Source organism: Trifolium pratense, linkage group LG5 (genome assembly GCF_020283565.1).
Source record: "Trifolium pratense cultivar HEN17-A07 linkage group LG5, ARS_RC_1.1, whole genome shotgun sequence".
Lineage (NCBI taxonomy): Eukaryota > Viridiplantae > Streptophyta > Magnoliopsida > Fabales > Fabaceae > Trifolium > Trifolium pratense.
In genome coordinates, this window is record NC_060063.1 from 15,564,451 (window position 1) to 15,636,539 (window position 72,089).

At 36.7% G+C, this 72,089-nt stretch overlaps 3 protein-coding genes across 4 annotated transcripts; 2 read left to right on the forward strand and 1 right to left on the reverse strand.

The window, feature by feature from the left end:
* The first annotated feature begins 9,133 nt into the window (after positions 1-9,133).
* On the forward strand, positions 9,134-11,186 carry LOC123886105. The gene is made up of 2 exons (XM_045935445.1): positions 9,134-10,808; positions 10,894-11,186. The coding sequence occupies exons 1-2, from the start codon at positions 9,134-9,136 to the stop codon at positions 11,184-11,186; spliced, it is 1,968 nt and encodes a 655-aa protein (XP_045791401.1).
* Positions 11,187-20,842: 9,656 nt separating this feature from the next.
* On the reverse strand, positions 20,843-25,823 carry LOC123883880. 2 transcript variants are annotated; one of them, XM_045932823.1, is made up of 5 exons: positions 23,357-25,823; positions 23,191-23,276; positions 23,020-23,112; positions 22,534-22,929; positions 20,843-22,459 (listed from the first exon to the last, which is right to left on the reverse strand). In XM_045932823.1, the coding sequence occupies exons 1-5, from the start codon at positions 25,005-25,007 to the stop codon at positions 21,377-21,379; spliced, it is 3,309 nt and encodes a 1,102-aa protein (XP_045788779.1). In that variant the 5' UTR covers positions 25,008-25,823; the 3' UTR covers positions 20,843-21,376. The 2 variants fall into 2 exon arrangements, with proteins under 2 accessions (XP_045788779.1, XP_045788780.1); XM_045932824.1 differs by having other exon boundaries at positions 20,844-22,459; positions 22,540-22,929.
* A 10,277-nt stretch (positions 25,824-36,100) lies between these two features.
* LOC123886106 lies at positions 36,101-43,017 on the forward strand. Its single transcript, XM_045935446.1, has 3 exons — positions 36,101-36,194; positions 40,484-42,058; positions 42,170-43,017. Exons 1-3 carry the CDS (start codon positions 36,101-36,103, stop codon positions 43,015-43,017), a joined length of 2,517 nt encoding a protein of 838 aa, XP_045791402.1.
* Positions 43,018-72,089: the final 29,072 nt, after the last annotated feature.

Here is a 72,089-nt window from a genome sequence, read left to right on the forward strand (position 1 = left end):
TCCCGAATGCTCTTCATCTTACTTAACCAATCTCACTAACGCCTTACGGCGAAACACTTGGTCCGACAACTCCTCTTCTAATAGTTTCTCACAACTTGTTGCTCCCATCCATTCCACTTCGAACAACGTCACCACTTCCTGAATACTCTGCCTCAAGAACATCTCTACTCATCTCATCTTCTCACGTTCGAAACATCTCGGAGGGATATAACCTTCTCCCCCACTTATCTCAAACTCACTCGTACTCTTCCACTAGAACTTCCGGTGCTCACACCTAACGGTTCTATCGTCTCTAAACATATTCTTCCTAAGAAGAAACTAGTATCGACATCGTTTACACGCATGTCACATACAAGGGACAAAACCTAACCCACGATACCTAACCACTAACACAAATTCATGCAAGCATTCAAGCAACCTATACTTTCCTCACTTTTCAAAGTTAGGAAATCAAAACAACACAAGAAAAATGAACATTGCAACGCAATAATTCATATTCACATTTATTCTAGTCTTAACAAACACAAGAAAAATGAACATTGCATAGCAATAATTCATACTCACATTCAATCAACTCAGAACAAGACGTCAACAAAATAAATTTCTTGTCTGACTCCCTCGCTTAGCAAAAGCTAGCGAGCTCCCGGCGAGACAAGTCAAAAACATTCACAGGATTTAGCAAGACTTAGCGAGACTCAGCGAGGTTCATTCTTCGCCTAGCGAGCACATCAAAAAAATCAGGGTGCTCTGCTACGGTTTTGAACTTACGCCCACTATAATCTCGTTTTCTCGACTCACCGATCCACAAAATTCAAGACTTCAAGCATATAACATCATTATAGACTTGAAAGTACAATTAAAATCATGCATCAACAAACACAACATAGAATTATGAGATCTTTATATTTTTACTCATAAAACGCATGACAATTCGAGTTCCTAGTAATCATCTAGCACATGTTATAAACAAACATATAACAACACACACTAGGATTCACTAACATCCTACTCTTCTCACTTTCATGAAAAAAAAATTTAGTTTTCACTTAAAAGAAAATAATTTTATATTTTCACCAAAATCTTCATCATCAAGAAATAATATTAGTTTTTAAAATTATTTCAAATCATTACCACATGCAGTTTTATATCATGCCGGATCATCACATGCAGTTTTACATCATGCCGGATCATCAACAATTAGCAAATAAGCATCAATCCATCAAGTTTAAACTACAAAAAGGTTAAACTCTACGCATATACAACTATTATAAACATAGGAGTATAGCACTCACACCATTACTCACAAAAAGAACGAATAATTTAATCCAATTCACATCACCCATAGTTCCTAAATGAACAGCATAAGTGATTTCACAAAACAAACACAACAAAATTGTTAGACAAACACGACTGACACACAATACTCACTTGGTCTGACTGCACAGACCTGCTCTGATCGACACATAACCCACACAGTCCGAAGACAACGGGGCTCTGATACCAATTGTAACACCCAAACCCATTATTTATATATTTCTTCCTTAGTAAAATCTTTTTCAAAATACGCAACGGAAAATCACATTTAATTTATTGAATGTCGGTTCGAGTATTACACTCCTCTACCAAAATAATACTAATTTAGTTCATTAGTAAAAATACTTGTTTATACAAATGTTAAATCAACTAATGTATTTATTAGCTATACAAAACAACCTAGATAAGGAGATTCTATATACATATAAAACCCCTTTTTCCCGTGTCACAATCAGAGCAGAGCTTCACCGACGACTCGACATCGAATACCACAAAACCTGTAAAATCTGGACCCCCAACCGTCCAGCACATAACACATAAAAGAGAGTTAGATAACATACTCAAATTATACAAGTGTAAGTAAATGGTACTTAAACACTTCTTCACAAAAACATGCATAATCATACATTATACATATACATCACCATCATTAATGCATATTCATATATCATGCATATACTTCATTTATCACCTAATCAAACATCCACAAAATACACCAAACATATAGTTTCACGTCGTCTCGGACAATACCAAAACATCAACAAATACATTGTTCAGATTATGGTCATGACGGACCCTGCGTTGTTCATTTTATAGTCATGACGGACTCTGCTCCTCACATACGGATTAACAATCAACATTTACCAAGTATGTGTCAAACATCATTTATTATAAAATGCACACATAATCCCTAATGCAATCTAATGCTTCACATTCATGTTATGTCCTCTAGACACCTCTAATGCATGTGGTACCATCGTCTTTATCAGAGTATTTCACCTCCGATATCCATCTTTATCAAACAATATAGTTCGATATCCTTCTTTATTGGACAAGCCAATATCCCTAAATATTCATGATGCATGCACTCAAAACTCATGAATATATTCATCAACAATTTTGGCATATAGCCCGTCAACAATAACGTGGAACACTATCCAACGTCCGTCTTTATTAAGATAATCAATACCTTAATATCCGTCTTTATCGAATAACATAATTCGATATACTTCTTTATTAGAATAACATACTCTAATATCCTTCTTTATTAAGTTGATTAACACCTTAATATACTTCTTTGATATTTAAACAAACATCATCAACAATCAACAACAATTATAATTCACAAATATAATCAACAATTCATCAACACATCATTCTTCATCAACAAGCATCAACAAGCATCAACAATCATGTAAGAATAAGACACTGATTGAAAATACATGCAAAGGAAGATATCAGATGAAAAATTGGTGAAAATTGCAACATTTTCGCCTGAGGCGAAACAAATTTCGCCTGGGGCGAAATTCTACTGGTTGCTCACTGACTAATTTTCGCCTGGGGCGAAATATATTTCTCCTGGGGCGAATTCTCTGCAGAATGGACTGGTTCTAATTTCTGCAGGACAGCCTCTCATTGCAACGATCATAACTTGGGCTACGAAAGTCCAATGGAGACGCACATATACTCGTTGGAAAGCTAACAAACAGGGCTACAACTTTTATGTTGGCCACTAAAACCAGTTCACAACGAAAAGAGGTCAAAATTGCACGTAAAGGTTCAGACCTCATAGATAACAATTTTCTACATTTCTCATTTCAAACTCTAAACTCTCAAGACTCTCACATAAGCCATTTTTCATATTATAAACCCCAAATAAGTTCATATTCAAGTGCAACAAGCATATCTAAACACAAAAGGACAGTTCATTTCTCAGATCTACGTCATAATCATCGAAAAAGTAAAGATTGACACTTTTTCATCAAAACTCTCAAGAACACAAAGTTCTTGAGTTTAATCTGTTATAAAGCTCGTTTTTAACCATTATTTTCGTTCATTAACCATGTTAAAAGCATGTTAAACATATTAAGAACCTTAGAAACGATTTCCATCAAGAAAATCCATTCCAAACTAAAACGAAAATGGGGTGGAGGAAGTTCGGGTGAGGAGAAATCGACATTCTCCCCTTCCTCGAGTCACCCACGAATATGAAATCTACTCTCTTACCTGGATTCGAAGAAAACACGACGAAGATCTCGAATCCCTAGCTCTCCCCTTGCTCTAGCTCCCAAGCTCTCCTCTTCTCCTCTCAAGAACACAAGAACCATGAGAAATGAATTTCTCTCTCTCTTCCTTGCCCTTAATGGGCGCCCCCTCACACACACTCAAGGCCCATTGGGCCTCAAGCCCAATTGGCTTGGCCCAATAACACGTTAACTCTCACTACTCGCTTAATAACTAAAGTACTCGATAAATAACTCTAGTTATTAACTTAATTAAAATTCCACGTTAAATAAAATATTTTAACACATAAAAATAATAATATGAAAATTGGGTCGTTACAAATTACACATAATGAAAACTAGAATATGCAAGGGGTAGTTATAGCAAATCATTCTGCATAAGTTTTCCACATGCTATGCGCTTTTCTCGCTCTCTGGCCTCTATGTGGTCCCTTCAATTCGTTATTCTCCTTAGCTGTCCTTTTCTCATACTGATTTTGTGGATCCCCATGTGATACTGCTGACTCATTCTCTTCTAGAAGTTGCTTTGTATTTGGTCTCATTACAGGGTTCCGTTGACTCCAGGAGTAGGTCTCCGTTGACTTACTCCGCTTAATAACTCGAAATCGGCATTATATTTCTTCAATCCAACCGTTGAATTCAAATATCTCATTGAGTAGATCAACTTCACAGATTTTTATAAATATTCAAAATCGTATGATACTTTTTCTGATATATTCAATTGAATGCACGACAAACTTTTAAAAAAAACGTTGAATTTCAATAATCTGAATACATAACTACATTTTTTTTAAAATTTTATAAAAATTTGTGGAGTTGAAAACGATTTCGGTACATAGAAGCCAAACATAAACGATTTTGGTACATAGAATTCGAAATTGGATTTCGGTGATTTTTTTTTGAATTTTATCTGTGTTTCAGTACGTACAATCCAAATACGCTTAAATTCGGTTTTTGTCTTCCGATGTGTTGTTTTGCTATTGGAGTGAACCTTATCGATGGCCATTATTACCCACAACTATGAAGCTGTTTGGTGGCCATTATTACACATAGCTATGAACTTGTCGACAACTTTCAATCTCAGCAGCGGCAGCACCTATCAGTTTTCTCTCTGTTGGTGTTTTGATTGGCTACATTTTGCAAAAGCCAGCCAGCCAGATGCTGGACTGAGATGCTGTAGCATTACAGTACAGCATACTGATACTCTGTTTTCGTGCAGAATTTTTATTTCAAATCTGAGTCAAGATTTGCTTCAATTATATATTCAGGCACGTGCGTCTGGGCAAGACGAGACTTACTCAGCAAGTTTTATTGAAGTCGGTCAAAGGAAAGTGATTTAAAACAAAAATATAATTATATTATATCTTTGGCGTTTTTTTGTTTGGTACAACATGAATTATATTTCTGGAAATAATTTAGGGTTGGCCACAATTCCTACAGCTGTATTTGTCTGAAGACCTAACTTGCCCATCAAGACAATTGAAGACTATAAATATGTGAAGCCTCAAGGCTATTGAACTCGCGATTTCTAAACCTTGTATTACTAAAGTGTGCGTTTTTGAGGTTTAGTGTGTGTGTCTTTTGTGAGCCTTTCTTGTATCGTTTTGATGCAAGTTTAGGACTGTGTTTGTATTGTTTATTGTCAACTGCTCCTAAGCTTTTAAGCACGGAGTTAGTTTGTGTGATTCACTCATAAGCTTTTAAGCAAGAGTGTTGTCTAGTTTCTAGGAGAGTGTCTCCATCCTGATTATTATTATTGACAGCAACATGGTATGTGTTGTTAGAGGGAATTTGGGACAGGGTCTCATTATCTAAGAGGTTCTTAGATAGGATTGCATTGGTAGTGTCTAGGTGATAAGTCAAGTACCGGGTGTTGGTCGAGGGCTTTGAACTAGAGCTATTATAGTGGATTCATTCCTGGATTGGTATCCCCCAGAGTAGGTGACGTTGCACTGAACTGGGTTAACAATTTCCTGTCTTATTTATTGTTCTGCAATTTATTTATTTATTTACTGTGTTCTGCGACTGTCTTGCTGCAACGTGTGCTATAGCATCTTGTGCAGCATTGTGTTCACTGCGTGCCAGATTTCAATTGGCATCAGAGCAGGCACCCTTTCTGGTTATAGGGTGAGCTCCAGGGAAAATGTCTGGCAACATTGAAAAGGAAGGAGGGCTTGTAAGAAGACCACCGCTTCTAGTTGGTGTCTCCAACTATGATTATTGGAAATCACGCATGATTGCTTTCCTAAAATCTATGGATAGCAAAACTTGGAAGGCTGTTCTGAAAGGATGGGACCCTCCCGTGGTCATTGACAAGGATGGAAAGCCAACACTTAAACTAAAAGCTGAGGAGGACTGGTCTAAAGAAGAGGATGAGCTTGCTTTGGGAAACTCAAAAGCATTATATGCATTATACAATGGGGTAGATAAGCACATCTTCAAACTAATCAAAAAATGTGTCTCAGCAAAGGAAGCTTGGAAGATTCTTGAAACTGTTCATGAAGGTACTCCTCAGGTAAAAATGTCTAAATTACAGATTCTTACTACTCAGTTTGAAAACTTACGTATGAAGGAGGAAGAAACAATTCAAGATTTTCATATGACTATTCTAGACTATGATAATCAATTTGATGCTTTGGGGGAGAAAATTCCCGAAGAAAAGTTAGTAAGAAAAATGCTTAGATCACTTCCAAAGAAATTTGATATGAAAGTCACAGCTATGGAAGAAGCCAAAAACATTTCTGAGATGAAGCTGGATGAACTGGTTGGATCACTCCAAACTTATGAAAGTGTTGCAAATGGAAGAAGTGAAAAGAAAAATAAGAGCATTGCCTTCTCATCTAAAAATAATGAAGAAGAACTGGAGGATGAAGAAGAATCTAATGAGAGTATCTCTGAGGCCATGGTGTTATTGGGAAAACAATTCAACAAAGTTCTGAAACGAATGGATAAGAGACCCAGATCAAATTTCAAAAACAATGCTCCAAGCACTACGCGCAGCAATGAAAAATCAAACTTAAACAGAAACATTCGATGTCACGAATGTGAAGGATATGGTCACATCAGACCTGAGTGCCCAACATATCAGAAGAGAGCAAAGAAAGGGCTAACTGTCAGTTGGTCTGAGGATGATGACTCAGAAGATGATACAGCATCTGTAACTGCTAAACATATCTCAGTCTTAACAGGTATTGTTACATCTGATACAGAATCTGATGATGGAGAGGTAACCTATGAAGAGCTTGCTACATCCTACAAGGAACTTTGTCTTAAAAGTGAAGAAATCTGCAGGGTTATTGAGAAACAAAAGGTAACCATCAATGAGTTAAAAGCAGAAAAATCTGAGAATATCTCAAAAATAGAGGAACTTCAAAAGAAGGTAAATTTTCTGTCCTCTGATCTCGAGATCTGCAGGGTTATTGAGAAACAAAAGGTAACCATCAATGAGTTAAAAGCAGAAAAATTTGAGAATATCTCAAAGATGGAGGAACTTCAAAAGAAGGTAAATTATCTATCCTCTGATCTTGAAGAAGCTAAAGGAGTCATTGAAAAATTAAATACTGACATTTGGCGGCTGAGAAAATTCTCTGACATGTTGTATAAAGATGATGAGCATCTTGACAAACTTCATAAGGCTGATGGACAACTGGAGGAAATCTTAGAGAAAAATGTTCGAAAGCCTAGAAATATTGGGCTTAGCTATGAGAATGTCAATAAATTCAAAAATTACAGTCCTGACCTCATGTACATGGAGCCTAAAGAAACTCAAAAGCAAAGGATGCCTTATCAGAAGCCGCAGCATCATCAGCAGCATCCCATGTCAAGAAATAGAAGAAAGCACCATGCTTGGAGATGTCATTACTGTGGTAGAAAAGGGCACATAATGCCTTACTGCTACAAGCAAAGGCCTTATGTGGAACTGTGAAAGTGCAAATGTAATTGGTACCAAATGGGTCTACAAGAACAAGTCTGATGAAAGTGGAACTGTGACCAGAAACAAGGCAAGGCTGGTTGCACAAGGATATTCACAGATTGAAGGGATAGATTTTGATGAGACTTTTGCTCCGGTTGCTCGTCTTGAATCCATTAGATTACTTCTAGGAGTGGCATGCATTCTAAAATTCAAGTTATTTCAAATGGATGTGAAAAGTGCCTTCCTCAATGGATACTTAAATGAAGAAGTATATGTGGAACAACCAAAGGGGTTTGTTGATCCAAGCTTTCCAAATCATGTTTACAAATTAAAGAAAGCTCTTTATGGATTAAAACAAGCACCTCGAGCATGGTATGAAAGATTGACTGAGTTCCTTATTAGTCAAGGCTACAGGAAAGGAGGAAATGACAAGACTCTATTTGTGAAAGAAGATCAAGGCAAATTTCTAATAGCACAAATCTATGTTGATGACATTGTATTTGGAGGAATGTCTAGTGAGATGGTACAGCATTTCGTGCAGCAAATGCAGTCTGAGTTTGAGATGAGTCTTGTAGGTGAACTAACCTACTTTCTTGGGCTCCAAGTAAAGCAGATGGAAGATACTATTTTTATCTCCCAAAGCAAGTATGCAAGAAATATAGTGAAAAAGTTTGGTATGGAAAGTGCTGCTCATAAAAGAACACCTGCAGCAACCCATTTAAAGCTTACCAAAGATGAAAAGGGAGTTGATGTAGATCAAAGTCTTTATAGAAGCATGATAGGAAGCTTATTATACCTTACAGCTAGCAGGCCTGATATTACTTTTGCTGTAGGAGTATGTGCTAGGTACCAAGCTGAGCCAAAGATGAGTCATCTTGCTCAAGTGAAAAGAATTCTGAAGTATGTGAATGGTACATGTGATTATGGGATCTTGTATACTCATGGTGAGAATTCTATGCTAGTAGGATATTGTGATGCTGATTGGGCAGGTTGTGCAGATGATAGAAAAAGCACCTCAGGAGCTTGTTTCTTTTTGGGAAACAACCTTATATCCTGGTTCAGCAAGAAACAGAATTGTGTATCCTTATCTACAGCTGAAGCAGAGTACATAGCTGCCGGTAGCAGCTGCTCCCAGCTATTATGGATGAAACAAATGTTGCTGGAGTACAATGTGGTACAAGATGCTATGGCATTGTACTATGACAATCTTAGTGCCATCAATATTTCAAAGAATCCTATCCAACATAGCAGGACGAAGCATATTGATATTAGGCACCACTTTATTAGAGATCTAGTTGAAGAAGGTATTGTAACTCTTGAGCATATTTCAACTGAAGAACAACTGGCTGATATATTTACTAAGGCTCTAGACGCAGTTCAATTTGAAAAATTGCGAGGCAAACTTGGCATTTGCCTGTGCGAAGACTTATAGCAATTACAGCACAAAAAGCGTGCAGTTGAAGTGTTTCTCTACACCTCATTTAGTTGTGCACGCAAAATAAGGGAAGTTATCAAAAATTTCCATAACTTCTCCTTTCACGCCATTCAAACTCATCATTTCACGCGCTACATTACTTCACTCCATTCTCTCTCTCCATCAACTACTCAACTTCCTCTCTCAAACTCCATTAGCGAAAATCTTCACCAAAGTTCAACAATCACCATGTCAAGTTCTCAGAATCCATCCCCTTCCAAGAACGACGAAGCTCTGCCTCCACAAACGGCCACATCACCCTCATACGAGTCTATTCCTCAACAAATCACCGTGGCCTTTCCAATTTCAACAATTTTTCCTGAGGAAATAACGAAGAGGAAGAAGATCTCAGCGAAGAAGACAACACCAAAGAAACGTTCTAAACGAACTCAATCCACTTCGCGTGCGACATCTGCTTCAAAACAAACGGGTAAGAAATCGAAATCCACTCCTAAAGCTGTTCATACAATGCGTGAATTGTACCTTGACAATCCTCCTACTGCAAATGTTGATGCTAATGTTGAAGCATCTAATTCTAGCAAGAAGAATTTAAGTTTGGAATTGGATTTAACTGAAACCCTAGGATTAGAAAAACCTAGGTCTGCTGAGAAATTGGGGGAAACCTCTTTGGAAATCCCTAATGTCGATATTGATGGTATTGGCGCTAACTCTAAGGCCAATCTTGTGTCTGAGATGACAGTTGATGAGAATGCTGGTTCTGGGCTAGATGCTGCAAATGATGCTACAGCATCTGAAGAATATGTTGATATTAGTACCTCTGTAGTCCCTGATTCACCAAACTCTCCTGTGGTTCCTGTCAATGAAAAAGGTACTGAAACCACCATCCCTGCTGATGTCATTACTCAGGATAAGGGTAAAACTGCAAGTATGCCTGATACAAGTGAGGCAAATGTAATTGATGTTGAAAACCTACAAGTCAAGAGTACTCCTAGGGCTGGTATATCTAGGAGGCTGAGGAGTAATACAGGAAAGGATATAGCCACTCCTCTAGAGGCCACCAAAACTAAAATTGGGCCTAAGAAACAGTGGAGCAAGGTCACTGTGCCCTCTGACAGTAAGAAGAAGAATGTAAAGAGAAAAACTGTCTCCTCAAGTGACTCTGATTATGAGGCAGATCAAGATGCTGAAGCATCCCCTGCAGCATCTTCTCAGAGGTCTGCCAAGAGAAAAAGGATGGCCCCTACTGTCCCATCTGTACCTATTGACAATGTCTCTTTCCATTGTGTTGAATATGTTGACAGGTGGAAGTTTGTAGTCAAAAGAAGAATGGCCATTGAAAGGAACCTAACTGAAGAATTTTTGAAATGTCAAGACATTGTGAATTTGTTAGAGGAAGCAGGACTGCTGAATACTGTCTCTAAGTTAGGTAACTGCTATGACAAGTTGACCAGAGAGTTCCTGGTAAACATCCCAGCTGACTGTGATAACCCTCTGAGTCCTGAATACTTAAAAGTATATGTGAGAGGCAAATGTGTGGATTTCTCACCAGTTGTCATCAACGAATATCTGGGAAGAAGTACTGCTCCTGCAGCCGAATTAGAGACATCTATGAATGAGATATGCAGGACCATCACTGGTGACAAAGTGAAAGCATGGCCAAGGGCTGGCAAACTTTCTGCTGCTAAATTAACCACAAAATATGCTCTGCTAAACAAAATTGGTGCAGCAAACTGGGTACCCACTACACATTCCAACAGTGTAGCTACAGGTTTGGCCAAGTTCATCTATGCCATAGGCACTGGTACTGTTGTTGATTATGGCACTCATATTTTTAATGCAACAATTCTCCATGGCTCTTCCACTGCTGTAAAAATGCCAATAGCCTTTCCCACTCTGATCTGTGGTATTATCTTGTCTCAACATCCTGACATTTGCACTAACTCTGATGTGCCTGTCTCTAGACCCTCAGCTTTAACCATGGATTTTAGATTATTGGAAGGAAAAAGGAAAACATGCTGCAGACATTGCTGTAGCATCTTTGAAGACACCAGCTGTAGGTATGACCAAGAGACAGATGATTGCTAATCTCAGGGAGGTTAGTAATATGCTAGGTGAGAAGAAGGAGCTGGTAGATGGTGTAATCCAAGCCTTGGAGCTTGAGCAGTCACAGGCAAATGAGGATGGAGTTGGTCCTTCCCATGGCGCTCCTCGTGATGATGATCTTGCAGGTGGTGACACTGTAGAAGAGGAGATGGCCTCTGATGAAAGTCCCTCAATATGATCTGTTTCCTTCTGTAACTTTTTCTTATTTTGGATGTTATTTCTTTTTGAAGGCTTAGCCCTTATGGTTTGTAACATGTACTATGTGGTTCCTTATGCTCTGACATCCTATGACTTTGTGCTACTTGGTATTCTATGGTTCTTTGTTTTGCTCCTATTCTATGGTCCTATTTGTCAGAATTTATGGCTAAAAAGGGGGAGTAAAATGTGTTTATGTGCATGATGTGATGAAAAATGCTATAGCATCTAGTATAGCATGTTTTTCTGTGATATGCATGTTTTGAGGGGGAGTGAAAGTTTATGCATATATTAAGGGGGAGTAGGTAGAATTTATTTTTCTACTACTTTTAATATGCATGCTTATATAGGAATTTATTTTTCCTATTCTCTGTGGCGTTGCTTAAAACTTAAGGAGTTTATTTCTCCGATCTTGAATCCACTATATGAGAGCTTATTTCTCTCTGTCTGTACTTTGAGGCTAAGATGTGTTATGTTCCGCTGTTGCATGCCTCTGATGCTTACGTGCTAGCTATCTATTCATCTGATGAATTCTTTTACTTTCTTTCCTAGTTGTGTGCGTATGTTGACTCGAAGGCAAGTTCAAATAGCTTAGCATCGTTCTACTTTCTTTCCTAGTTGTGTGCTTATGTTGACTCGAAGGAATGTTTATACTGTATCTCTCTATGCACTGGCCTAAGGTTGTTTTAGCCAAAATTTGCCAAAGGGGGAGATTGTTGGTGTTTTGATTGGCTACATTTTGCAAAAGCCAGCCAGCCAGATGCTGGACTGAGATGCTGTAGCATTACAGTACAGCATACTGATACTCTGTTTTCGTGCAGAATTTTTATTTCAAATCTGAGTCAAGATTTGCTTCAATTATATATTCAGGCACGTGCGTCTGGGCAAGACGAGACTTACTCAGCAAGTTTTATTGAAGTCGGTCAAAGGAAAGTGATTTAAAACAAAAATATAATTATATTATATCTTCGGCGTTTTTTTGTTTGGTACAACATGAATTATATTTCTGGAAATAATTTAGGTTTGGCCACAATTCCTACAGCTGTATTTGTCTGAAGACCTAACTTGCCCATCAAGACAATTGAAGACTATAAATATGTGAAGCCTCAAGGCTATTGAACTCGCGATTTCTAAACCTTGTATTACTAAAGTGTGCGTTTTTGAGGTTTAGTGTGTGTGTCATATGTGAGCCTTTCTTGTATCGTTTTGATGCAAGTTTAGGACTGTGTTTGTATTGTTTATTGTCAACTGCTCCTAAGCTTTTAAGCACGGAGTTAGTTTGTGTGATTCACTCATAAGCTTTTAAGCAAGAGTGTTGTCTAGTTTCTAGGAGAGTGTCTCCATCCTGATTATTATTATTGACAGCAACATGGTATGTGTTGTTAGAGGGAATTTGGGACAGGGTCTCATTATCTAAGAGGTTCTTAGATAGGATTGCATTGGTAGTGTCTAGGTGATAAGTCAAGTACCGGGTGTTGGTCGAGGGCTTTGAACTAGAGCTATTATAGTGGATTCATTCCTGAATTGGTATCCCCCAGAGTAGGTGACGTTGCACTGAACTGGGTTAACAATTTCCTGTCTTATTTATTGTTCTGCAATTTATTTATTTATTTACTGTGTTCTGCGACTGTCTTGCTGCAACGTGTGCTATAGCATCTTGTGCAGCATTGTGTTCACTGCGTGCCAGATTTCACTCTCTATGACACACTATTGTTGGAGTAAGCCCTAAAAGCCAATCTATTTTGATAGAATCGTCTTTTGTATGATGACTTTGATTTATATATTTAATATATATAATAAGGCATTTCTTTATTATGTTTGTATGTCCAAAATGATAAAGTCCCTAGAATAGTTGAATCCATTTAACTATTCTTAAAGTATCCGTAGTCGAGTTCTATTATGAATTGGGATAATAATAAAACATAGAGACTATTATGAAGATAGACTGATGATCACATCTCATGGATCATAGGACAAGGAGTTATCAAGTCTTGACATAGTGTTATCCCATATTTTAGCTCAAGGTAAAATATGTTATAATCTCCAGTTCCAAAGACATTTATTGCTATAAAAAAACCTGTTGAGATGGCTTTAGGTAGCCTTAGTCTTTAATGTCTTCAAGAACAAGAGAATCCTAATGGAAAAGCTTCATAGCTCGAGACTGAAAGAATCTGTCGATGGAAGCCAATGAATCGAAGTAGTCAAGAATTGTGGACTTAGAGCAATTTTTATCATTTAAGGGTGATTCGACTTCGACGGTTACAACGGTTTACAGGCCTTGGTTCATTTCAAATGCAAAGGACGCGTGGCTGAAGTTTAGTAGTTTAACGTTAGGATAGACGTTGCTTAATTTTCTATAAATAGAAGTATATGTAGTCGAAGTAGGGGTCACAATTCATTTACACAAAATCTCAAACACTCAAAGTATCCATGTTAAAGCGAGAAACGAGTTATTCGAGAAAGATGTATGAATCGGTGAACCTTTACATTTTCTTTGTAACTTTTACATTCTAAATGCAAATTTACTTTTTCATAAGTCTTTATTTTCTTAAGGCGTTTACCAATTCTGCTTTTTATTGGTTCCCTCGTTCGAGTGAACTTGCTTTAATTGCATTTAACATATGTTTCAGAAATTAAACATATTGTTCTTTTATAAAATAAGGATGTCTTCAAAAATAAACTTCCAAGTTTCCTTTAACAAAATGCATAAACAATTGTCCCGAGATTTACTAGTTGATCTCTCAAGTAATTAATTTAAACTAGCGGTTGTTTACCAAAAATCAGTGTAAACAAATTGGCACGCCCAGTGGGACGGTTTGTTTTGTGCAATTTACATTGTTTAAAAGAAGTTTATTTTCTAAAAATCCTTTTACAAGTATTAAGACAGTTAGTGTTTATAGTTTGTGTTTTGATTTTGTATGCATTTGAGAAGTGGTAAATCTTTACCAAATTTAACTAGTGTCAAATCTAGATCAAAAATGGTTAGACCACCAAATAATAATCAAAACAATAACAACAATGTCCCAAATCCTGAAGGACAGCCAACACAAGCGTCAATTAGTAACGCTACTGTCATGGCCCAAGGCTCTGGAACATCTGCTTCGAGCGTTCCTGCAGTCAGTTTTGGGAATATAGGGGTAACAATGCCCTCAACGAGTTCGACTGTATCTGGGTCGATATCTTCGTTAGTATCACATGGTATAGGGGGCAGTCAGCCTGGTGCTGAAGATGTAAGGAGCCCCATTCGATCGTTTCTGTTGAACCAATCAGGATTAGGAATGCCAGATTCTCTGATGGCAGGCTTACATAATTCTAACCCAAATCCTGACAGGAGTACCATGCCTTCCCCAGCAGCCTCTGTTGTGGGAAATAGGACTAGAGATATTGCCTTACAAAATTTAACCAATGTAACTATGATGTCTTTTCGACAACAAATGGACGAGAGTAATCATGAAATGGTTAATACCCTGACTTCACAATTGGGGACTATTTTGAACCCTTTAATCAACAATACAAATAATAATTATCAGTTGCTAGCCCATCAGATGGGGCGGATTGCAGATTTCTTTGGCACTCCTACAATGCCTAACCAAAACCTTCAGCCCATTCGAAACCAAACACAGGTTCAGCACCAAGGGTTTCGTGTGAACAATGAAGTTCCAAACGATCAAATACCACAAGTGGTACAAGAGGAACCACCGGCTCCAGTGGTGCACCATGTGCCAGAGCCTGAAGTAATTTTGGTTAATCGAAATCAGAATGCTGACGAAGTGGTTCGAAATGTGCAAAGAAATAATTTTGCGCAACAAGATAACTTGGCAAATTTAGTCGAAACTATTTTAACTCAAAATGGTTTCAATGTTGGCCTACATAGGCCTAACTTTATTTCCCCATTATCTGAATACGTGTTACAAACTGAATTGCCAAGGGGATGGAAGATCCCCAAATTCACAAAGTTTGCCGGGGACACAACCGAGTCAACAGTGGAACATGTGGCAAGATTTTTTGCCGAAGCAGGAAATTTGGCAGATAATGAAAATTTAAGGCTGAAATATTTCCCAAATTCCCTAACAAAAAATGCTTTCACTTGGTTCACAACTCTTCCCCCCCGTTCGATTCAGCATTGGACTCAATTGGAAAGGGCTTTCCATGAACAGTTTTATATGGGCCAATCTAAGATTAGTTTGAAGGAATTGGCCAGTGTCAGGAGAAAGACACCAGAGTCCATAGATGACTATTTGAATCGATTTAGGCTACTTAAGGCTAGATGCTTTACCCAAGTGCCTGAACATGAGTTAGTCGAAATGGCTGCGGGAGGCCTAGATTATTCAATTCGAAAGAAATTAGATACACAACATCTAAGAGACATGGCACAATTAGCAGATAGGGTAAGACAGGTTGAACGCCTTAAAGCTGAGAAGGCCAGATCATCGAAGTTTCAAAAAAGGGAAAAGATTGCTTATGTTGAAACTATAGATGATGAGGAGGAGGAATATGTAATAAACTATGGAGACTTAGAGGATAATGAAATTAATGTGGCCGAATTAAAACCTGGCCCCCCTTATGTCTGCAAATTATTAAAACCTTCGAATGGAAAAAATCCTGTCGAACCCAAGAATGATAAATTTGTTGCTAAAGCTTATTCGTTTGATATAACTAAATGTGATGAAATATTTGATTTGTTGGTTACTGATGGCCAAATTGTTGTTCCAAAGGGATTGAAAGTGCCTCCCCTCGAACAGCAAAAGAAAAGAGGTTTTTGCAAATTTCATAATTTTTTGGGTCATAAAACCTCACAATGTGTTCTTTTCAGGGATCTGGTTCAAAAGGCTTTGAAAGATGGAAGGCTGAAGTTTGGAGAGAAATCCGGACACAAGATGAAAATTGACGAAGATCCACTACAAATATCTGATGCTTCCTATGTGGAACCGGTCGAATGCTTGATGATCGATGCCATGGACTTATCAGGAGGCGCTCAATTAGTTTCTATTCCAGAGAATGAGTACTATGAGAAAATGAAAGTAGTATATCCTGGGGCTGAAGAGGAACTGATTGATTTTCTACAAAGGTGTAAGCTTAACAAGTCTGAGGTGATGCTTTGCCCAAGGTGTAGTGCTGTATTCGACAAGAAGGCTACTGAGGGCCTCAACAAGTTTATACCATTCAGAAGAAACAAAGAGAATTGGCCAAATTCAAGGCCAATGAAAAAACAGAACATGGCGCATGCTAAACCAATACATCAAAGGTTGGGCAACCCAAATACTTTTGTGCCATCCAACAAATCACCAATGAACAAATGGGTTCATGGTCCTGCATCCAACTTTGTCAGAAATTCTGTTGACAAAGGAAGTTCGAGTCATTCTGTCGATTCGAAGAAGTATGTTTATAGAAACAATTACAAGGGAAAGAATCCCATGACCCGCACACAATGGCGTAGGCATCAGCGCCAACAAAGGCTCTCCCTTCAAGAGGCTCAAAAGACTGAAGACAATAAAGGAAAACAGGTTGTCGAAGTAGCTAGAAGGCCTCTGAAAGAAAGATTGACTCAACCAGAGGATGATCAAAAGGTTGAGAATGAGTTTGAAGGAGAGAACACGGAAGATGAGGATCTCCTCGAGTCAGATCCCGAGTTTGATGTGCTGGTGAACGTAGTTTCGATTCTCCCTGCTGAATATGACGTGTGGTCAGAAGTGACTGAAGGGGAGGATGAATTCGATGAGTCTGAATTGGCTTTACATAGGCCAATGTGTTATTATGTAATGAATAATGGCTGCTTAGAGGAACAAATGGCCAATTTTGAGAGGCCAACTGAGGGAATGAAGAATCATTTGAAACCCCTCTTTATTCAGGCCAAAGTAAACAATGTGGGGGTCAACAAAGTGTTGATCGATGGAGGAGCAGCAGTAAACCTGATGCCAGAATTCATGATTACCAAGATTGGTAAATTCTCTACTGACTTGCACCCCCACAACATCGTTCTTTCGAATTACGAAGGTGAGACTGGTTTCTCGCTGGGGGCAATTCAAGTCGATGTGGCAGTTGGCAGCACTGTTAGGCCAACTTTGTTTTTGGTTGTAGCATCAAAGGCCAATTATAATCTGCTTCTAGGAAGGGAGTGGATACATGGTGTTGGAGCAGTGCCCTCAACTCTCCATCAGAGAGTGAGTATTTGGAGAGATGATGGTGTGGTAGAAAATATCGAAGCCGATCAAAGTTATTTTAGGGCTGAAACACACCACATAACCAGGCATTCATTTGATAAGAAATTGGCGAATATATCGCCATGCACTGAACAGGGATATGCCTATGCCCCTGCTGATAATGTCTACCATTCTGTCAAATTGGATCCAACTCATGGATTCATTTGGGAGAGAGAGGAGATAGATGAAGGTCCACATGTGGATGAAGGCAAAGTCCGCCCAACTGGGTGGGACCTTGAGGAGTACTGCGATGACTAAGCCCAATGCTTGGGCCAAGATTTCGGCTTATATGGCCGAAAACAAGATAAAGATGGCTTTGGAAGCCACCATGCTGCAAGAAAATATGGCTGTCGAAGCCAACAACTGTGAAGATGGCAAATTATTGCCAATAACTCAAAAATTGGACTGCGTCTATGATGAAGAACCATTAGGATTTGAAAAGGATCCTTCCAGTTCCAATCAAAAGATGCAGGCCCAAGACCCTTTGGAGGAAATAGATATTGGAGATGGCTCTATCAAAAGGCCAACATACATAAGTGCCAATATCCCAAAGGACTTGCGTGATGAACTGGTTGAACTCCTTAAAGAGTTCAAGGATTGTTTTGCTTGGGATTACAATGAAATGCCAGGTTTAGACAGAAATTTGGTCGAACATAGATTACCCATTCGACCAGACAAGAAACCAGTTAAACAAGCACCAAGAAGATTCGCACCAGAAATCCTATCTAAGATCAAGGAGGAAATTGAAAGGCTGCTGAGAAGCAAGTTCATCCGGACTGCCAGGTATGTCGAATGGTTAGCAAATATAGTTCCTGTCATTAAGAAAAATGGTTCTCTTAGAATATGTATAGATTTTAGGGACTTAAATAATGCTACCCCCAAAGATGAATATTCGATGCCTGTAGCAGAAATGTTAATAGATTCAGCAGCAGGCTTCGAATATCTTAGCATGTTAGATGGGTATTCTGGATATAACCAAATTTTTATCGCCGAGGAAGATGTGGCAAAAACAGCTTTTCGGTGCCCAGGGGCTTTGGGTACCTATGAATGGGTCGTAATGCCATTTGGATTGAAAAATGCTGGAGCCACATACCAAAGAGCAATGAACTCAATTTTCCATGATTTTATAGATACTTTTATGCAAGTATATATTGATGACATTATTGTTAAATCGTCGTCACAAAATGATCATTTGGTTTGCTTGAAAAAGTCATTCGAAAGGATGAGAAAATATGGATTGAAAATGAATCCATTGAAATGTGCTTTTTGTGTGCATGCAGGAGATTTCCTTGGATTTGTGGTGCATAAAAAAGGCATTGAGATAAACCAAAACAAGACAAAAGCGATTTTGGAGACTAACCCTCCAACAAACAAAAAGCAACTTCAATCCTTGTTAGGAAAGATCAACTTTCTGAGAAGATTCATTTCGAATCTAAGTGGTAAAGCTCAAGCTTTTTCACCATTGCTTCGACTCAAGAAAGAGGATGTTTTTACTTGGGGGCAGGATCAGCAAGAAGCATTCGATGCAATCAAAAGATACTTGTCTAATCCTCCAACTCTGATGCCACCAATTAGAAATAAGTTTATGAAGTTGTATATTTCAGCATCTGATATCACATTAGGTAGCATGTTAGCCCAAGAGGACGAAAATGGCGAAGAAAAGGCCATCTATTATCTAAGTAGAGTCCTTAATGATGTTGAAACTAGATATAGTAGTATTGAAAAGCTTTGTCTCTGTTTGTACTTTTCTTGTATGAAATTGAAGCATTATATAAAGCCTATTGATGTTTATGTTTATTCTCATTATGATGTTATTAAACATATGTTGCTAAAACCAATTTTACATAGTCGAATTGGGAGATGGGCTTTAGCTCTTTCTGAATATTCACTTTCATACAAACCTTTGAAAGCAATTAAAGGCCAAATAGTGGCTGACTTCATTGTTGATCATTCAGCAATCGAATCACCTCAAAATTACATTGCTCTAGAACCATGGACTCTGTATTTCGATGGGTCTAGACATCAACATGGTACTGGGATAGGTATTTTGATAATTTCCCCACAAAAGATTCCTACTAAGTTCAAATACAGGATTAATGGTATTTGTTCGAACAATGAGGCTGAATATGAGGCTTTGATAGCAGGATTAGAAATATTATTAAGCCTGGGGGCAAGAGACATTAAAATAAAAGGTGATTCAGAACTAGTTTTGAAACAACTGACCAAAGAATACAAATGTATCAAAGAGCATTTAATTCGTTATTTTGTCATAGCAAATGCGTTACTAAAACGTTTCGATTCGATTGACATTGAACATGTCCCTCGAATAGAAAATCAAGAAGCTAATGACTTAGCCCAGATTGCTTCAGGATACAAAGTGTCCAAAGCAAAGCTAGAACAATTAATAGAAATCAAAGAAAAATTGATTTCTAATGAGCCAATGCAATTGGAATTGTCAATACCAAAACTTGAGGGGGCAGAGATGTCACCAAATGACATAAATAATTCTGATAAAGAAATGAATTATGATGAACTCCAAATTTTGGTCATTGACAATTTAATAGATGGTGATTGGAGAAAACCAATTGTAGAATATTTGGAAAATCCAATCGGGAGTGCTCCTCGAAAGATCAAATACAGGGCATCAAATTATGTGATCATTGGTAATGAATTGTTTAAAAAGACCCTCGAAGGAGTACTATTGAAATGCCTTAGTGAGAATGAGGCCTACATAGCAATATCTGATGTTCATAGTGGGGCTTGTGGTTCTCACCAATCAGGCCATAAGATGAAATGGCTTTTAGTTCGACAAGGCATGTACTGGCCATCTATGTTGAAAGATTGCATAGATTTTGCTAAAGGTTGTCAAGACTGTCAAAAACATGCAGGAATCCAACATGTACCTGCAAGTGAATTACATTCGATAATAAAACCTTGGTCATTTAGAGGTTGGGCATTGGATTTAATTGGTGAAATAAAACCAGCATCATCAAAAAATCAAAAGTACATAATAGTTGGTGTTGATTATTTTACCAAATGGATCGAAGCTATACCTTTGCCCAATGTTGATCAAGAAGAAGTTATAAGTTTTATCCAAAACCACATTATTTACAGGTTTGGAATCCCTGAAACCATCACAACTGATCAAGGTTCAGTGTTTACTGGTCGAAAGATGCAAGAATTCGCCAGGCAAACAGGGTTTAAACTTTTGACTTCGACACCTTATTATGCACAAGCAAATGGTCAAGTAGAAGCTGCCAATAAAATTATTATTGGATTAATTAGAAAACATATTGCTCAAAAGCCAAGAAATTGGAACAAGACTTTAAACCAAGTCTTATGGGCGTGTAGAAATTCCCCTAAAGAATCAACAAATTCTACTCCATTTCGACTAACGTATGGTCATGATGCTGTGTTACCAGTAGAAATTTATGTGCAATCTATCAGAATCCAAAGACAAATGGAGATACCAACTGATCATTATTGGAGTATGATGTTCGATGAATTGGTTGATTTAGACGAAGAAAGGCTAAGAGCGCTTGATACTTTAAGCAGACAAAAAGAAAGAGTAGCAAAGGCCTATAATAAGAAGGTTAAATCAAAAACCTTTGACGTGGGGAATTTAGTTTGGAAAGTTATTTTGCCTATGGACAAAAAAGATAGAGTTTTAGGCAAATGGTCTCCAAATTGGGAAGGACCTTTTAAAATAATACAAGTATTTTCGAATGGTGCATATGAAATAGAAGAATTGACTTCAGAAAAGCGAACCTTGAATATAAATGGTAAGTATTTGAAAAAATATAAACCAACACTTTTAGAAGTTAATATTAGCACAGAATAAATATTCGAAACGAAATTGAAATGGCATAAACGAAGTAAAAGTGCCATAAAAGGCAATTGTCAAGGTTACAAACCAAATAAAACAAAACCAGATAATTGTTCGAGAAATAAAAACAAAACATCAAAAGAAAATCTAAGACAAACACTTAGATTTGAAATCAGCATAATGGTCCTTAATAAGGCCAACTTCGACAGTCTGGATCTTGATTGCGTCTTCGAGAGATTTGATCTCTTCTTTGATCACAGTGGCAGCACTGAAGTGGGAAATACCTTCCTTCGCAGCTTCGCGAATAGATTCTTGAGTGGTGGCAGCAACAGCTTCTTCAATCTTTACACGCTTTGCTTTCTCTTCAAGAATCTTTTTCTCTCGATCAGCAATCTCAGCTCGAAAAGAATCTATTTCTGCCTCCCACTTGGAAATATTGTTGGTACATTCTTGAATCCCAAGACCTGGTTGCTGAACTTGTGCTTTCATTTGGTCAACTTTTGATTGGGCAGCCATGGCCTTCTCAAATAATGCATCATAAGCAGCCTGTTGACCAACAAGTTTCTGAGAGTTGCGTTTCAGGTTTTGCACTGTGGTAGCAAACTGGTCCAAGATCGATTCGAGCTGGATAACTTTTCTCAAGGTTTCGAGGTCAGTTTGAGGATTGTGCAACTTGTTCAAAAAGGACTTGTGCTTGAAAGCATTAGCAGGGTGTTCCTCAACTGATGCCAAGATGTCTCCATTGATGAAATCCGTATATAGCTTTGAAATCAGAGAGTCTTGTCGAACAGAAGAATTGATTTCTGAGTCTGAAGCAGTTGAATTACTAGGTCCACTCGAACTTACGGGATCAGTAGTTGTTTTAGAAATCAGAAGTTTTAGAGCAGCTTCAGGATCATGAATTTGCAAGGAAATGAATTCTTCTTCAGCGAGCCCTAGGCTGGCTGACAGCTTCGATGTCGAAGTTTCAGGTAGCAATTCTGATCCACCAGCCTCTGCTTCTTTTATGGCTTCAGAATCAAAGTCTTCTTCCTCTGAGGAAGATTCATCAGCATCGACCTCGACTGTTGGATTTTCGTTCCATTCCTTGAAAGGAGAAGTCTTGTTATCAATCTCTGCAGACATAGGAGGCTCTGATTGATCTTGACTAGGCTCTGGTATGACTTTTTCAGAAATAGTGGTCTCACTATCTTTGAGAGTATCACCACTAGACTTGTTCGATAGGATGTCCTGAAAAACAGAATCGAATATGAGGGAATATAACTTTACTTATTATAAATCAGAAAATGCAAGTAAAGTAGTACAAGTACCTCTGGATTGTTGTCTTGCTGGGGCATGTTGTCCGATTCTTTGAGTGTAGCATCAGGCATAGCAGCATCTTCTTGAACTTCAGCGTCAGGGATAGGCTCTTGTTGTTCATTCGAGATCGAAGGAGATTTAAGGTTGGTTGCAGAAGGATCACTTGAGGACTTTGATTTTTTATGTTTTTTATCCCGGGTTCGATCCTCTGAACTTTTCTTTCCTTCTTTCTTCTTTTCCTCTTTCCTCTTCGCTTTCCTTTCCTGCTTCTCTCTCTTTTCTTTCATCTTCTTTTCTTTCTCTTCAGTAGAAAGATTATCAGAGGTAGTTTCTGGGATATTTGTTTCAATAATCACAGAAGGCTGGCCCCTCTTTCTCTGGAAACTTTGTTCTTCTTCTTCCTGCAAATAGAAGTCGAAACAAGAAGTATTCGAATTAAGGGATTTGAGTTGAGAGGAACTTTGGAAATAATTTAGAAAAAAAACTTATACCTCTTCTTCGTCACTGACGACTATTGTGTTAGGTTTTGGCTTCTTCGATGGGCCAGTCTCAGTGGAAGGGACGTTGGTTGGTCTTTTACGTGCCTAGAAGAAGTGGTTTAGAAAAGTAAAGATTTAACTTAGAATGTTTCAAAGGAAAACAAGTTTCGATTCAATATGTACCTTAGAAGGCTCTTCAGACTCAACTGCCTTCGATGTTGTTTTTTCTTTAACTGTCTTAGCAGATTCTGCAGCTTGTTTTTTGGTAACTAGGAAACATAAGCAAAAGTTTAAATCGAAACAATATGGGAATATTTGGTAAAAGAAAGTGCATATATAGACAAGTTACCTGTAGTCTTGACTTGCTGTTCGATTCTCTTTATCTGAGGTCGAGTAAACCCACTCTCCAACCTCGAGATAAGCACTGCATCTCCTAGGTGTTTGCTGTCGAAATATCGCCTCCACCAGTTGGCAAACTCTTGTGTACAGTAGTAAGAAAGGTTGAAGTCAAATGGCTCGAAGCCATAAACGTTATCACGACTAATCTTCATGTACCTTTCATACAAAGTGGAAGTCACAGTTGTCCCGAGCACGATGTTTTTCTTCCTTATATACATGCTCTTTGGTCGAAGCTGTGAAAAGCCAAACTGTCTAGAAACCAAGTTCGGTTGATACCCAATTAATGCATATTCAGAAGATAGGGTACCAATTCGAATTGACAGGATGGTAGGATCTAAATATGCTGTCCAGGTTTCATTTATTTCCTCCTCAGCATTAGGATTCAACACTGGTATCTCTTTGACGAACCAGGAGGGGCCAATGGTTCTCTTCACAAATGGAGCGTGTTCAGGCTTGAAGTGGTCGATGGCTAAGAAAATTTTCATGTACTTCATGAATAGCTGTTGAGAGTTCTGTTCAAGGGGATTAGGTTGAAGCCTTATTAAGCGAGTACCTTCGATTTTCCTTTTAGCTATCGAAGCGTGATGTTCAGTGGGAATGAACAAACCAAGTTCTTTTTCAAAGGTGGCATTTAACCACAACTGTAATAGCCACATTGGCCCAGCAGCTTGAAAACATCCATCTGGCGCAGCTTTCTTCGATTTCGACTTGGCAGGAACTAAACCTTTCAGGTTATCACAAACTTCCCCAATCGACTCATACAGGGTTGCCAGCAGAAGGCGTCCTAAGGCAAAATGGCATCCTTCATGTATTTGTACAGCCATAGGTATAAATTTCCTAGCAATTTGGAGAGATCGAGAACAAAATACATAATGGGATAGCCATAGAGTGAGAAAGGCCACATGTTCTTCATCTGAGACTTCTTCATTCTCAGGTCCTGAATGTTTGAGGATAAAGGCAGAAAAGGCGTTTTCTTTGTAGTTTAAAGTGATGTTATCACTAACATCATCAGGGCTGTAAGTTTTGCCAGTGGGTCTTAACCCTGTGATAGCTGACACATCGAACAAGGTAGGTGTCATCATACCACTTTTAAAATGAAAGGTGTTGGTAGATTTTTCAAAGAAATGCATCGCAGCAATGAGCATTTCAGGTTGGTATTTGGGTCCTATCCTAGAAAACTGTATTAACTCAAAGATTCCGTAATCTTTCCAGAATTTACCAAAGGATTGCTCTATTCGATCAAGCCAAGTAAGGTAAAGGCTATTTCCGTAATAAGGATGGGATCGAAAGGGTTTATAATTTGTCAGCATATATTCAAAGTTATAGGGTTTGCTATCAAAGATTCTAGGCTCGCAGGTTTCGAGACATGGAAATATCTCGTCTACTTCCCTAGTCAAATTCATATCATCTGGAATCGGACCACCAAAAGCATAAACATTGTTATCAATAGCAAAGGGAATCATTACCTGACTCTCCCAGATTTCTCGGTGTTCTTTGCTGCCTTTGGGTTCTGGAACATACTTCGTTCCATCATCAGCAACGGAGAAACCGCTCCATTTTCCAGCAAAAGGAACTTGAAACTTATTAGATGAAGACGCCATGAAAGTTCTTGGGAAAACGAAGGAAAAGATGTAGATCTGAGATCTTGAAAGATGCGAACTGAAGAAGGTGATCAAAGATCCGGTAAGTTCAAATTTGTTTTGAATCTTTGATGTTTCAAGATTTGGAGAAAGATTTTGAGAGATTTTGGAGCGTGAAAAGCTTTGAAAGAAGTTGGAAAGGTTTCAACTGAAGTGACAGAGCTCTATTTATAGGCAATCTTGGATTAAGACAAAATTTAATTAAAAAGATAAATGCTGAAAAAGCGCTTTTTGTCTATTCCGATTCAACTTCTCAGGCTGACGCGTGTCCCACTACTCAAAAGGATGCAGAACGTGACAGTTTTGAAAGAAGTGAAACGGTTATCTTCTTAAATACCATGACATCATCAAATCGAAAGAAAAGGAATGGCATTTGGAAAGAGGTACTTTGAAAAAATGCCAATCTCTTATTTCATTCGAGTCATTCAAATCGAAATAGGCATTTTTGGGGGCAATTTGTTATCCCATATTTTAGCTCAAGGTAAAATATGTTATAATCTCCAGTTCCAAAGACATTTATTGCTATAAAAAAACCTGTTGAGATGGCTTTAGGTAGCCTTAGTCTTTAATGTCTTCAAGAACAAGAGAATCCTAATGGAAAAGCTTCATAGCTCGAGACTGAAAGAATCTGTCGATGGAAGCCAATGAATCGAAGTAGTCAAGAATTGTGGACTTAGAGCAATTTTTATCATTTAAGGGTGATTCGACTTCGACGGTTACAACGGTTTACAGGCCTTGGTTCATTTCAAATGCAAAGGACGCGTGGCTGAAGTTTAGTAGTTTAACGTTAGGATAGACGTTGCTTAATTTTCTATAAATAGAAGTATATGTAGTCGAAGTAGGGGTCACAATTCATTTACACAAAATCTCAAACACTCAAAGTATCCATGTTAAAGCGAGAAACGAGTTATTCGAGAAAGATGTATGAATCGGTGAACCTTTACATTTTCTTTGTAACTTTTACATTCTAAATGCAAATTTACTTTTTCATAAGTCTTTATTTTCTTAAGGCGTTTACCAATTCTGCTTTTTATTGGTTCCCTCGTTCGAGTGAACTTGCTTTAATTGCATTTAACATATGTTTCAGAAATTAAACATATTGTTCTTTTATAAAATAAGGATGTCTTCAAAAATAAACTTCCAAGTTTCCTTTAACAAAATGCATAAACAATTGTCCCGAGATTTACTAGTTGATCTCTCAAGTAATTAATTTAAACTAGCGGTTGTTTACCAAAAATCAGTGTAAACACATAGGTATAAATATTAGGAGTAATATTTATACTGGATTGACCCGCTATGAGAGTACTACATATAATGTTATGCAAGATGTCATAAGTTGCTCTCATGGTGATAGTGGTGTATACCACCCTCCGACCTGAAACCACTATGGACCCTAAATGTAGAGTCAGGTACTTTGTTGCTGATCAAACGTTGTCCGTAACAGGATAACCATAAAGACAGTTAATGGGTACTTCACAAAGCATGCTTAGGGACATGAGTGACCTAGATGGAATTTGCCCGTCCTGCATAACAGGATAAATGTCTAAGGGCCCAATATTGAATTGAACAAGGGTGACACAGTGTATGCCTTGTGTTCAATATAGACATAGGGGCCAAAGGGTAATTATACACAAGATATTTATCACGGAAAAAGGTTTGTCAGATCACGTGACATTCTTGTGACTTGGGTAGCAGTGATGTGTTGCTAGATACCGCTCACTGTTTATAATATTAAGATTAATATTATTGCCAACGTCATAAGAACCTACAGGGTCACACACATAAGGACAGTTAGGACGGAAAAAATAAGTAAGACTTGTTAGAAAGGGTGCGATTAGTAAAAGGCGGTTATTGGGCTTATGAAGACCAAAACCGTGTGACCCAATTGACCACACAAGAAACTCTATAAATAGAAGCTTGTGTAGTTCAATTGTGACACTGCTCCTTCACAACCGAATTTTAGAGAATAACCCTAGTTCTCTGAAACCCTAAACCGCACTCCCAAAAGCCTTCATCTTATAGCAGCTAGCACTGAAGGTTGAAGGAAGCTGTTCGTGTGTACCGGCTAGAGGTGCTGTCATCGTGTGGTGCTTGTGATCGTTAACCAAAGCAAAGAGTTTGCTGTTTCTGTTTCGCCAAGGTAACAATTCTATCACTGATTCATTCCAAGTTCGTAATGATCTAAGGAAAGGAAATCCAAAAAATTTTAAATTCCACTGCTTTCTATAAGTATGATTTCCCTTCAGTGGTATCAGAGCCAATTACGAAACCTTGAATCGGATTGTTTTGTTTACTTATGTTTAAATTGTTTAAACATGTTTATGATTAAATTGCGATTCTGTTTAAACATATTTGAATCAATTAAATAATCAAGTAAATTAAAATTGGCATCGTGTTTGGTTTGTTAATGATGATCCAATTTTGTTGAGCTTCGGAACCGTATCTGGTGAAGCATCACGAATGGGTGATTATCTGTACAAATAGTAACATGATTAATGGGTCCTATATTAATGGGTTGCTATGGTAGTAACATGATCAATCGGTCATGAATATATATATATATATATATATATATATATATATATATATATATATATATATATATATATATATATATATATATATATATATATAATTGTGATGTGATTATATCAAATGTTGATATGATGAACAATCATCTAATTAAATAGTCATGTGCTTGGTATATGTTGTGATGATTAGTGTTTGATACTTCGGAACCGTATCTGGTGAAGCATCCACTAAATCACCATAACGATTACACAATCACCGTACTATTGAGAGGATGAACGCTCAGTCACATTAGGGCTCATTATGGTGCAAGTGTTGTGCCGTTATGAGGTACCGATTAGGGTTTGCAAGATTTCCTTTTAAATTTGTTGGATATTTGAATTGGCTTAATTTTGCTAAAACAAATATACTAACAAGATGTTGGAAAACATGTTACAACATCATATTTATTCAAGGAAATCTCGCGCATTTATAAGAGCATCTGCTATTTATGGAAATCCACTTAAAGAGCACGCTCAATGGAGATTTGATCTGATCAGGAGCTTTAAGGATAAGACAAACTTAATGGAATAGCTGGATGACTTATCCTATCATATAAAGTCCTTTAAACACTTTTAGAAAGTCTTGATATATCCTTAATGAAGATTGAAAAAGTATCAGATCATCCTTTTATGATTCTCAAGGAGCGTCTGAGCATTTGTGAAGAAAGAGGAGCGTGCCTAATCATTATATATACGAAGACCAAGCTCAAGACTAAGTATCTCAATTGAAAAATATTAGTTCACATATTGAGTCTTTGTTGAGTCTTTTATTATTTGATTGTAATTCTTGCTCGTGGATTCTATAACACGAGTTAAGAAGTAAGTTTATTAGTTTAAGGTTGCTCCTAAGCTTTGAAGTACGGAGTTTACCGTGTGTGATTCACTTGAAGCTTTTAAGCAAAAGTGAAGTGTTGTCTTGACAAGTTGTCACCACATCTTTCCCAACATTGTATAATCAACACAGGTTGTGTTGTGTGAGTGGAAGTGAGATGGGATCTCATGTCTAGGAGTTCCTAGGCAGAAGTTGCATGAGTAGTGTCGAGGTTATAAGGCGTAAACCAGGGGTTTGCTGGAGGTCTTAGTGTAAGGCGTAAATCCTAGGGTTTGCTGGAGGTCTTAGTAACTAGAGCTATTAGTGGATTTCCTTCCTGGATTGGTATCCCCCAGAGTAGGCAGTTGGCTGAACTGGGTTAACAATTACTTGTGTCATTTATTTATTTTTCTGTCAGTTTTTATATGTTATATAAGATGTGCCAACAATAGAAAACAACATTGTTCACAAAGTAGTTGTTGGGACATCTTAGGCAACATCATTCTAGTGATACCAGAATTTCAATTGGCATCAGAGCAGGCACCCTGTTCTGTTATTTTGGGTGAGCTCCAGGGAGAGTACTTTCTGGTACAATGGATAAAGAAGGAGGGTCAGTGTCTAAACCCCCCTTACTGACAGGTCCTGAGAACTATGATTATTGGAAATCTAAAATGGAGGCTTTCATAAAATCAATTGACAGCAGGACATGGAAGGCTGTGTTACGTGGATGGGAACCACCAATGGTTCTTGACAAAGATGGCAATAAAACTAATGTCAAGAAGCCACATGATGAATGGACAAAAGATGAGGATGATCTAGCACTTGGCAACTCCAAAGCCTTGTATGCAATCTTCAATGGTGTGGATGCTAATATGTTTAGGCTTGTAAAGAGATGTGTTACTGCTAAGCATGCCTGGGAAATTCTGAGAAAAGCTCATGAAGGAACATCAAAAGTTAAGCTGTCTAAGCTCCAGATGCTCAAAACCAACTTTGAGAATCTCAGAATGAAGGAGGAAGAAACCATTCATGACTTTCAAATGAATGTGCTTGATTTTGCAAACTCATTTGATGTGCTTGGAAAACCTATCTCAGATGAGGAGTTAGTTGGAAAAATACTCAGATCTCTGCCTAAAAGATTTGATATGAAGGTAACAGCCATTGAGGAGGCTCACGATCTCTCCAGCCTGAACTTAGATGAACTCATAGGATCACTTCAGACCTATGAAATTGGCTTGAACAGGAGGAATGAAAAGAAAGATAAGAATCTAGCCTTTGCCTCAAAAAGCACTGCTGATGACTTACAAGTTGAATCTGAAAGTGAAGAAAGCTTAGCTGAGTCCATGGCTATGCTTGGGAGACAATTCAACAAGTTGATGAAGAAAGTAGATCAAAGGGCCAAGCCAAATGGTCGATTCAACAACAACAAACAGTCCAGCTTTCAGAAGAAGACAAATGAAGATGAAAGAGGAGTTAGGTGCCATGAATGTGAAGGTTTTGGCCATATCAGACCTGAATGTCCAACCTTTCTAAAAAGGCAAAAGAAGAGTCTTGTGGCTTCATGGTCTGATACAGATTCAGAGGAGGAAGAATCTGCCAAATTTGTTAATGCTCTAACAGGGGTATGTGTATCTGACTCAGAATCATGTGATGAGGAGGTAACTTATGAGGAACTAGCTGCAACTTACAAAGATCTTCATAATAGAAGTATAGAAGTTTGCAAAGCATTGGAGAAACAAAAGAAGATCAATGGCAAACTACAAGCTGAAAGAAATGACTTACTCATGAACATTAATAATCTCAACATTAAGGTTGAAGATCAGAGTAGTCAAATTCGACAGTTGGAAATGGAGAAGTCTAACCTCCTGTGTAAGGTTGCTGAACAAGGTGAAGAAGTGACCAAGTTAAATGCTGACTTGGATCAAATCACAAAAGTAGCTAAAATGATGACCAAAGGTACTGATGCCTTTGAGGAAATGTTACAGAGACAAAACTATGGGAAACCTAAGCCCATTGGTTTTGAACATGAAAGAGTAAAGCAGCAGATGAAGTTCAACAATGCTACTGTACATACTCCAATCAGCAGTACGTTTGTGTCAGGAGGATTGTCGCGACATCTGATGGGACATCCTATGCCCAGGTTCTATAACTGGACATGCCATCATTGTGGTAGGAAAGGACACATTAGGCCCTTCTACTATAGGCTGCACGGATATCCAAGGAGAGTTCATCAAGAAAGCTATACACCTGCTTTTCCTAATATTACAACCAGAATGGAATGGAGAGAAAAGAAGAAGATCACGGGTCTAATAGCTCATACATCCTTGAGAGCTTCTTCAAGAGAAACTTGGTACTTTGATAGTGGCTGTTCTAGACACATGACAGGTGTTGAACACTATCTTGAAGATTTGAAGTCATATGCTTCCAGCTTTGTGACCTTTGGAGATGGGGCCAAAGGAGAGATCAAGGGAGTTGGTAAACTTGCAAACCATGGCTTACCAAAGCTAGATAATGTGCTGCTTGTAAAAGGGCTTAAAGCAAATCTTATCAGCATAAGTCAACTTTGTGATCAAGGCATGAAAGTCAACTTCACAAAAGCTGAATGCCTAGTTACAAATGAGCAAGGAGAACTATTGATGAAAGGAGTAAGGTCTAGAGACAACTGTTATCTCTGGATTCCTAAAGAAGAAGATGTATCCACATGTCTTATTAGCAAAGAAGATGAGGTAAAATTGTGGCATCAAAAACTTGGCCACCTGCACCTCAAAGGCATGAAAAAGGCAATAGCTAAAGAGGCAATCAGAGGACTTCCAAAGCTCAAAATAGAGGAAGGGAGTATATGTGGAGAATGTCAGATAGGGAAACAGACAAAGATGTCGCATCCAAAGTTGCAACATCTTACCACAACAAGGGTACTGGAACTGTTGCACATAGACCTGATGGGGCCAATGCAAGTGGAGAGTCTTGGAGGAAAAAGGTACGCGTTCGTAATGGTAGATGACTTTTCAAGGTTCACATGGATTGAATTTCTGAAAGACAAGTCTGAAAGTTTTGATGCATTCAAAGAACTTTGTCTTCAACTCCAAAGAGAAAAGAACTCTGCTATTGTTAGAATACGAAGTGATCATGGTAAAGAGTTTGAGAATGCAAGCTTCCTTGAATTCTGCATCTCTGAAGGAATCAAGCATGAATTCTCAGCTCCAATCACACCACAACAAAATGGTGTTGTTGAAAGGAAGAACAGGACAATACAAGAGTCAGCCAGAGTAATGTTGCATGCAAAACATCTTCCATATCATTTCTGGGCTGAGGCTATGCATACTGCCTGTTATATTCACAACCGTGTCACACTCAGAACTGGAACCTCTACAACACTATATGAACTGTGGAAAGGCAGAAAACCAACTGTCAAACACTTTCATGTGTTTGGAAGTAAGTGTTACATCCTAGCTGATAGAGAGCACAGAAGAAAAATGGATCCTATAAGTGAAGAAGGATTATTTCTTGGGTATTCAACAAACAGCAGGGCTTATAGAGTTTACAACCAGAGAACCAAAGTAATAGTAGAGTCTATCAACATTGTGATAGATGATATGACATCTGCTAAAACATCTGACACTGAAGATGATGTTGCAACAACTTTGCCAACATCCGAAGAAGAAGTAGCAGAGAAAGAATCAGATTCAGATGATGAATCAACAATTCCTACACCTGGTCCTGTTAGTAAAGCTCCTTCAATTAGAATACAGAAGAACCATCCCAAGGACCTCATCATTGGGAATCCTAACCAGGGAATTGCTACAAGAAGGACAAATGAAGTAGTTACTAATTCATGTTTTGTTTCAAAAATTGAGCCAAAGAATGTAAAAGAGGCTCTTACTGATGAGTTTTGGATAGAAGCTATGCAAGATGAACTAACTCAGTTTAGAAGAAGTGATGTGTGGGATCTTGTCCCTAGATCCAATGGTGTTAATGTCATAGGCACAAAATGGGTGTTCAAGAACAAGTCAGATGAAAATGGTGTTGTAACAAGAAACAAGGCAAGGTTAGTGGCTCAAGGGTACACTCAGGTTGAAGGACTTGACTTTGATGAAACATTTGCGCCAGTTGCAAGACTGGAATCTATTAGGCTACTTCTTGGTATAGCATGCATCTTCAAATTTAAGCTGTACCAAATGGATGTCAAGAGTGCCTTTCTTAATGGGTACCTACATGAAGAAGTTTATGTGGAGCAGCCAAAAGGTTTTGTAGATCCTGCTAATCCTGACCATGTGTACAAGCTGAAGAAGGCTCTTTATGGACTGAAACAGGCTCCAAGGGCCTGGTATGAAAGGCTGACAAATTTTCTTGTTAGTCAAGGATACAGAAAAGGAGGCCATGACAAAACCTTGTTTGTTAAAGAACAAGAAGAGAAGCTGATGATTGCCCAAATTTATGTTGATGACATAGTATTTGGTGGAATGTCTGAAAAGATGGTGCAACATTTTGTACAACAGATGCAATCAGAGTTTGAAATGAGTTTAGTAGGTGAGCTGACATATTTCCTTGGTCTGCAAGTCAAACAAATGGAAGACACCATATTTGTTTCTCAAAGCAAGTATGCGAAGAATATGATCAAGAAGTTTGGAATGGACACTGCAGCACACAAGAGAACTCCAGCTGCTACACATCTGAAGCTAACCAAAGATGAGAATGGCATTGATGTTGACCAAAGCCTATACAGGAGCATGATTGGCAGTCTATTGTATCTTACAGCCAGTAGACCAGACATCACCTTTGCTGTGGGTGTTTGTGCAAGATATCAAGCCAAGCCAAAAATGAGCCATCTTGTACAAGTCAAAAGGATTCTGAAGTATATAAAGGGCACCAGTGATTATGGGATTCTGTATTCCCAGACCAAGAACTCAACCTTGATAGGGTATTGTGATGCAGATTGGGTTGGAAGTGCTGATGATAGAAAAAGCACTTCAGGAGGATGCTTCTTTTTGGGTGATAATTTAATCTCATGGTTCAGCAAGAAGCAGAATTGTGTGTCTCTATCTACTGCAGAGGCTGAATACATTGCTGCAGGTAGCAGTTGTTCCCAGCTAATGTGGATGAAACAGATGTTGAAAGAATATAATGTCGAACAAGATGTTATGACATTATATTGTGATAACTTGAGTGCAATTAATATATCAAAAAATCCAGTTCAACACTCAAGAACCAAACATATAGACATCAGACATCATTTCATTAGAGACCTTGTTGAAGAAAATTGTGTGGAACTTAAGCACATTGGTACAAGTGAACAGCTAGCTGACATTTTTACAAAGGCGCTTGATGCTAATCAGTTTGAATTTTTTAGGGGCAAATTGGGAATTTGCCTGCATGAAGATGCATAGCAGTTACAGCAGTTGAGGCGTGCAAAAGGAAACCGTTTTCTCTCCCATCAATTAATGCACGCTAATTTAGGGAAATCATTACAAACTTCCCTTAAATGTGTCATCACACGCATTCAATTACTTTTCTCCCAAAATCTAGCTTTTGTCCGTAAACCCTATTCTCACACTTCTCTCATCAAACTCCATCTGTTCATCTTCTCCAACTTCAAAAACCTTCATCCAAACATGTCTGAATCATCACAAACTACAAAGTCCGGCCGTTCTACTCGATCAAAAGCAAAAATCGAACCATCGAAGATCATCAAAGACGCCGTTCCTGTTACAATTGTTCGTGCTTCCAAATCCAAAACTCAATCTAGTGTTGCTGAGAAGAAGGTAAAGGGAAAATCAGTTGAAAAGATGAAAGCTCCAAAAGTAAGTGACAATACTTCCCCTTCTATTGATAAATCTGGTAAAGGAAGTTCTAAGAAGAAGAGAAGGGATTATAAGTCTAGAATTCCTCTTTCTATGTCTGATCTGGTTTTTGAATCGAATGTTAAAACATCTGAGCAAACAACTGAAGTAGAATCTCAGAACCCTAAATCTGTGTCTGAAGTTGTTGAAACACTTATTTCAATTGCTGGTAACCCTAATCAAGATAATTTGGGATCTGATGCTGAGAAGAGAGATCTGAATAATATGCCTGTTGATACTGAGATGGAAGACACTCCTACAGAGGTTGAGCCTAATATTGCTGAGAAATCACCAACAATTGCTGAGATGGTGGCTGAAAAATCAACCCCTGTTGTTACTGAAGAAGTTGTTATGAAGGATGTTGAAACATCTTTGAATGAGAATGAAGAAGTTGAAACTGCAACTGCTGAGGAAGAACCTGTGAAGGAAACTGTTGCTGAAAAGGATGTTGAGACAACTGCCACAACATCTGAGTCCACAGATGAAGAAACTGGAACTGCTGATGAGGGTACTTCTGATAATGAAGGGGACACTCAATCTGAAGAAAGTAACCAGTCCATCTCTACAGATGAGCAAGAGGTTGAAGTTGACAAGCCTGCAGAAGCTGAGAAAGAAAAGGATGTAGTAGATGTTGATGATTATGTCACCACCAAGACTGCTGTAAAACCTACTGGTGGTATAACAAAAAGGTTGAGAAGCTGTACAGGGAAGGCTGTGGCCACTGCAAGCAAGACTCCTGCACCAAGAGTGAAAACAAAAGGTGTTGGACCAGTCAAAGGTTGGAGTAAGGTTCTCTCCCCTCCTGCCAAGAAGAAGGAGACACTGAAGAGAAAGAAGGAGTCATCCAGTGACTCAGATTATGATGCTGCTGAAGATGTTGCTAACATCTCATCTCCCAATCCTAAGAAGGCTACTGCAAAGAAGGTTCCTCAAGGTATTGAAGAAGCCCCCTGTGATAACATCTCCTTCCATCGTGCTGCCTTTGCACTGAGATGGGATTACATCTACCAAAGGAGATTGGCTATTGAAAGGGAACTGACCAAAGATGCTCTCAAATGTCAAGACATCTTTGACTACATCAAGGAAGCTGGTCTGATGAAGACAGTTTGTGACTTCAGTCCCTGCTATGAGCTGCTGGTGAAAGAGTTTCTTGTGAACATCCCTGAAGAATGTGATAACCCACTGAGCAAGGACTACCACAAAGTTTTTGTCAGAGGTAAATGTATCAATTTCTCTCCTGTTGTCATCAATGAATACTTAGGTAGGTCTGTAGAACCTAAGGCTGAATTAGAAGTTGCTAATGATGTTGTGAGTGCTGAAATAACTGCTGGTAAGGTTAAGGTCTGGCCCACAAAGAAGCTGATACCCACTAGTAAGTTAAATGTCAAGTATGCCATCCTCAATAGGATAGGGCCAACAAATTGGGTGCCAACCAAGCATGCAACCAATGTTGCTACAAACCTGGGTAGATTTATATATGCTGTAGGAACCAAGTTTGACTATGACTATGGGACCTTTATTTTTGATCAAACCATTAAGCATATTAGATCAACTGCTGTGAAGATGCCAATATCATTTCCATCTTTACTATGTGGAATTATCTTGGCCCAATATCCAGACATCAAGGTTGTGACTGACACACCAAAGAAGAGAGAATCTGGTTTTACTTTTCATCATAAGCTTTTTGGTAATCACAATGTTACTGAACATGTTGGGACATCTGCTGCTGGAGCTGGTGTTATGACCAAAAGAGAGATTATTGCTGGTTTAAAGGTTCAATGTCAGGAGATAGATAAACAGCAGGCTGAGCTTGAGGAAAGGAAGAAAGTGTTCTTGAAGATGATTGAAGGATTGGAAACTGATGAAATACCTGTCAAAGCTAGTGCAAATGTGACTACTGCAGGTGAACAAAACAATGCAGATGAGGAAGAAGGTTATGATACTGCTACAGATGAGGATGAAGCCTCTGACAGTAGTGATGATGAATGATTTTGTAATCTGTTTAATATTTTACTGTACTTTGTTTTTTGGTTTGTGGGTGTATTTGTGCCCTGGATTTTAGCACCTTCTGAGTACATGGTCTATACTTTTAATTCTGCACCTTGGATACTTAACTTTCCTGTTTTGGCACATTTTGTGGCTAAAAAGGGGGAGTAGTACTTTGATTTGTTTGTTTCTGCTACATGTTGTTGTGTCTTTTGTTATGACATGTTTTTAAGTAGCAGTAAGCAAGTATTCAGGGGGAGTAAAAATTTTACCCTGAGATGATGCACAAGCTGATGAAGTCAGGGGGAGTTTGCTACTGAATGGATGCTGCCCTGATGGACGAACAGGTGCTAGAAGATGTGCTCCCATATGTCACAACACCTTTGATGACATATGACATATGATATATGTTTTGCTCTGATACCACGTTTTATTTTGCTCGAGGCTGTTTAATGATAACTCCGCTGCTGCTGCCTCTGATGCATATATTTTCACCTATGTGAAATTTTGTTTAAATGATGCTCTAACATTCCTTCTTTTGTGTGACCATGGTGATTTGAAGGATTGCGCTTTTTATATCTCTCAAAGGTAATGGCCTGAAATTGTTTTAGCCAAAAATTGCCAAAGGGGGAGATTGTTGGATATTTGAATTGGCTTAATTTTGCTAAAACAAATATACTAACAAGATGTTGGAAAACATGTTACAACATCATATTTATTCAAGGAAATCTCGCGCATTTATAAGAGCATCTGCTATTTATGGAAATCCACTTAAAGAGCACGCTCAATGGAGATTTGATCTGATCAGGAGCTTTAAGGATAAGACAAACTTAATGGAATAGCTGGATGACTTATCCTATCATATAAAGTCCTTTAAACACTTTTGGAAAGTCTTGATATATCCTTAATGAAGATTGAAAAAGTATCAGATCATCCTTTTATGATTCTCAAGGAGCGTCTGAGCATTTGTGAAGAAAGAGGAGCGTGCCTAATCATTATATATACGAAGACCAAGCTCAAGACTAAGTATCTCAATTGAAAAATATTAGTTCACATATTGAGTCTTTGTTGAGTCTTTTATTATTTGATTGTAATTCTTGCTCGTGGATTCTATAACACGAGTTAAGAAGTAAGTTTATTAGTTTAAGGTTGCTCCTAAGCTTTGAAGTACGGAGTTTACCGTGTGTGATTCACTTGAAGCTTTTAAGCAAAAGTGAAGTGTTGTCTTGACAAGTTGTCACCACATCTTTCCCAACATTGTATAATCAACACAGGTTGTGTTGTGTGAGTGGAAGTGAGATGGGATCTCATGTCTAGGAGTTCCTAGGCAGAAGTTGCATGAGTAGTGTCGAGGTTATAAGGCGTAAACCAGGGGTTTGCTGGAGGTCTTAGTGTAAGGCGTAAATCCTAGGGTTTGCTGAAGGTCTTAGTAACTAGAGCTATTAGTGGATTTCCTTCCTGGATTGGTATCCCCCAGAGTAGGCAGTTGGCTGAACTGGGTTAACAATTACTTGTGTCATTTATTTATTTTTCTGTCAGTTTTTATATGTTATATAAGATGTGCCAACAATAGAAAACAACATTGTTCACAAAGTAGTTGTTGGGACATCTTAGGCAACATCATTCTAGTGATACCAGAATTTCAAAATTTAAAAGATTATGATTTGAAATAGTGTCAATATCAGATATGATCTTTTGAATTTATATAAAAGATTTGCATAATTTTAGCTTTATTTGTTTTGGAAATAATAAAGCCAAAATTTGGACCAGATTTAATTTTAAATTTAAAAGATTATGATTTGAAATAGTTTCAATATCAGATATGATCTTTTGAATTTATATAAAAGATTTACATAATTTTAGCTTTATTTGTTTTGGAAATAATAAAGCCAAAATTTGGACCAGATTTAATTTTAAATTTAAAAGATTATGATTTGAAATAGTTTCAATATCAGATATGATCTTTTGAATTTATATAAAAGATTTGCATAATTTTAGCTTTATTTGTTTTGGAAATAATAAAGCCAAAATTTGGACCAGATTTAATTTTAAGTTTAAAAGATTATGATTTGAAATAGTTTCAATATCAGATATGATCTTTTGAATTTATATAAAAGATTTGCATAATTTTAGCTTTATTTGTTTTGGAAATAATAAAGCCAAGAATATGGACAAGATTTCCTTTTAAATTAAAAGATCGAGATTATCTTTAAAATTGTTTTAAAAGATATTATTTTAGCAAATATTTGATTTGCTAACCTTTTAATTTACTTGAAATATGCCAAGTTTTAATTTTATTTATTTAATTAAGAAGTGCTAATAATAATAATAATAATAATGAAGTATGTTTGTTGTTATTGTTATTGTTTTGGTAAATATTATGGCCTTAGTCTTTTATTTTAAATTTTGGAATTTTAAAATACGGCCTGCGTGTCGTGCCTCTCTCTTCTATTCTATATGTACATTCTCTTCTCATCCAATCCCTCGTATGTAAAACGAGTTTCTTATTTATGTAATGTAATTAGAATGACAAGGAGACAATAGGACAGGTGACGTTAAAGCAACCATGGAAGTCAAGCTTGGAGAAGCAAGGTCGTTCCTAGGGTTAGTTTAAGATTTTCTCATTGGCTTGAGAAAATCATTGCGTTAGGGGCCATAATCATGTCACTTTTACTTTGTATAATTGTTATGCATGCTTGAATGATTGGAGTGCGAATATATGTGATATATAAGACGTGGTGAGGTGAGATCAAACTAATTAAAATTCCCTCAAGGTTAATATTAAGTTTATGCTTTCCGTATTTTAGAACTCGTCAAGACTAGTGTCAAATATTGTGGGTTCGTCCAACGCGAAGTGCATGTTTTACATTAGTAAGGCGCGATGGGATAAAAGTAATATCCAATTTCTAAAATATCGGGTTGAACTTAACTAAGTGATGACTTCATGTCATTTCTATGTTCTTTTAAGCAAATGCAAGCAAACAAGTAGTTTTTACCATATTTTAGTACAATAATACAAGGAATTGCATTGAGTTTTAATGTTTCTCGGATTGGAAGAAGGGAATCAAATTTGGTGTTATTGCTGTCAACGAAGCCTGGCTCAGGAAAACCAAGCCTGGCTCAGAAAAATCTTATTTTTCTGTCTGAGCCACTGCCTGTTGCGCCCAGCTTGGGCAGAACCAAGCCTGGCTTGGCACGAAAACTGCACTATAAATTGGAAACAGTTTCTCATTTTAGGGTTACGAAATTCTGGATCAAGAACTGACTTTTGACGGCTATTTCAGAGGATCAAAGAGGCATTCAAGCAAGGATTCAAGGGTGGAAACACATCTAATCCCTTCTTGTAATGATGATTTCTTTCACTCATGTTAATGTAATTTCTTATTTAAACATGTTTGGCTAAATCTTTATGATTGATTCTTAGGGGATTCTAATTACTTTTGATCTTGAACAATGTGATTGTCATTTGATATGATGAATGAATTACGAAGTTAGTTTCTATTGATTATTCTTTATGCTTAATGCTTTATATGATTTGGCCAATTGTATGATGATTTCAATCATTTGTTTTACTATGAAAATAGGAATGAATCATCGATCTAGGAATAATTGATCAATTGACTTTCACTTAAGACATTTTGGATTGTTAATTGAGATTTAAAAGATTAAAGTTTTTATTCCTCAATTGATCATCGATCATCCTAAGAAATTAGGGATTAATGATCAAAGGAGAGGATTATGTTACCAAGATATTGGGCATGATCAATTATGTTTAATCTAATCATGAAACTAAATTGAGTAATTTGTTATCATACATGAAATTACCGAGAGAAATAGTAATTGGATGAACCAAAAGGATCAATCGTTTTTCTTTATCAATTTGAATTTTAAGTCATTTCTTAAGTTTATGATCAAAACTTTGAACCAAGCAAACTCCCCCCTTTGTTACTATTATATCAATTTTCTTAAGTATGCCTTCAATTTCCATTTGAATTACAACAATCCCTGCGGAAAGAACGATTTATTATACTACTTGACGGCGATTTAGTACACTTGCTAAATTTCTATCAAGTTTTTGGCGCCGTTGCCGGGGATTGTTGATTGATTCAACAAGGCAATTGGACATTACTTAGTAAAATTCACTATTTTTTATTTTTGTTGCTTTTCTCATAAAAAAAATACAAAAAAAAAACAAGTTCTAAATTTTATTTTCTTTTTCATTCTTGTGTAGTGCAGTTGCTTCTAAAGGTATTTTCTGGTTGTTTATGCAAGGTAGGAAGGTAGTTAGAGAACTTCTCTTTGACCCTGAGATCGAGAAAACAGCTAAAGCAAACAGAAAAGCGGCGCGATTAGCTCGTGAAGCTGCTCGGTTAGCAAGTGTTGCACCAAACATAAGTGAAGAGGAGATTTCTAGTCCAGAACATTCGGACAACGAAGCCAACATCCCCATCATGGCTGCTGATCCACCGCCTCCTTTGAGAACATTAGGTGATTATGGCCAGAGAAACAATGGAGAGCTGGCAAATTTGGGATTTCAACCGAGAAACCCAGTTTCATTTGAGATTAAAAATTCTGTGCTAAGTGCACTCAAGGAAGACCAATTTTCGGGTTCGGAGTCACAATGCCCCAACCTTCATCTACAAAAGTTCTATGAGGCATGTGATTATACCGATCCTCCTAATATTTCAGAATCTGCAAAGAGGTTGAGGCTTTTCAAGTATTCTCTAACTGGAAGAGCAAAAGACTGGTTGGACACTATACCACCAAACACCATCAACACTTGGCAAGAGCTGGAGGTAAAATTCTTAGAAAGATACTTCCCCATTCACAAGTACCTTGAGAGAAGGCAGGACATAACAAGCTTTGAGCAAGGGGACTCTGAAACATTGTATGATGCATGGGAAAGGTTTAAGCTGAGTTTGAAGAAATGTCCAAAGCATGGTATTGACAGTCATGCTCAAATGCAGCACTTTACTCAAGGATTAAGGCCTCAAACCAGAATGTTTTTAGATGCATCAGCAGGTGGCTCTCTGAAAAATAAGAATGAAAATGAAGCTAGAGAATTGGTTGAGAATATGTCTCAAAATGAGTATAGAGTTCAAAATGACAGAGGTGCGAAGAAAAAGGGTGGTATGCTAGAGCTTGATACACAAACTGCTCTTCTAGCACAATCCACTTTGATGAATTCTCAAATGGCAACTATGTTGAAGCATTTCACTAATACTCCAAATTCCCAAGCGCAAGTAATGGCAGCTCAAGATTTGAAATGTGATTTTTGTGGGCAAGGCCATGCCAACGGTGAATGTTTTCCTGAAGGTTCAGAAGAAGCTAAATATTTGGCTAATTTCAAGAGAAGCAATCCCAATCATAACCTGTACTCTAACACTTATAATCCGGGTTGGAGAGATCATCCAAATTTTGGTTGGGGAGGAAATCAAGGGTCTTCTCAATCTCAACAACAATCATCTTCACAGAATTCTCAACAAACAAAACCGTCTCAGCTGGAAGATACTCTTACTCAATTTATCAAGCTGACTCAAGGAAATTTTGAGGCAATGAAGATGAGCCAAGATCAGATGAAAGCCAATCAAGATCAGATGAAAGCCAATCAAGACATTGCCAACAAGAATCATGAAGCTTCAATTAAAAACCTTGAAAATCAAATGGGTCAATTGTCAAGACAATTTGCAGCTACTCAAAATAATGGTTTTGAGGGGTCTACAAAAGATAATCCCGGCCATGAGAGTTGCAAGGCTATTAATTTGAGGAGTAGAGTGGTTCCTTCACCGGAAGTTGTGACAAAGAAAAAAAGTGAGTCTAGTGTTGAGAAAGAGAAAGAAAAAAATAATGTTGAGGGAGAAGTTGAAAATAATGTTGAGGGAGAAGTCGAAAAAGAGTGTGAACAACTAGTTGAGCCTGAAGTTGAAATTGAGGAGTTAGTTGAAAATGAGAAAGAGAGTGATGAGAAGAAAGTTGAAAAGAAGAAGGGTAAGGATGTGGAAGAAAAAGAAAATTCAATCCATACCAAATTGCCATATCCGCGCAAGAAGAAGGCAAAGGCAAATGATCACCAACAATTCAAAAAGTTTATGAAGATGCTTCATGATCTCCAAATTAATATTCCTTTTGCAGAAGTGTTGGAACAAATGCCGGTTTATGCCAAATTTATGAAAGACCTCTTGACAAAGAAGCGGAAACCTCTTGATGACGACACGGTTGATATGACTGAGGAATGTAGTGCTATAATTCAAAAGAAGCTTCCTCAAAAGAAGAAAGATCCAGGAAGCTTTACTATACCATGTTCTATAGGCAACATTTCTGTCGGTCGAGCTCTATTTGATTTAGGAGCAAGCATCAATTTAATGCCGTTGTCCATGATGAAGAAGATACCGGGGGCGGTTGCTAAACCTACAAAGATGCAACTCTCTTTGGCCGATCGATCAATAGTGCATCCATATGGCATACTTCATGATGTATTGGTAAGGGTTGCTGAATTTGTGTTTCTGGCGGATTTTGTAATTCTTGATATGGAAGATGATGCCGAGGTAGAACCGTTGTTATTGGGTAGGCCATTTTTAGCTACCGGTAGAGCATTGATTGATGTCGAGATGGGAGAACTTATGTTGAGAACACATGGAGAGCAAGTCATGTTCAATGTGTTCAAAGCTATGAAACACCATGATGATGAACCACAATGTTTCAAAGTTGATGTAATTGAGGAAGTGGTGGAAGCAGGGACGGATCCAGACATGAAAATCTGGTGTGGCTAAAATCTTAAAGAAAATTTAATAAAATAAAAACAAAAATAAAGAAACAATGAGCATAAAAAAGATAATGTATTAATTAAGGTAAGAAAAAACACAAGAAACTAGCAAAAAAAACACAAGAACCAGGCCATACACCAGAAACATAAAACAAAAACAACTGCATCAGAGACAGAAACTGAAGCGCACAACACAGACCAAGGATCATACTAAGTTGAATCATAAGTTCATAACATATAAAATATGAATCCAGAAAATATAAAGGTGAAATGAAGGTTTTTAATTTTAGGGTTTGGAAATTGGAAGCAAATTAGCAACACGTACTTTTTGTTGACTGTTGTTATGGAGGACGACGATGGTGGCTATGGGGTCGGGGAAGGTGGACGTGGACGGCGCCGGCGATTATGGAGGACGAAGATGTGAAGATGAGTGGCAGTGAAGAGGAAGAGAAATACTCGTGCTTTCTTTTGTTCTTCTATTATGTCTTTTGTTTTTTTTTCTTTTCAACTTTTCTCTTTCACTATATATATTTAAAAAAAAAAAAAGAAATTGAAAAAACTAGTGTGGCTTTAGCCACATACAGCCCCTAAGTGTGTCCGTCCCTGGGTGGAAGATGTCTTAGTTGAAGAAACACCATCCCTACCATTAGAAAGAGTCATTGTTAATTCTATTGATGATTTGGAAGATGAATGGGACAAGGAGATTGAAATTTGTCTCCGTCAACTTGAAGCATGCAAGGTAGAAGAGACTCCAAAATATTTTGAGAATGTGTATGCGGTAGTAGAGAAGGAAAGTGTTGGAGAAGATTCAAAAGTTGTTGTTCCCGAGTTGAAGGAACTGCCCTCTCATTTAAAATATGTTTTCTTAGGGGAAGATTCTTCACAACCGGCAATCATAAGTAGTGAGTTGAGTTCACTTGAAGCGGAGAAGCTAGTAAGAGTGTTGCGAGAGAACAAAGAAGCCATGGGTTGGAGCATTGAGGATTTGAAGGGAATTAGTCCAGGATTTTGTATGCATAAGATAAAAATGGAGGACGAATATAAACCCGTGGTGCAACCTCAAAGAAGACTCAATCCAACCATGAAGGAGGTAGTGAAAAAGGAGGTTCTTAAACTCCTAAAGGCAGGTATGATTTATCCAATTTCAGATAGTGCTTGGGTGAGTCCAGTTCATGTGGTCCCTAAAAAGGGTGGTATGACGGTTGTGAGGAATGAGAAAAATGAATTAATTCCAACTCGCACCGTAACCGGTTGGAGGATGTGCATCGATTATCGAAGACTCAACCTGGCAACAAGAAAAGATCACTTCCCTCTTCCATTCATGGATCAAATGCTAGAAAGGCTTGCGGGGCAGGCTTATTATTGCTTTTTGGATGGATACTCTGGTTATAATCAGATTGTTGTGGATCCGGCAGATCAAGAGAAGACGGCATTTACATGCCCATTCGGAGTATTTGCTTACCGGAGGATGCCGTTTGGACTATGCAACGCACCGGCTACGTTTCAGCGGTGTATGTTATCTATTTTTGCTGACATGATGGAGAACTCAATTGAGGTATTTATGGATGATTTCTCTGTTTTCGGAAAATCCTTTGATCATTGCTTAGCTAATTTGAATGCTGTTTTGAAGAGATGCATAAGTACCAACTTAGTTTTGAATTGGGAAAAATGTCATTTTATGGTAAAAGAAGGAATTGTGCTTGGGCACAAAATCTCTTCAAAAGGCATTCAAGTTGACCAAGCAAAGATAGAGGTTATTAAGGATTTGCCTCCTCCCGTAAATGTTAAGGGAGTGAGAAGCTTTTTGGGTCATGCCGGTTTTTATCGGCGTTTCATCAAAGACTTCTCCAAGATAGCAAAACCCTTAAGTAACCTCCTTGTGAAAGAAAATGAGTTTAATTTTGATGCTGATTGTTTGAAAGCTTTTGTTGTTATTAAGGAAAAGTTGGTCACCGCGCCCATAATCATTGCACCTAATTGGGACCTCCCATTTGAGTTGATGTGTGATGCAAGTGATTATGCGGTTGGAGCGGTGCTTGGCCAACGACATGAGAAGTTTTTCCATGCCATATACTATGCGAGCAAGGTTTTGAATGAAAACCAAATAAATTACACCACAACCGAAAAAGAATTGCTCGCAATAGTGTTTGCATTGGAAAAATTTCGCTCTTATTTAATTGGATCCAAGGTTGTTGTTTTTTCAGATCATTCCGCGCTTAAGTATCTCCTCACAAAAGGCGATTCAAAGCCTAGGCTCTTGAGGTGGATACTACTCTTGCAAGAATTTGATTTGGAAATTAAGGACAAGAAGGGTGTTGAAAATGTGGTGGCTGACCATTTGTCAAGGTTAGAGAACCCCATGGTGACTAAAAAGGAGAAGTGCATCAATGAGGACTTTCCGGATGAAAAACTTTTAATGATCTCAAAGAGGCCTTGGTTCGCCGACATGGCAAATTTTAAGGCGGGTAATGAAATTCCGGAGGAGTACTCATCTCAACAAAAGAAGAAATTTTTTAGAGATGCTAACTTCTACTTTTGGGATGATCCATATCTTTTTAAGGTAGGGCAAGATGGTGTGATTCGGAGATGTGTTGATGAAGAGGAGTCGCAAAGTATCATGTGGCATTGCCATAGCGCTCCTTATGGTGGACATCATAGTGGGCCAAGGACAGCGGCCAAGGTGCTTCAAAGCGGTTTCTTTTGGCCGACATTGTTTAAAGATTGTGTTGAGTTCGTGAAAAGGTGCGACAATTGTCAAAGAACCGGCAATGTGTCAAAAAGAGATGAGATGCCTCTTAATGAAATGCTTGAAGTGGAACCGTTTGATTGTTGGGGGATTGACTTTATGGGACCTTTCCCATCTTCAAAGTCTAACCTCCATATCTTGGTATGTGTTGACTATGTGACAAAATGGGTTGAAGCTATTGCGTGTCAAGCCAATGATGCTCACACCGTGGTGAAATTCCTCAAGAATAATATTTTCACACGGTTTGGTGTGCCTAGAGCTCTTATTAGTGATGGAGGTAAACACTTTTGCAACAAATACTTGGAGAATCTCTTGGCAAAATACAATGTGAAGCACAAAGTCGCTACTCCATATCATCCACAAACAAGCGGACAAGTTGAAGTGTCTAACCGTCAATTGAAGCAAATTCTTGAGAAAACGGTTTCCACTTCAAGAAAAGATTGGTCAATGAAGCTTAATGATACACTTTGGGCTTATAGAACTGCTTTCAAGACTCACTTGGGATTGTCTCCATACCAACTGGTTTATGGCAAGGCGTGCCATTTGCCGGTTGAGCTCGAACACAAGGCATACTGGGCCGTAAAATTTCTTAATTTTGATGCAGGTATAGCAGGTGAGAAGCGGTTACTTAAGCTGAATGAGCTTGAAGAGTGGAGGTTACAGGCTTATGAGAACACCGTAATTTTCAAAGCAAGAACAAAGAAGTATCATGACAAAGGTTTGGTAAGTAAGGAGTTCAAGAAGGGACAACAAGTCTTGTTGTTCAATTCTCGGTTGAGATTGTTTCCGGGTAAATTGAAGTCTCGGTGGTCTGGTCCATTTGTTATAAAGGAAGTCTTTCCACATGGGGCTGTGGAAATTTTTACACCGGGAGAGGAAGAGAAGTCATTTAAAGTAAATGGACAGAGGTTGAAAATTTATAAAGGAGGAGATTTTGATCGTCATAAGGTGGCGATGCTTTTTAAAGACCCGTGAGGTCATGGATCGTCAAGCCTCGTGACGTTAAACAAGCGCATGGCCTTTTAGGACATGGACCGTCAAGCTATTGACGTTAAACGAGCGCTGCTTGGGAGGCAACCCAAGGTTTTCTTTGCTAATCTCTGGTTATTTGCATTGTTTGTTTGTGTTTGCAGGTTATCTAAGGAGTAGTGTAGAGTCCCTAAAAAAAAAGAAGAAAAAAAAAATAAATTGGGAAGGCCACTGCCAGTTGAGCCTGGCGCAGACAATCTCAAGCCTGGCTTGAGTTTCAAAAATTTTTTTGGGAAGGCCACTGCCAGTTGAGCCTGGCTCAGACAATCTCAAGCCTGGCTTGAGTTTCAAAAAAAAAATAAATAAATAAAAATCTGAAACCATCCTTTTAGAACCCTTGCATCGTGAAACTCCATCTTCTTCCTTGAAACCACCATATTCATCTCTTCTACAAACCCAAATTCTTCCATTAACACCCCAAAACACCAATTCCTCCATTAAAACAACTTTCACCAACACCAAATCAAACTTCTTTTTCTCAAACAACCACCAAATCCCTCAAATCCTCATAACCCACCATTAACAAATACCTTCAACCTCTATTAATCACAACAATCTTCATCTCCTACACTCACCAACCCCCAATTTCGAAATTAAAATTTTCACCCTAACCCATCTTAAAGAATTTCAAAAATTCACATATCCAACACCATATAAACCCTTTTCTTCATATTTGAAATCAAAACCCCATTCAAACACCAACCCAAAACCTCAACCAAACATCATCTCTTTCAAACTTCCAAAACCCATCTCTCACATTCAAACACCAACCTACCCACACTATTCAACAACCCCATCTCCAAATTAAACTTTCTCTTCACAAATTTTCACCCAATTCTCTCAAATTCTTTGAACCCACTTTTACCAATTCTCTCAAACCCTTAAACCAAAAACCTTCACCTTCACCAAACCACCTTCAAGAATCACGAAATTTCACCACCACACCCCACCCTCACTTTGAAAATTTCTTGAAAAAAATCATGGTAAGAGGAAAGAAGAATAATTGAACATAATGGGCAAGGAGTGCCTTCGCAAATGGACCCAGGCAGGTCATCGCAGTCTTAGCTACTTTGATGTCGGTTGGTATCACTTCCTTTAAGCTTGAATTTAATTTTGTTTTTGATGAATGTTTTTGGCTGTTTGAAAACTTGTGCACTGTTTGAATTGTCTTGTTTGAATGTCATTGAAAGTTATCTAGTTTACCATCATAATACATGAATGTGGGATTCTCTTGTTTGATTGCTTGTTATATTTGATGATAGTTAGAAAAGTTGAGGAAGTTTTTCAAACATTGACCAATCGATAATCCGGCCTAGCCGTGAGATTTCGAGCCCAAACACATAAATTTTCTTGTCATGAGAGATTCCACAACTTAGCTAATTCTCTAGAACTTGCTTATGTTCTTTTAATTGATTGCTTGCTTTGAATTACACACCGAGGCATGTTGTTTGTACCTTGAGCCTTATTGAAGCCACAATTTTTTTTTATGTTATATCCTTCGTTAACCCCTTTGAGCCGAAAGAAAAATGTTCTTTGTTGATAACCCAAGTTAAAAAAAAATTATAACAAAAAAAAAAAAAAGATGATTTTCTTGGAGTTAGATCACTTAACTTGTGAGTAGAGCACATTGCTCATCATTAAGTTTGGGGTTGCTTTTGGTATTTGCAACTGATTAAGTTTGGGGTGGGGTACTAGAGAATTTCTCATATGAAAAAAAAAAAAATAGGGAGAGGCATTACCTTGTGACAAATGGTGTTATATAAAAAAAAAAGAAACAAAAACAAAACACCAAATAAAAAAAATGCTAATGAACCTCTCTGCGAAAAAAAAAAAAAAAAAAAGTTGGACAAATAAATTCTCTAGTATGATTATGCTTGAATTTTGGGGGGGTGTTTGAACAATTCAATTCTTTGTGAAATAGGTGATCTTAAAACTCGCAAGTTTTTCTGCTTACCATCCAAAAAATATCCACCCTAAAACCTTAGCCCCGTTATAACCCTCAAGTCCTCTAAAGGTGTGAATTCTAATGCATGTCGATCGATTGTTAGAATGTTTGCAAGCTTATGGTAGAATGGCTATGTTTGTGTTGATTGAGTGAATATACCAATTTAAACAGGAGAGAATGTGAGGGAGTGAAGTGATTATGGTTTGGTCAATATTTGTGAAAAGTTCTTGATTTTTTGGTATTAATCTGTGTGCAAGTAAATTCATGATAGGGATGATCATTGAAATGTTAATTGTGATGTTCTAACTTGACTGATTTTGATGGCTTTGAATTAGACTGTTTGATAGTGCCAGGTTTTCCGATGGATGAAGATATTCCTTGAGGACAAGGAAAAGTTCAAGTTTGGGGTTGTGATGACTTCATGTCATTTCTATGTTCTTTTAAGCAAATGCAAGCAAACAAGTAGTTTTTACCATATTTTAGTACAATAATACAAGGAATTGCATTGAGTTTTAATGTTTCTCGGATTGGAAGAAAGGAATCAAATTTGGTGTTATTGCTGTCAACGAAGCCTGGCTCAGGAAAACCAAGCCTGGCTCAGAAAAATCTTATTTTTCTGTCTGAGCCACTGCCTGTTGCGCCCAGCTTGGGCAGAACCAAGCCTGGCTTGGCACGAAAACTGCACTATAAATTGGAAACAGTTTCTCATTTTAGGGTTACGAAATTCTGGATCAAGAACTGACTTTTGACGGCTATTTCAGAGGATCAAAGAGGCATTCAAGCAAGGATTCAAGGGTGGAAACACATCTAATCCCTTCTTGTAATGGTGATTTCTTTCACTCATGTTAATGTAATTTCTTATTTAAACATGTTTGGCTAAATCTTTATGATTGATTCTTAGGGGATTCTAATTACTTTTGATCTTGAACAATGTGATTGTCATTTGATATGATGAATGAATTACGAAGTTAGTTTCTATTGATTATTCTTTATGCTTAATGCTTTATATGATTTGGTCAATTGTATGATGATTTCAATCATTTGTTTTACTATGAAAATAGGAATGAATCATCGATCTAGGAATAATTGATCAATTGACTTTCACTTAAGACATTTTGGATTGTTAATTGAGATTTAAAAGATTAAAGTTTTTATTCCTCAATTGATCATCGATCATCCTAAGAAATTAGGGATTAATGATCAAAGGAGAGGATTATGTTACCAAGATATTGGGCATGATCAATTATGTTTAATCTAATCATGAAACTAAATTGAGTAATTTGTTATCATACATGAAATTACCGAGAGAAATAGTAATTGGATGAACCAAAAGGATCAATCGTTTTTCTTTATCAATTTGAATTTTAAGTCATTTCTTAAGTTTATGATCAAAACTTTGAACCAAGCAAACTCCCCCCTTTGTTACTATTATATCAATTTTCTTAAGTATGCCTTCAATTTCCATTTGAATTACAACAATCCCTGCGGAAAGAACGATTTATTATACTACTTGACGGCGATTTAGTACACTTGCTAAATTTCTATCACTAAGCTAAAATATAATGAGATTATATATGTTTAGAAGCAAGAATTGGAAATGATCCATAAGATGGATTAGAATAAGGAGTTATTCACCCAATTGAAATATTCGAGAATTGTATAAGATACAATTGGAAGGAGTTCCTACCTAAATAGCTATGTTTTGGGTGATCAGCCAACGCTGACTCAAGACATAGTGAAATATGGATCTCGATCCACTAGAAGATCTTCCAACGGGATTTTCCGAATCAAATGATGAGGGTCATTTGTTTTGAATAAAATAGTGGGAGCATATTTAATTAAAGGCCTAGTTAAATATGTTTTAATCATGATACAAATATTCTTATTTTCGTAGTTAGATATATTTAGCATATATTTTATATTTTACTGTAAAATGTCCTAAGGACATAAGGTTCAGGAAGGAGTTTCTGAATTGGTACATGTATTGAGAATCGTTCTCTCAAATACGAGAAAAACTGCTAATGATTTTGAAAGCGTTAAAGTTGAAGAAAGAAGTAAGACTTCTTCATTGACCTTGTTATAGAAAGTTAAATTATCCACTTTTTATCTTAGGTATATGATACCGGTTGTTAATTTCATATTTGTTGAAATATGAAGTTGTTTTAAAGAAGTGAAAATTTGACTATAGATAAAATCAACCTACGATTAGAATGAAATAGTTTCATTGATCGTAGAAGTTGAGTTTGACATGGAACCAAATAATTGTTATTAAGTTTCCTTTAATAATAGAAACGTTGAACCTAAACCTTGTATTGACAAGAAAAAGGACTGCTTGCATGAATAATAGACAAGTGTTGTTACATTATTCCAACAATGTTTTCTATTCTAGTGTTCTAATCAAGTAATGGAATTGAGTTCCATCAACTTGATAACCTTATATATAACAATCATGAAAAGGAATCAAATAAGATTTGAACCTTATGCACATTAGTAGCAATATTGTTTAGTATTAATAAGTGAGTCACACATTTCTAGATTCCATAGATAGGAATTTTGGACTCATTTGATTTATATCATTTGAAGGATGTGAGTTCCACTTTTGAAAATAGTTCAGTATGTCAATTACCAACTAAGGTAAAGTGACATTTGATCTATTTGAAATATATACATACGAGATGTATATGAACTACTAAACTAATTATTTGCTAGATATAATTTTATTTCTTTTACTTCATTTACGTTACTAATTAGCTTAGTATATGTGAATATGTGTGGTTGACACAAAGTATGATTCTTTGAATTTGTTCAAAGAATTTATGAAGTAAATGAATAATTTTGAAAAAGTATTAAGACCATACAGACAAGTCGTAATGGTAAATATTTAGATAAGGAGTATAGTAATAACTATTTATATTACATCATGTTTGACATGATTACAAATAAGATAGTTCGTTTATCTCCGACGACTCTTTCGAAAAAATTATTTTAATTAGAGTTATTCTTTACCCACAAAAGTTCCAATAAAAGAAATCATAAAGACACCATATTTGATATGGAGGTAAAAGTACCTAGTTTGACTTTATGGTAGTTTGGGATTGTACGGTTTAGAAGATAAACATAATTCCAACTTGGATTAATGTGTAATTGTGGAGGGATCCTAAAGAAACTTAGAAATACTAATTCTACAACACTCTCTAGGACAAAAGTTGTTTTGTTACTAGAATTAAAATATTCCTTTAGAAGGAATGTGTCTCTAGAAGAGATAGTGGGAGTGATGTAGAACTTGAGTAAATTCGAGTACCACAAAACACATGTTTTTGAGAATGGAACATGAATCGGTTCAACAAGAGTTGTTGTTGGATCACCAGTTCGAGTAGCACAAGACCTATATAAGTCGGATATGTCATATCACACAGTTGAGAGTCACGGTTTTACCATGACTCGACAAGGTGATGTATGATGCTCATGGAAGATGAAAGTGTGACTTATAAAGAGTCCATGTACACAAAACATATATGAATATTGTTTTGTCATCCAATTGAGTAAGACTCATAGGATAAATATGAGTCTTGTTGTAAAGTCTCACATGGATGGTATTGTGAATACCTTTAAGGTGTGATTGAATGTGAAAGGTTTCACACAAATCATGATGCAATTATGATGAAACCTTTATTTCAATCATAGTGCTTAAACTCATTTGATTCCACTTGCAATTATTGTATGTTTTACTACGAGTTCTGGCAGATGGACAACGAGGTTACATTCCTTAATTGGAATGACCTTACATATGTATTTGACATATGGATGGGGTTTCGTTAATCTAAAGGATGCTAGAAAGTGTAAAAATTACAAAATTCATTTATGAATTTGTTCAAATTTCTCAAAGTTGAATTATCGGTTTTGTTGATCAAATTTTATGAAAACTAAGATTAATAAAGGAAATCTTGTGCACACAAGAAATTCAGTGGGAGTATTTAAATTAATCTGGTATTATATGTGGATGACATACTGATCATCAAGACATTTTTCATACACTACACATGTAAGACATGATTAGGTAATTATTTCTTGATGAAATACTTAGTTGAGACTTCCTAAAAGATAGGAATCAAAATCTATAGAGATAGATTGTTGACATATCTCAACCTTAGCCTACATACATATTTGATGAAGTGTACAGACACCTCGTGTGCTTAGTTTTATTGAAATTATTGCATACGTCACATTATGTATTTTGTCTCAAAGACAATATCCAACCTCATTAGATGGGAAAGGGATGCATGAGGAGTATCCAAATACTTTGGCAATTGGATTTATCATGTACATCATGATATGTACTAGACCAGATGTACTATATGCTATTAGCATAAACAACATGTACCAAATTATTTCTAGTGATTGTCATTAGATCACCATCAAGAATATCCATGGATATCTTAAAAGGACTAAGGATGGCTTCTTGATTGGATCTGGAAAGGATCATTGTAAATGAGTTACAATGATACTGATTTTCCAAATCGAAGAACAGTATACCCAGATTGTAGTCTGGAATAAAATTTATGCTCGGATGTCAACTCTGTAAGCTTACAAGCTTCAGAAGATTGATATATCTATTACAAAGGTCAAATATATGATTTGAATCGTTCGTCTCATAAGATGAGGAAGAAAATTGTTTTTCCTTACGTTGCAAATTCCCTTGACCTCATTAAATATGGTAATGGTTTAATCTTGCAAGCAACGGAAAACCAGATCTCACCAACGATTAAAATACAAGTTTTGACACTTTATTTCCTTTTGATAGAAGATCAAAAGTGTAAATTGGAAGATGTATCGGGTACCAACATAGGAAAGAGTTCCTTATCCACTAATAGAAAATCTTGCATAGAAGATGCTTGATGATGACACTAGTCCAATAGATGTTGAGTTAATATCTGATTGGCTTTAGTGCTAGTGGGAGATTGTTGGAGTAAGCCCTAAAAGCCAATCTATTTTGATAGAATCGTCTTTTGTATGATGACTTTGATTTATATATTTAATATATATAATAAGGCATTTCTTTATTATGTTTTGTATGTCCAAAATGATAAAGTCCCTAGAATAGTTGAATCCACTTAACTATTCTTAAAGTATCCGTAGTCGAGTTCTATTATGAATTGGGATAATAATAAAACATAGAGACTATTATGAAGATAGACTGATGATCACATCTCATGGATCATAGGATAAGGAGTTATCAAGTCTTGACATAGGTATAAATATTAGGAGTAATATTTATACTGGATTGACCCGCTATGAGAGTACTACATATAATGTTATGCAAGATGTCATAAATTGCTCTCATGGTGATAGTGGTGTATACCACCCTCCGACCTGAAACCACTATTGACCCTAAATGTAGAGTCAGGTACTTTGTTGCTGATCAAACGTTGTCCGTAACAGGATAACCATAAAGACAGTTAATGGGTACTTCACAAAGCATGCTTAGGGACATGAGTGACCTAGATGGAATTTGCCCATCCTGCATAACAAGATAAATGTCTAAGGGCCCAATATTGAATCGAACAAGGGTGACACAGTGTATGCCTTGTGTTCAATATAGACATAGGGGCAAAAGGGTAATTATACACAAGATATTTATCACAGAAAAAGGTTTGTCAGATCACGTGACATTCTTGTGACTTGGGTAGTAGTGATGTGTTGCTAGATACCGCTCACTGTTTATAATATTAAGATTAATATTATTGCCAACGTCATAAGAACCTACAGGGTCACACACATAAGGACAGTTAGGACGGAAAAAATAAGTAAGACTTATTAGAAAGGGTGCGATTAGTAAAAGGCGGTTATTGGGCTTATGAAGACCAAAACCGTGTGACCCAATTGACCACACAAGAAACTCTATAAATAGAAGCTTGTGTAGTTCAATTGTGACACTGCTCCTTCACAACCGAATTTTAGAGAATAACCCTAGTTCTCTGAAACCCTAAACCGCACTCCCAAAAGCCTTCATCTTATAGCAGCTAGCACTGAAGGTTGAAGGAAGCTGTTCGTGTGTACCGGCTAGAGGTGCTGCCATCGTGTGGTGCTTGTGATCGTTAACCAAAGCAAAGAGTTTGCTGTTTCTGTTTCGCCAAGGTAACAATTCTATCACTGATTCATTCCAAGTTCGTAATGATCTAAGGAAAGGAAATCCAAAAAAATTTAAATTCCGCTACTTTCTATAAGTATGATTTCCCTTCAACTATGAGGCCATTGCAATGCAAACAGATCTGAAGAAATGAACTCAATCACAGCAGCGCCAACACAATATGAGGTTGGAATTTAATTTCATCAATTTTCTCTCTAACTGATATTCAGATCTGAAAAAAAGGAAGGAAGAAAACAGATCAGTGCTGCCATAGATATGCTGCCATGGATGAAGAAAACAAATCTGTCAATAAATTAAAAAAGAAAAAGGAACATGTGTATGCCGAACCATGGATGTTCCTCGTTCTTCTTTTTTCGTTTTCGGATTATGTATTCCGAATATCAATATTCCAAGAATGAGGGGTAATTTTGATAAGATATTTGTTACTGCTTAATTTCTAATTAGTTGCTAGATGTTATGAGTAAAATATTTTGCTGTTTTATTTGTCCTAGTCTTTAGGAAGTAGTTGTTTCTCTAATTAAGTCGTGTGATTGTTTTGTTTAATGGGCTATTTTATACTTTTTCAGTTGGTAGTTGTATTGGCTATTTAATAGCTTCTTCACTATGAATAAAGTAGCAGTTTCAGTTTCTAGTATATTTCATATCTCTACAAACTGGTATCAGAGCCCCCACTGGGCCTGATAAAAACAATTAAGCTGCAGTTTAGCTAAGAAAAAAAGAGAGAAACACAAAAGATGAGTGACGGAAAGCTTTCAGCAAAAATTCCTCATTTTGATGGTCTCCATTATGATCATTGGAGTGAATTGATGGAGAATCTTCTTCATGCCAAAGGTCTCTGCCCCATGATTGAAATGGATTACCAGGAACCTATTGAAATGACTGTGCTTACTGACGAACAATTAGAGCTGCTGCAAGATGCCAAAACCAATGATCACAAGGTCAAACATTATCTTTTCAGGGCAATTGATAGATCAGTGTTTGAACAAATCTTGGATAGGCGCACTGCCAAGAGTGTTTGGGATTCTCTGAAAAGAAAGTACGGGGGAAATGATCGCGTGAAGAAGTCAATGCTAAACTCTTTGAGAAGAAAGTTTGAGGTGCTGGAAATGAAAGATGCAGAAACCATCACTGGATATTTTGCTAGAGTAATGACTGTGGCCAACAAAATGAGAAGCAACGGAGAGGTCATGTCTGACTCAAAAGTGGTGCAGAAAATTCTTCGAACATTGACAGAGAAATTCACCTGTGTAGTGGTTTCAATTGAGGAGTCAAAAGATACAGAAGAAATGTCCATTGACGAGCTTCAAAGTTCTCTGGTTGTTCATGAACAAAAGTTTAAAAGAGTCAACCGTGACGGTGAGCAAGCTCTGAAGGTGGAAAGTAGTAGAGGAAGAGGAGGATACCGTGGAAGAGGACGCGGAAGAGGGAGACAATCTTTCACAAAGGACACAATGGAGTGTTTTAAGTGTCATAAGTTGCGGCATTTTCAATATGAATGTCCTGAATGGAACAAAGAAACGAATTATGCAGAATTGGATGATGATGAAGAGCTTCTTCTAATGGCTCTTGTAGAAGAAAATGAAGCAAAGCGAAATGATGCATGGTTCTTGGACTCGGGGTGTTCTAATCATATGTGCGGAGACAAAGGTTTGTTCTTAAACATGGTAGAAGGACATAAGCACTTTGTTAAATGTGGAAACAACTCTCGGATGTCAGTGAGTGGAAAAGGCAGTGTCAGACTGGTGTTTAATGGCACTAGTTTTCTCGTTCAAGATGTATATTATGTTCTACAGCTTCGAAATAATTTGTTGAGTGTGAGACAGCAGCAAGAAAAAGATCTCACCATTCTCATAAAAAATGGAATGTGCAATATTTATCATCCTAACAAAGGATTAATTGCATACACCAATATGAGTGCCAATCGTATGTTTATTCTCTTCAATAAAAGCTCCAACATCACTACTCATGTTGAAGAGTGTCCTCATACTTCATCTGAACTCACATATCTTTGGCATCAAAGGTATGGCCATCTAAACTACAAAGGTCTAAAGACGCTGAAGACAAAGAAAATGGTGCGTGGTCTGCCTCAACTAGAAGTCTCAAGTGTCACTTGTGCTCATTGTTTCACCGGCAAACAACATCGCAATCCAATTCCTAAGAAGAGTGAATGGCGTGCCAGAAAGGTCTTGGAACTCATACATGCAGACATTTGCGGACCAATAGAACCAGTCTCAAACAGTGGAAAAAGGTATCTCTTATGCTTCATTGATGACTATAGTCGAAAGGGCTGGGTTTATTTTCTTTTTGAAAAATCAGAAGCATTGGAATGTTTCAAAATTTTCAAAAGTCAGGTTGAAAAGGAAGCAGAGGAATCCATCACGTGTTTGCGGACAGATAGAGGGGGGGAGTTTAACTCTCTCAATTTCAAAACCTTTTGTGAAAAGGAAGGAATAAAGAGACAACTCACCACAGCATATACACCACACCAAAATGGAGTAGCAGAACGCAAAAATAGAACCGTGATGAACATGGTGCGTTGCATGCTATCTGCAAAACGCGTTCCTAAACTGTTTTGGGCTGAAGCTGCAAAGTGGACTTTCTACCTATTGAATCAATGTCCAACACATGCCGTAAAGAATATCACTCCTCAAGAAGCTTGGAGTGGAGTTAAGCCCTCTGTTCAACACCTTCGTGTTTGGGGCTGCATAGCTCATGTGCATATACCAGAAGCGTAAGCTTGATGATAAAAGTTTTCCTTATATTATGTTGGGTATGAGTAATGAGTCAAAGGGTTACCGTCTGTTTGATCCTAAGACTAAGAGGATTGTTGTTAGTAAGGATGTAATATTTGAGGAAAAAAAGAGTTGGGATTGGGGTTTAAATTATAAAGAACAAATAGATGCAGATTAGTAGTGATGAAAGTGAGGGGGAGCACGGAAGTGAAAATGATGGTGAGTGTGATGATGAAAATAATGATAATGAAGAAATAAGTCCTCGTGAAAATGTGACTCAAGGGAGAGAAAAGAGACCACCAGGTTGGATGCAAGATTTTGTAAGTGGTGAAGGGTTGAGTGAAGAAGAGGAAGCAGAAACCTACATGGTACAAGATGACATGGGTGATGATCCGATTCTATTTGAGGAAGCGGTGAAGCATGAGAAATGAAGGAAAGCCATGGATAGTGAAATAAAGTCAATTGAAAAGAACCAAACATGGGAGCTTTTGGATCTACCTACAGGAGCAAAAATAATTGGAGTTAAATGGATTTTCAAGACAAAGTTAAATGAGAAGGGTGAAGTAGACAAGTACAAAGCTCGATTGGTGGTAAAGGGGTATTCCCAATGTAACGACCCAAATTTATTATTCACTATGTAAGTGTTTAATTATTTGGTGACGTGGTTTTTAAGTAAGATAGTAACTTTAAGTTATTTATCGATGGTTTTAGTTAACGCACGAGTTAGTGAGAGTTAACGCGAGTTGGGCCAAGCTATTGGGCTTGAGGCCCAATGGGCCTTGGAGTTAAGGTGGGGGGCGCTATATGAAGCCCTTAGAGAGAGAAAGAATTCATTTTTCTTGTTTTTGGGAGAAGTAGAGAGAAGGGAGAGCAAGAGGAGCTAGGGCAAGAGCTTGAAGGAGAGATTCGAGGAGCAATCTTCGTGAGTTCATCGATCCAAGGTAAGAGAGTAGATTTCATATTCGTGGGTGACTCGAGGAAGGGGAGAATGTCGATTTCTCCTCACCCGAACTTCCTCCACCCCATTTTCGTTTTAGTTGTGAATGGATTTTCTTAATGGAAATCGATTCTAAGGTTCATAACATGTTTAATATGCTCTTATCATGATGTATGAACGAATTTAATGGTTAAAAACGAAGTTTATGAATGATTAAACTCAAGAACTTTGTGTTCTTGAGAGTTTTGAGTAAAAGTGTTAAATCCTTACGTTTTCGTAGTAAAAATAGTAGATCGGTGAAATGAACCGTCCTTTTGTGTTTAGATATGTTTGTTGCACTTGAATACAAACTCATTTGGGGTTTATAACATGAAAAATGGGATTTTTGGGTGATTTGGAGTGAAAAACGTGAGTTTTGAGCATTCTTGACAGGAGCTGTTCGCTACGGCTCGCCACGAGCATGAGTTCCACTGGTGTGGTTCGCTACAGCTCGCTAAGCCTTCGCTCAGCGAACAGGGCAGGTTCGCTACGGCTCGCTAAGCCCTCGCTCAGCCACCGTGACAGCACAACACTTTGCTGTTTTGATATTTGAATGGCTTTGAGGGTTCTAATATGTTATATTATGTATTTTACCCAGTTTTTCACGTAGATTCCGATTCCGGAGTTTGTTTTATGATAAAATGTATGATTAATACACTTTACTTATATTTTTAGTATTGTGTTAAAAATGTGAGTAAATGCATGGTATGTGTTGATGATTGTTGATGATGTTTGTTTAAATATCAAAGAAGTATATTAAGGTGTTAATCAACTTAATAAAGAAGGATATTAGAATTATGTTATTCTAATAAAGACGTATATTAAGGTATAGTGTTATCTTAATAAAGACGAAATGTTGGATAGTGTTCCACATTTATAAATGACGAGCTTAATGTTAAATGTGATTGTTGATGTGAGAATATTCATGAAAACATACATGCATTCATGAATTGTTGTTGTATATTGGATATTCCAATAAAGACGGATATCGGATTATATTTATCCGATAAAGACGAATATTAGAGGTGAGATACTCTAATAAAGACGATGGTACCACATGCATTAGATATGTCTAGGGGACATAGCATGAAGATTGTGGCATTAGATTGCATTAGGATATGTGTACATTATTTGATATTTGATATGTGACACATATGTTTGGAGTTTGTGATAATTGTCTATGTGTGTTAGACTTGATGTATGTGTTGATTGTCCGGTGATTTTTAAATGTAATTGGCTTCAATATCTTGTGAATTATGATTGATATTTGGTTATAACCTTTCGTAGCTTATATTGAATGAGATTAATGATGTATGCTTATAAGTGAAGTGTGAGAACAATTAGGTTGTAACTCCTAATTAGACGTGATAAATGAAGAATATGCATGATATATGAATATGCATGAATGATGGTGATGTATATGTATAATGTATGATTATGCATGTTTTTATGAAGAAGTGTTTAAGTACCATTTACTTACACTTGTATATTTTGAGTATGTTGTCTAACTCTCTTTTATGTGTTATGTGCTGGACCGTTGGGGGTCCAGATTTACAGGTTTTGTGGTATTCAATGTCGAGTCATCGGTGAAGCTCCGCTCTGATTATGACACGGGGGAAAAGGGTTTTATATTGTATATATAAAGTCTATTGTCTAGGTTGTTTTGTATAATCAATAAATATATTGTTTGATTCAAAGATTTGTATAAACAAGCATTTTTAATAATTAACTACATTAGTATTATTTTGATTGAAGAGTGTAATGCTCGAACCATGACTTTTATAATAATAAACTTTGATTTTCCGCCACGTATTTTGAAAAAGATTTATCATGGTAGAATTTTATTAAATAATGGGTTTGGGTGTTACACCCAACAACATGGAATTGATTTTACAGAAGTATTTGCTCCAGTTGCTCGCATGGATACAGTAAGAATGATTGTGGCTCTTGCGGCATGTAGAGGATGGGACATCTTTCAATTAGATGTAAAATCTGCATTTCTTCATGGAGAATTAAGGGAAGATGTGTATGTTCATCAACCAAAGGGATATGTGAAGAAAGGAAAAGAGAACAAGGTCTACAAGTTACATAAAGCTTTGTATGGCTTGAAGCAAGCCCCTAGAGCATGGTTCAGCCGCATAGAGTCTCAGTTTGTGAAGGAAGGCTTTCAAAAATGTCCAAATGAACAAACCTTGTTCATCAAAAGAAGTACCGGAGGTAGCATATTAATTGTTAGTATTTATGTTGATGATTTGATATATACAGGCGATGATAAAGGTATGATGGTTGAGTTCAAAAAATCTATGATGGAAGCCTTCGACATGACTGATTTGGGGAAGATGAGATTCTTTCTTGGCATTGAAATTTTGCAAAAATCTGAAGGAATTTTCATATGCCAAAGAAAATATGCCACTGATATTTTAAAGAAGTTTACAATGTCTGTGAGAGCAAGCCTGTTAACAGTCCAATTGTTCCAGGTTCCAAGATTAATAGGGATGTTAACGGGGCTGCTGTTGATGATACTTATTTCAAGCAGATTGTTGGAAGTCTAATGTACCTTACCGCTACAAGACCAGATATCATGTTTAGTGTAAGCTTAATTAGCCGGTATATGTCAAAACCAACTGAGTTGCATTTACAAGCTGCTAAAAGGATACTAAGGTATTTGAAGGGAACTACAAGCTATGGGATATTCTACAAGAAGGGAGGGGAACAGACTTGCTTGCTTTTACGGATTCTGATTTGAGATGAAGAAGATTCTAAAAGCACATTAGGTTATGTTTTCTTATTAAGTTCTGGAGCTGTGTCATGGATGTCCAAGAAGCAACCAATTGTTACTCTCTCAACAACTGAAGCTGAATTTGTGGCTGCTGCTACAAGTGCATGTCAAGCTGTGTGGATGAGAAGGATTTTGAAAAATATAAGTCATGTTCAAGAAGGTAGAACTGTGATCATGTGTGATAACAACTCAACAATTAAACTTTCAAAAAATTCAGATATGCATGGAAAGAGCAAACATACCAGAGTTCGTTTTCATTTTTTAAGAGATCTTGTAAAGGATGGAGAAATTGAGCTAGTTCACTGAGTAACTCAGGAGCAGGTTGCAGATTTGATGACTAAAGCATTGAAGGTTGAGGCATTCCAGAAGCTAAGAAAGAAGATGGGAATGCTTGATTTCACTGAAGTAAACTAGTAGCATTCTACAACTAGTTTAAGGGAGGGAATGATAAGATATTTGTTACTGCTTAATTTCTAATTAGTTGCTAGATGTTAGGAGTAAAATATTTTACTGTTTTATTTGTCCTAGTCTTTAGGAAGTAGTTGTTTCTCTAATTAAGTCGTGTGATTGTTTTGTTTAGTGGGCTATTTTATAGCTTTTCAGTTGCTAGTTGTATTGGCTATTTAATAGCCTCTTCACTATGAATAAAGTAGCAGTTTCAGTTTCTAGTATATTTCATATCTCTATAAATTTTGGGTTTTTGGGGGGTTTGTGATCATCTCAGGGGGGTAGAAAGCATTTTTCATTGAGCTTGGTCTTTTAAACGAATATCATTAGATAGCTTCTCTTCGGGCCCGATGTTTCTTTTTCCCCTCGTGAATTTTCTTGTTTGTCCTTCAATAAAAACTTCGATTTCTATTTATCGAAATTTTTTTTGCCTTGAAAAAAAACTTCGATTTCTATTTTCCGAATTTTCCCTAAATTTGCACTATAAAAACTTCGATTTCTACGTTCCGAATTTTTTTTCAAGGGCAAAAATGAAATTTTTGTGGGTTTAAAAGAAACCATTGGGGCTAGAAAAAAAACTATCATATCATTATAAAACACAAATAGACAAATCTAAAATCTTTCACATTATTTTTTACTAAAAAACCTTTCACATCATCGTTTGATAGCAAAAATTATTTCACATAAAAAAATACTCGCAAGAAGTTTTTATTCCTACTAATAAATATAGATAGAGAGTAGTTTTATTTATTAAAACTTACGAATTGCTCTTGCCCCCCCCTCCCCCCCCAATTGCTCAAAGCCCTCCCAAAAATTCGAAAATTCTCTCTAAAAATGTTTGTTGGGAGTTAAAACCCGACACCTTACCAGGAAATAAAATTTGGTAGGCTAAAAATCTAAAATACACACCCCAAATAACCGTCTTAAAACTTAGAGATTTAATACATTGGCTTGGGCTGGCTCATAATCGAAGATAAACTGACCTAAAATACCGGAGTTCAATTATTAAACTTGGAATAATTAATTCCAGAAGGTTAAAGGGAAGAGAAAAGATATTTATAATAAACCTTGCAAATGATTAAGTGTAATAACACCCATGGCCTTTATGTCGTTAACTTTTTCCACGATGCTCTTTCTCTATGTGCTATTTTCCCTTTTCTTAGTGAATAAGTTTGTTTTGTGGCCTTTTGAGAGATTACTTTTATACAAAGTTCGTGTAAATAAGAATTACACCATCGACATACTGTAACGACCCAAAATTTAGTATTCGTTATTTAATTATTTTATTACGCGAGGGCGTGATTTATAATTAAATTGTTAAGCGGCGAATAATCATTTAGCGAGAACGTAAGTTAATGAGCGAGAAGTTATGTTGTTTGGGCCTTTGGGCGTGGAATAGGCATTGGGCCTAAGCCAAGTGGGCTTGGATCCATGAGAATAGAGAGAGCTATAAGTAGCATAAGTTTGGGTGAATAGTCTCATAAGTTACAATTCCATGAGAAGTTCAAGAGCTTAGCTAGGGCAAGGAGCTCATGAGGGAGAGGAAGAGCTCGTGGGAGAGAAAGAGAAGAGCAAGCTTGTGGATTCGTCGAGCTAAGGTACGAGAGTTAGATTACATATTCGTGAGTGATTCGAAAGAGGGGAGGATGTCGATTCCTCCATTCCCAAACTCTTTCCACTCTATTTTCTTGTGGGTTTTGTGGGTGATTTTCTTAATGGAAAATGGATTCTTTTGATCCTAACATGTTTAGTGAACTCATGGTAGATGAGGTAAACAACTTTGGGGAGTTGAAAGTGGGTATATGTAGATGTTTGATCAATGATTTGCATGTTTTGTTAAACTTGCTTAATATGCAAGAAATTGACATGATTTTGATTGTTTGAGGTATTTGGATGTTTGGAAGGGATGATTAATGTTCCTTGATACCATATATGTTTGAAATGACTGTTTATATGAATTTATAACATGTTTGGATGAATTTTTGAGTTGATTTGATGTTAAACCGCCTTATTGAAACTCAAGAACAGATATTTTTCTGGTATAGTTCGCTAAGCGACCAGGAGTTCGCTGTAGCGAACATGTTCGCTAAAGCTCGCCAAAGCTCGCCATGAGCAGGTGACTTCCTGGTGAGGTTCGCCAAGTCTCGCTAAGGCTTCGCTTAGCGAAGGCCTCTGTGACAGCAATTGTTGTTGATGTTTATAAGTGTAACTAGGCACTTGTAACATGGTTTAAGGGTATCCTTACATGATTGTTGATACATGTTGATACTATTAATGCTTATTGTTGATCGTTATATGATTGATAAACGTGTATGCAATAAGTTGTAGCTTAAAGTGAGCAATGTGATGTTTTAGCATTAATTTGCAATGTTAAGGAAATGATGTGTGTTTTATGACATAAGTGTAAATGAAACTTTATGTGTATAAAAATGGTTATGCAGATAATTATCATGTGAATAATTATGATTGGAGTGATAGGATATTGTGTTATCCTAGTGTGTTAGATGTTGGAATTGTGTTTCCGCATCAGTGAATGAATAGCTTCGAGCTAGATAGCGTCATGTATTTGATGTGTTTAAAAGTAATCATGCATTCATGAATAATTGTGTTATGGGAATCATGTGAATTCCAATAATTGATGAAAATGGACTATGTTTATGAAAAGTGGCCGAAGATGGGATTATGTTATCCGAGATCTGGAGCCCATATCCAAACACGATATAAAACTGTGTGACTCCTCTTTATGGGAGAGATGGTTGATGATAACCATATCCTACACGATATAAAACTGTTATTGAGCTTATCCAAGGGAGATAAGGTGGTTCGGTAAGTTCCGACGCATCCAACAAGATGTAAAACTGGGTTCATCTTAAATGGGGTGAATAGCAGCATCCAACATGATGTAAAACTGTGTTGGCTTATCCAAGGGAAATAAGATGGTTCGGTAAGTTCCGACATATCCAGCAAGATATAAAACTGTTCTTGGTCCACCGTTGGTGAGACGCTTATCCAGCAAGATATAAAACTGTTCTTGGTCCACCGTTGGTGAGACACCTTGGTACCACATGCATTAGTCGTGTCTAGGGATGACATGACATTGGATAATTGGCATTAGATGCATTAGGGTAAATGCACATGTATTTGATAATTGTTAAGTGACATTATCTGATTGGATTGTAATGTGTTTTCCGTATGTGTTAAGCTTTGGTATTTACTAATTGTTTAATACTGTGATTGTTGCCATGACTTGGTATGTGAGTAGAGTCCGTCATGACTATAAAATGAACAAGTGTAGAGTCCGTCATGACTATAAATGAACACTTTGGTAGTGTCCGAGAAGACGTGAAACTATATGATTGGTGTGTTTGTAAATGAATGATTAATTGGTAGTCGTATTTGACGATGTATGTGCGTGAGTTAGAAATGTATGATAGCGTGTGAAGAGTGTAGTATACTACTCACACTTATATTTATGTTTATGTTTTCTAACTCTCTGCTTTGTGTTAATTGCTGGACCTTTGGGGGTCCAGGTTGACAGGTTATGTGTTAGCCTCGTCCGAGTGCAATGGTGAAGCTCTGCTCTGATTGAGGCACGGGAAAAAGGGGTTTTTATATGTATATGCATGTAGTCCTCTAGTATACTCTGTTGGTCTTAAGCTTTCATTTGAAAAGTATCCGTTTTGTATAACTAATAACGCATTGTTCGATGCGAGGTTTTGTTTTTAGTTCATTCGAATATTTTACTAGATAAATGTATTAGTATTATCTTTGAATGAAGTTTGTGATATTCAAACCAGCGCTTTATAAATCAGATTTTCAATTTTTCCGCTGCGTATTTTCGAAAAAGATTTTATAAAGGCAGAGTTAATTAAATAACGGGTTTGGGTGTTACACATACTACTGATAATTTATGTGTAATTTTAGAAGTAATTATTGTTAAAATCAATTATTTTTAATATTCTAACTGTTTTTTTTTTTACATAAATTGTTATGAATAATGGTGATTAGCTAGTATCTTTCATTAGTTAGTTAGAGTTTATATTAGTTTGTTAGAGTTTGTTATTAGGTGGTTAGTTAGTTAACCCCTAAATTGCTCTATATAAGAGCTACCATTGTATCATTTTCACTATCTTTTATCAAATATGAATCCTTATAATTTTTACTATCTTGAAGACTTTCTAAAGTTTTCTCCATTTTCTCCAAATCATGGAAATCTTTACATGGTATCATCGCCTCGGTTTCGATCACCGAGAATCCGTCCCGCTTCCGCCATTGTACCGGTACCGTAGAATTCCTCCATTGCTTATCACAAAGAAATTTACACTGTACTTTTTGATCCACCTTCATTTCTAATGGTTCACTCCATTTTTTGTCACTTGTGGAAGAAATCAAAGATGGAGAAGAAATTCTTGCCACTTCCTCCACTGCGAACTTCAATCTATATTCAAGAACCTTCCTGCAATTCAATTTCAGAAGCAGAAGATGAAATTTCAAGTTCCTCAGCCTGTGTTCTTGAATCAATTACATCATATAGCAGTTTCAATTTCAGTTTTGGTAATTTTCATTCTGAAAGCATTCCAATCAAGTTGATCAAAGCCGTTAAACCACAGATTGAAGGATGCGCGATCAAGATTGGGGAAATTGCATGTTCCCTTGCCTCCTTCAACATATCTGAAACTTCACAATCCATGAATACAACAATGAAGGTTAAAGAATTAGAGAAGAAGAAACCTATTGTGAAATTGAGCATTCCTTCAACATTTGTTGAATATTCTTCTGAATTGATCAAGAAATCGATGGAGATCATCCATGAGGTTGATTCCTTTTGCAACAAAATTCGCTCCATCACCTCCTGTGTTAGTCATGCTCTTGAAGATACGGTTCATTTTAATCTCAATCTCGTTTCGTTATACATGTGCTTCTTGCTTCACCGCGTCAACAACACAATTCTCACTGTCGAAACGGTTTTCGATCCCGGCGGTGGAGTTGAACCTCTTTCCGTCGCAACGTTTGGTGGTACGATAACCTTGATATCTTCTCTGCTGCTAATTTTTCGTTTGATTATCGTCTTAGCTGTTGAATTTTCCGGTGAATTCGCCGTCACTGTTTTTTATCCCGGTGGAAATCGTCTGACCAGTTTGATGCGTTCAATTAGTTTGTTACTGTCACAGTCCCTCCAGAAACAACGGAATGCTTCAAGAGAGGGAAGGCTTGAATTCCTTATTTGTTTTGGCCCTGGATCGTTTTCTCTCCTGTCTAAGCAAATTCTGATGGTGGATGCTTGTGGCAGCGAAGAGTGTGTCAGAGTATTGATTTCGGTGGAAATCACCGCCGCTCACCGTGAATTCACTAGCGTCGTTCATTGTTACAAAAGGGATGTGAGCAGAAAATTGATGTTGAATCGCAACTGCAAATCTGATTATTCGAAAATAACATCGAAGCATTGCGTTATGCACAGGTCTGCTGGAAGAGCTTGAAACGACGTCAGAAGCTGCGTTTTGAGCAAAACACTGCGTTTGAATTTTAGAAGTTTTTTTTGCTTCCAGTAGCTGATGGAGAATTGTTTTGTTCTATTGGGCCTGGGTCTAAAACCTTGCTGAACTGCTGTCTGGGCCTCTCATACTTTCCTACCAATTCTATGTTTTTTTTGTTGCTAGTTTACCCTCATTTCTCCATTAGTTACTATAGTATAGTTAATCATTTGTATTTTCATTGTGATTCAAACTCAAATTGGAAAATTTTCCAATGTTGAGTTTGAGGGAGGATGTTAAGAATAATGGTGATTAGCTAGTATCTTCCATTAGTTAGTTAGAGTTTATATTAGTTTGTTAGAGTTTGTTATTAGGTGGTTAGTTAGTTAACCCCTAAATTGCTCTATATAAGAGCTACCATTGTATCATTTTCACTATCTTTTATCAAATATGAATCCTTATAATTTTTACTATCTTGAAGACTTTCTAAAGTTTTCTCCATTTTCTCCAAACCATGGAAATCTTTACATAAATTAAGAGTTTTTATGCATTAAGGTGTAAATTGACATCCCAATTATGTTGGCACCCTATACCTATATCTCTTAATCTTGCTTGGATGAACAGTGACGGAGCCAGAAACTTTGAGAAGTAGGGGCAATATTATTATTTAAGTAAGTAAAAATATGATATTAAAAATATAACATATCATTTTCAATGTATATATACTGATATGTATCATAAATATATTTTTTGTAGTTTTATTATTCCAAACATTACCAAAATTAAATAAGTGTTTCAAAAATATATTAACAAGAATTTTTTTAAAATTAATCTTCTAATTCACGGGAGAAGGAGTCATGGTAATATAGTGTTCGATTGTGATGTAACTAAAATCTGATCAATAATTGCTCTGCCAGAATTTGTTTTTGTTATTATTATTTAAAAGCAAATGCTAATAAGTGCCATAAATATATTTATTAAGAAGCTAAATATAAATATATAAAAATCATTTAAGAAATTGTGTATTCTAAACACCTTAAAAGTAAAAAAATTGTTCTTTTCAAGAGAAAAATAAAAATCTCTTCTATTTTCTTTTTTAGTTTCTTAATAAGAGACACTTGTTAGCGAGGTGATTATTTAAAATATAAACAAAAAATTGCGCCAAACTATCAACTTAGATACTATTAAATTGTACACAAATACATTTGTTGTTGTGGTAATAGTTAATTAAATCTATCAATCGTTAGTTGGTTCAGTGGTGATTGGCGTTGAACTTGGTAGGGAGGGTCGCGGTTCAATCCCCCGCAACTACGATCGAAAGAAGCTGAAACTACTTAATATCAAAACTGAATCCTGAACCAAATTAAACGGTTAGTGAAAACAAAAAAAAATTAAAAATGTATGCATCACAAGTGACATCCACGTATACATCTTACATAGTAGTACTAGTAGTAGCAAATTATAATTAAAGTGGGGGCACCAGCCCACACAGCCATATACATGGCTCCGTCCAGGATGAATATTGGGTAGAGAGTGATTCTATTGCGGCTTTAAGTGTTTTTGATACTTTTGAAAGTATCTACAAGTGTAATCCATTGTGGGCCAAAGATTTCAGTCCGTTGTCACCATTGTAGAAAGATTTGGTGGCATCAGCTCGAGTTTGGTACCATGGAACCTTCGCAAATCGCAATAGATGGAGTATATAATTAAATGCTAGTGTAAAAAAAAACTACACAAACAATGTATATTTAAATTCATCTTTTGTCAATGCGTATTATGCAGTGTTTTAAAAACTAGAGCTTGTCCGGTCTGGTTCATACGTTGGATCGGTCATGTTATTGGACCGGCGAGAACCGAAAAAATCGGTGAAACGGCGATTTTTCTGAACCGCCGGTTTGTTTGCGCGCACGTGTTTATTTTTCGCCCAAAACGACGTCGTTTTGTTAATATTTAAAAAAAAAAAAAAATTGGTCGAGAAAATATCATTTTATTATTATTAATATTTAAAAAAATAATAGAAAAAGAACGCATCGTTCAGATTCAGAAGAAGCAAAATTGGAAACTTGAACCCTAGCAGCAGCCACCACTTCGTCGTCGACCATCTTCTCCTCAGCTAATTCACCGTTCATCATCGCATATCGTCATCTCCAGGGGCGGATCTACATGTACTTGAGGGTGTGCTACTGCACTCCCTGAACCTGTAAAATTTGCACATATAATCTCCTATTTTTGTTTTTTGCACACTCTAAAAATTTATTTTTGCACCCATGATTCACTGCTTTTCTCTCAAAGAAAATAAAAAAATGAAGAAAGAAAAAGAAATGGTGTAAAAGAATGACAGTTCATGGGAAGAAGAAGAGTGGAATGTGAGAAGAAGCAAGGAACCATAGAAAATTTTGTGATGGCTATTTTTCTATCAACAAATAATTAGGGTTATCTATGTATGTATGTAGGTATGTCTTCATGGGCTTGGGCCACCAAACATTTGTTTTGCTCTTTTACTCGTGCTTTTGACAATTGGAGTAAAGGATTAAACATTTTTTTACCACAATAACAAAGGGGAAATTAGTATAGTCATAAAAAAAATGTTTTTCTACACTCTAATGTAGTTTTTCCACAAAAAAAATATCTTTTTTTATTTTAATTTTTATTATCTAATCAAATAATTTAATTCTCATTGAAGAAAACTGTGATCTTGCTATTGCGAAGTGGTTTATTGATGCATTTCTTCCTTTAATTCGGTTTGTCATGCGGTTCGACCAGTGACTCAGTGGTTCGACCAATAAACCAGTAACCTGGTGTCCTTACTGATTCGATGTCCGGTCCGGTTTTTAAAACACTGGTATTATGCATATGATAAAATGATTTTGAATTATATTTTCTTCAGTTTTATGAAGCGCCAAATTTTTGTTGTAATTTTTTATGGTAAATTTTTGTTGTAATTATTTACCCACCAACATGTAACTTTCTATTTTATAATTTGTTTTGGTACACCAACATGTAACTTTCTAATCTTTATGGTAAATATTTTCACTTTCTTCATAGAGCCTTATATTTATTAGGATGACAATTTAACTCATATCCAATGGATACCCGCAAAAAATACTCATAATGGGTAGGATAAAAACCCGCATTTTGAGTACGGGCATGAGTATGAGTTATTACCCGCAAAAATTAACGGGTACAGGTGCGGGTACGAGTACCTTAGTACCCACCCCGCCCCATACTCACGTAATATATATTTGTTTATTTTATATATATTATTATATAATAACATATATGTATATGAATTTAAAAAAACACAACACTATTAAACTATTACACATTTTTAATAAAAGTGTTTATTTATAATATAATACAAATATAATGTGAATATGTCAACAAAGAAATGAACTTTAACATGAGGTTAGTAAAATTTTTGTTTATAATTTTCATGAGTCAATATTAAATTTTTTTAAAAAAATTAATTATATTAAAATGATATGATATTTCATAATTGATCGATGTATTTTTAGCAAAAATGCGGGTAACGAGTACGGGTATGGATACTTAAGTACCCATAAAATATGAGGATAAGTACAAAGGTTGTTACTCACGCGAATATGAGGATGGGTACAGATATTTTTTCAAATTGCGAGTAAGAGAATGGGTATTATAGTACCCTACCCTATCCATATTCTACCCATATCATCCCTATATTTCACAGAGCCCTCTATAAGTCAAATGCCTGTCTGAGTAAAAAAAGAAAGTAATTATTGTCTATTTGATGGATCGAGTGATCATAATCAAAAATATTAATTAATAAAGTGTACATATATACAAGAGACATACATTCATTTTTGCTTTCTGTTTTCTTATTGTTCTTTTTTACGTAGATTTGATTTAGATACTTTAATCGCGGTTGGCCACCCAACGAAAACCTACAAATAATATTGATGATATTTTTTTTAAAAAAAATAATATAATGATCAAATAAAATGACCAAATTTTTAATCAAATATTAATATTAGTATTACTATAAAATAATAATATAATGACCAAATAAAAGTGACCATCTGAAGAAGGGAATGGTTCAAAGTTGACAAATCTTTAATCAAATATTATTATTAATTACTACTATAAAATAAAATAGTTATCTCCAATAAAATGACCAAATTTGAAACATTGAACTAATTGGTTATTAATTAAAGTAAAATGGAAAACGAAAAAGGGGATGAAACATATGAAAGTGAAAACAAACATGGACGATTACATTTGATTTGAAGAGAGAGACGACTATATGTTGGTAACATTGATGACCATGAAAGACTTAGAAAGGGTTGCTACGTTCTTCAAGGGTCACCCTTAAAGCTAAGAAGAGCCTAAGAGAGACATTTGGCAAAAGGATATATAATATATATGAGAAAGGTGGGTTTAATTTGGAAATAATGAATGAAGGTATAGTCTCAATATTCATCGGTTGTTAGGTCATGTCCTAGTCCAAGTATCCTTGGTGTATGTTTGGAGGAATGTCCTCATATGGACTAGGGTTAGAGGCCATGGACAAGGATGAAATAATTGGAGAAAGAGAAGCTTGCATTCTTTTTCCACGTGGTTTGCATAGAATTTTTTATCATTTAATTTACTCCTTTTCCACGTGGTTTGCATCATTTTAATTGGAGCATGTTTGTACTAGTCTTAATTTTATACTTTTAATATGTCAATTTCTTTTAAATGGAAAATTGTATACGTTAAAAATTGAAAAGGAAATACAAGATGTACTCAAATTTAATTACAGAGAATAAGTGAAAAAAATATGAGATCTAT

Excerpts from the sequence above, each read along its gene's own strand:
- LOC123886106 (XM_045935446.1), top strand. The coding sequence starts at position 36,101 with ATGATTGAAGGATTGGAAACTGATGAAATACCTGTCAAAGCTAGTGCA. Across the intron at positions 36,195-40,483 it reads CAATGCAGATGAGGAAGAAG|TTGCTTCTAAAGGTATTTTC; the intron begins GTTATGATACTG and ends TGTGTAGTGCAG. Across the intron at positions 42,059-42,169 it reads AGTTGTGACAAAGAAAAAAA|TTGAAATTGAGGAGTTAGTT; the intron begins GTGAGTCTAGTG and ends TTGAGCCTGAAG.
- LOC123883880 (XM_045932823.1), bottom strand. The coding sequence starts at position 25,007 with ATGGCGTCTTCATCTAATAAGTTTCAAGTTCCTTTTGCTGGAAAATGG. Across the intron at positions 23,113-23,190 it reads AGTCTGAAGAGCCTTCTAAG|GCACGTAAAAGACCAACCAA; the intron begins GTACATATTGAA and ends CACTTCTTCTAG. Across the intron at positions 22,930-23,019 it reads TCGTCAGTGACGAAGAAGAG|GAAGAAGAAGAACAAAGTTT; the intron begins GTATAAGTTTTT and ends TTCTATTTGCAG.
- LOC123886105 (XM_045935445.1), top strand. The coding sequence starts at position 9,134 with ATGTCAAGTTCTCAGAATCCATCCCCTTCCAAGAACGACGAAGCTCTG. Across the intron at positions 10,809-10,893 it reads CTTTCCCACTCTGATCTGTG|ATTATTGGAAGGAAAAAGGA; the intron begins GTATTATCTTGT and ends CATGGATTTTAG.